The sequence below is a fragment of the Aquila chrysaetos genome, chromosome 14 (assembly GCF_900496995.4).
Source record: "Aquila chrysaetos chrysaetos chromosome 14, bAquChr1.4, whole genome shotgun sequence".
Taxonomy (NCBI): Eukaryota; Metazoa; Chordata; class Aves; order Accipitriformes; family Accipitridae; genus Aquila; species Aquila chrysaetos.
This window is the reverse complement of record NC_044017.1, coordinates 29317381-29389469: the sequence shown is the minus strand read 5'-3', so window position 1 is coordinate 29389469 and position 72089 is coordinate 29317381. Positions and strand designations below refer to the sequence as shown.

Sequence of the window (72089 nt, the reverse complement as noted above, 5' to 3'; positions counted from 1 at the left end):
TGAGCAGCGTGACCTTGAGCAGCTTGTGGTGTATCCTTGAGAGTCTGGAAAGTCCCGAGCAAGAAGATGATAAGAAGAACCGTCTTAATGAATCCGCAGCTAAAACTGTTACCCAATCATGAACTGTTAGTTACTAACTAAACCAATCATAGATGAACACATACTCTGAAGAAAGATATAAAAAAGCTTGTTAGAACAATAAAGTAGCCATTTTGCCATTTTTGCACAGTCTGATGTTTGTCGTGTCCGTCTCTACTGCGACACAAGGGAAGGAAGCTAGCCCCACAGGCCTGGTTATATCCTCGCTAGGAAACTGGTTTTTTCCTGGAATCATAGATGGACAGCTTGATGCAGGCCAGGAGGAGGCAGGTGATGACGTCCTGTGACTTGGGGAGGTCTTGGACGGGGAGGGCACAGCTGAAGAGGTGACCTCTCAGCACGAGGTGGTGGGGCAGCTGGGAGAAGGACCGTAACGCCGCGTGCTCGGGGCAAGCGTGTGCCCAGTCCTTGCTCGACCTGGAGGCACTGGAGTCAGGAAGGCCGGGAGATCTAATGTGCCCATCCCTTCTGCTCTGCAAAGGATTTTCCATCCATTCAATGTCCCTTGCGAGCAGCACCAGGCCAGAGGGGATCCTTGGGGTGATACCTCATCCCCGCTTGTGTCTGGGCAAGACCTGAGGGTAAAGGAAAGGAGAGAGCAAGGGCAAGCATGCAGGGGTCTGCGTGGGGGAAAGGAGTCCTCTGCTGCTGTTCGTTGGTGAGGAGGGAAAACAGCGTCACCGATGCCACTAGCAGAAAACTTCAGGTTTTATTTGTATGCTCCCAAGCCCTCCAGATGACTTCTAGGGAATTCACAATTACACATAACCTGACGTGGAAATGGGATTGAACTTAGGACAAACATAGCAAGAAAGCTGTTTTGTCGTGAGAAACCTCCTCTACTATATTATTTGTATTTCTCTGCCTCTAGTGAAAGCACTGCATAGAAAAGAGCTGGTGAGGTGAGGCAACTATATGGATTCAGCTTCCTGATGCAAATAATTTGCAGAACCAGCAATGACCAAGACAGAAGCAGGGTTATTAAGATTGCTTTGGACTTTGATGGAACAATTTGATGACTGATTTTCAGCCTCTTTTTGAAGTAGAAATTTGTAGTCATGAACGTTGCATTTCAAGGTAACCCTGCTTAAATTAAACCAGACAGCACTGAACTCTCCTTGGAACTTGTTAAATTAATGGCAGAAGACTTTAGCAAAGCCTTTTTTCCCCCTTCTAAACTGTGTTAAGTGTGGAATTAGTGCTTTTAAAACAAAAATGCAATTTAAAAATTCAAAGTGTTGAAACTCGTACAGAGCACTTAGCTTCTCCAGTAATGCCAGACAACTCCTACGCACACCAGGTCAGGGTAATATGGGTCAGAAATGAAAAAATGCAGATAAAAGCTCAGTTATAAACTATAGACATAATGTTTGAAACAATTCAAAGTATAAATGTAATGGCTAGAATTCCAAGCAGACACGAACCACATGAGAAATGAAGTGCATGTTTTGAACAACCATTTGAACAATTTCAGTATGGATGCAGTAGATTCTTGTTTGAAGTCTTGAAATAAAGGATGTCTGTCTTCTGAGAAGCTATGTTTCAGCACAGCAAGGAATGATGACCTTGACACAGAAATCTTTAAGTAAAATTTTTCTGTGCTCTGTTTGCTGGAGCTCAGACTTAAGGATAATACAGCTACCTTACAGTCTTTTCAATTTGCATATAGATGTATGTATGCAGAGTGTATCTAAAGCTCTCCATCTAGTGGCAGTTGTAAAGAGCCGTGTCATGCTGCTCATTTGGTCGAGGTTCAGGATTGCTACTGTGCACTGCCCATGTACAGCTTGTGCACATATAGATAGAAAGCGGCACTACCAACAAAAAGTCAATCTCAGCCCACTGCCCAACGCTCTCTCCGCTGACTGCCTCCTCCACAGCCTTTTCGTCTTGCCAGTAATAATTACAAGGGAAAAAAAGCCTAAAGATTCATCAACTTCCTCACGGCATTCTCACCCTACAAGTGCCTTTTCTTTGAGAGAAGCAAGTTCTCTGAATCCTTGTTAATGTGGATGTCCAAACTCTGGAGTTGGTGCAGGTGAGATGGTGGGACACAGAGCAAAGCAGGGATGAGAGGACCGCCAAAGATCCTAGGCAGCTCTGTGGACCTGTGACTCTAAAAAAACCTTTATAAGGAGCAGAGACAGCTTGTGAGAAAAGAGGAAAAGGGGAGGAAGGCTACAGGGAAAGAAATAAACATTTCTCATTCAGACTCCTTTGTGTGTTCTTCTATAAACCAAAGAAAACCTCTCTGCAGTTCCATCGTGGTTGCTGAGCTGGTAAATGCTAGGTCTAGGGTTTTATCAGAGAGTGTAGGATTAACATTGCTCCTTCATCTGTGTTTCCAAAGTGGATTTTTACATAGCTGGAGGTTAGTTCTGAATCAGTGACCAAAGTTAAGAGTGTCTCCCGCTCTTGCTCTGGTGACAACCAGGTATTCCCTGCGGGTGCCTGACAAGTGTGGGCACAAGTGTTTCCCTTCACTATTCCGCTCCAACAGAGCTCTTGCTGGATTCGGTGGGAGAGAGCCCCAGATAAGGGGAGAATGCAAAACCATATGCAGTCTCTCAGGCTTTTAGCCAATTTTTATGCAGCTGATTGTTGGCTGGCTTGCAGATTTTCCAGCTGTTTGATTGGATTTATTTTTTTTTTCCCCCTGCTCTCCAGCTGATGGATTTATATACTGGCCAGATGGTCCCAAGCTGGGACTGGTTATCTTGTCTCCCTCTGCTTCCTCATTATGCTGTTTCTCCATAAGTCAAGTTGCTGTCTGCCAGTCTCTCTTTTCTAAACTCTGTTGCCTTATGCTTTTTCACATAGAGATAATCTCATACCACCTCTCCATGCCCCATCACTAGTTTGATGCATGACTGGCTGAGAAACAGCAAGAGCAATGAAAACACTTGCATGTGTCAAAGAGCACAACAATGCCCCATCTCTGACTTCATTCAAGGGCAGAGTGAGTAATAATTGACAACTCTACCAGAGGAGAACCACCTCCTTTCCCAGTGCTACAGGTGGGATCCACCGACTTGAGATCATCTAAAAGTATGGTGTCAAAATTTGACATAGTGGAGCGAGAAGAACTGACTCTGGAAGGCAACTCTGCTGGTGTGTCTTAACTGAGGAACTTCCCTCGGGGGTTTCTCTACATTGCTTCTGCCTTTGTATTTGTGTTTCTTCATCATCATCAACCCTAAAGGGAGAATGGATTCTTTGATGCCTACCTTTGGGCAGAGACTGCAGGGACCTTGATCAAAATACTCAGAAAAGCTGTCTGGATAGCAGACAGGCAGATTTCTCAGCACAACATTTTTAGCGAGCTCTGCACTGTAAAATGAAAAATTTTATTCAACATATTGAGTCTTTTGGAATTTTGTTTCTGGAACTATATAGTAAGTATTTTGTCCTTTGCATAAAAACAATAGTTTGATACAAAGATACAAGATATACACACCCATGTGACTTAAGAACGATAAAGAAGCAGTGGAACTTTATGTACTATTTTTAAACAGAAGAAACATAAATATTGGAGGCAATGTCAATCCAATGTTGTTTGTTTTTTTCTTACCACAACACAACCAGTGAGCAAGAAACCAGATTATAAACAGAACAAGAAAATAAATCCATGCAGGTTATTTCAACATTAAACAGCTTGCCCCTTCTGCCCCCTTCTCTCCCTAGAGGAAAATAACTGCTCCGGAGGCAATAACATTTGGATATCCAGAAAAAGCATTACAAGTTACCCTTTACAGAACTGTGCAGAAGTGCATAAACAGGGCATGATTCAGTAGACGGAGGCGATGTTTTTTTCTTGCCATCAGTCTTTCCTATCTTAAATGTTTGAGCTTTAGGATGATTATATGGCTTGACGTTTCCACTCTGATGACAGATAAAAGAAGTTATGCTTCTGAGAGCTATCGCTTCTTTGGGGCAGTGTCCCACCCTTCCCTGCACACACATGATCCTTCCCTTGGAGCTACGAACACGTGTACAAGCAGCAGATAGCTGCTGGGACTCTTCCACAAAACGCATCTTGGCTGCCTTTTGACCTGCTTCCGCTCCCTTTAAACTCAACAGAAAAATTCCCCTTAATTCTATATGAGCGGGAACTAACTTGCTGACCTCCTCCATGTGCGTCTCGTGGGTGGCCTTTTTTCTTTGTTGGCTCCGAGGGGGTTCCCTGGTCATCTTCAGTGCTAAGACCTGTGGCAGCGTCCTTCAGTTTTGATCTTCCAGTTTACAAGGGGTCACAACACAGCTTCTTTCACAATACACAAAAATGAAAAAGTTGGGAGAAAAAAGAAAAAGAACAGGAGGGGAAGGGAAGGACACAGGCGGTCTTTCAGTCCTGTTGAGTGTCTATTGCTCAGTTTTTTCTCCATTTTTTTCCAACACTGTTTTTTTATTTTACTTTCTTAGTTAGTCAAGAGAATTTCTATATGTATATTGTTCATTTGCTAGTTTCTTGCCCTCAAAATATGAGATTTTAATTTCAACTTATGAATTAGTTGGGGTTTTCTCTTTAAAACACATGAAAAGGGAAGTGACAAGAGCATTAGTGTTCTGGAGCAGGGAAGTGATTGTTCCCCTGTGCTCGGCGCTGGTGAGGCCGCACCTCGAGTCCTGTGTTCAGTTTTGGGCCCCTCACTACAAGACATTGAGGTGCTGGAGCGTGTCCAAACAAGAACAACGAAGCTCGTGAAGGGTCTGGAGCACAAGTCTTGTGAGGAGCAGCTGATGGAACTGGGGTTGTTTAGTCTGGAGAAGAGGCTGAGGGGAGACCTTGTCCCTCTCTACAACTACCTGAAAGGAGGTTGTAGCAAGCTGGTGTTGCTCTCTTCTCCCAAGTAACTAGCGATAGGATGAGAGAAAAATGGCCTCAAGTTGTGGCAGGAGAGGTTTAGATTGGATATTAGGAAAAATTTCTTTACAGAAAGGGTTGTCAAGCATTGGAACAGGCTGCCCAGGGAAGTGGTGGAGTCACCATCCCTGGAGGTGTTCAAAAAACACGTAGACAAGGCACTTCAGGACATGGTTTAGTGGGCATGGTTGATGGTTGGACTCAATGATCTTGAAGGTCTTTTCCAACCTAAATGATTCTGTGATTCTATGATTCTATTAGAAACCAGCAAGGAGGAAAGAAAATTGCCTGGAAACCTAAAGGGGGAGGGAAGACGTATAAACATGCCTAATTAGCAAGACACTGGATGAAAAGAAGGAGCCAGATAAAGTTCGGAACTGGCAGAGAACTTGCTTCATTAAAAGCCACAAACATAGGGAAGGCAAGAAAGATCCTTGGGATCCAGATTCAGTTGAAATTCAACTTGCAAAGCTTATGTGCCAGCCTTCAGTTTTAAATGTGGTTGTTCCTTCCTCTAAATGTAAACCATGTGAAAGCTGCCAATCAGTTTTGCACACAGTTAAATTATTAATGTGTAGTAGCAAGAAAACCTCACTTCGTGAATCTGAGTCAACCTGCCAAAAGACAAAGAATTTTGGGGGAAAGCAAGCAACTGAGAACGATAATTGTACATGAAAACAGCTCATGCTTCTAAAAGTAAAAGATAAACATTTACCAAGTGGTCTCTTGAAGCAGATAAACAGAACATTACTGAGTCAGAGGATATTATAGCTGAAAACTGTTTGATGTTTTACTGGCATCAAATAATACGTCCAAGTGCCCACCCCTGAAATCCTTGTACGGTGCTTCTAATACTGGCTGCGTATACAGAAGATCTGTGTTCACCTGGGAAATGGTAATGTCCCATCAGGGATGCTACTGTAAAAATTAATATGAGAGGAAGAATTGGGTATAATAAGACATTCTGGACATTTTTCATACTGGGAATCTCACCTCTGTGAAATACAAAAAGGGCAATTAAAAATATTTATTCAAGCACCTCCCTTTGGATATTGAAACATGAAGGGTTTATTATGCAATGCTTTAATTGCAGCAAGAGAGGACAATTTAAAGTAACTGAAAAAATTAATTTTGACACAAATGCAAGATTGTTCCCTGACTAGATAATAGTTATGCACATGGGAGGAAAAAAAGCCTTTTCTAACTGCAATTGAATCTTCATTTGGAAATTAAAAGAAAATAGGATAATGGGCACAACTTGCATGCAGAGCCATCCAAGAATGCAGTGGGCAGTTCAGCAGAGCTCTTGGTTCAGACAACAAAAATAAATGGAGAAAGAGAAGATAATTTGTCTTAAGCTTTTGCCATATGAATTTCAGCACACTACAGAAAAGGCCATTGGGGAAAATAAAGGACCAGTCACCCCCCCCTCACAGCACATTTCCCAAGTCATTGAGACCCTGAACCTGCCCTTACCTGGTGTTGTTTCACCATGACGGTGATGCCCCAGCTTTTCCACAGCTTCCCAGGCACTACCTTGATCCTGGGAACCAAAGGCTACATGAACTTTGTGCCGAGACCACAGAAAACTTTGGTCTTTTGAGTGCAAGTTTCAGAGCAAGCTTCTTCAAGAGATGCCAAAGTCACTTGTTCATTCCAATGATGAGAAGGCTACCAGTCCCTGTCCTAGGGGAAATCTGGCTTCTTGTAGGCTGTGGGGAGAAATAACTGCAACCAACCACTGGAAGCTACAGAATTTTTTTTGTAAGGAAATACAAGCAAACAAATGATGTTGGGGTTTTTTGCATCCTTCATATAGTAAATGCATTATTTTTGCTGAACGAGTAAAAGTGCATCTTTTACTGGATGGTTAAATAAAAAAAATTTTAAAAGTCCAAATTTTTAAAAGAACAGCTAGGCATGAAGATGGATTCAGTTGCTCAAACACAGATGTCCAGTGATATTCTAGTCTCCCTACAGCACCTTACACATCTACACATGGCTAGCAGATATGTCACAGGATTTATGGGACATCTCTACTTTCCTGGAGCCGCAGCTGGAGGACAAGCATGGTACCCTAAAATGATACCCGGTGTCTATGTTTAGACAACTAATCTCACACCAGTTCTCTGCGTGGGCACCTGCGGATAACTTTGGTCAATTCTTTACAACAGGCTAAAGGAGCTGATGAAACCAGCTGCTGCTAAAAATCTGTCTACATCTAAAGGATTATAAAATGAAAGGAAGTTTCATAATTCAGTAGCGCAGCATCTCAGCTTTCATGTTCTTTTATTTTACTCAGAGTTACCTTTTTAATGGCCAAAGAAGAAATGTACTTACTCACAAAAGATGTTCATTGATTTCAGCATGCTGAGGAGTAAGCCCCCAGTACGGCTGTGTGTGTTTTGTGCTTCACATCATTTTGTAGATAGATAGGCAGTAAAAAAACAGGGCGTATTTTGCCTAGGGAGGGTGGAAAGGGAATGCAACACCCCTGCAAGCTTTAGTTGTTTGAAGTGAAGATTCCCTGATCGGCAGAGGGGTTTGAGTTCCCCACCCGTGGGTACTTACAATGCATGCAAATGCTCCGTTCGCTGATAGCCTGATGTTGCCAAACTTTATTCATTCTGCCTGTCTCGGCTTTGTGCATTACCCTTTTGACTTTCTGAAGAGCATTTGAATAGAATGAAACAACCTTGTTCCCAGCGTGATCACAGTTGTCCCAATGAACACACCATTTCATCTGGTGGTAAGCTTCTGGCATCTTTTAAAAGACACAATGCCCCCAACAACAACAACAACAAAAGGAGAACAATAGCTTAAAACATGGGAATAGGAAATTTTACTGTTTCCCTCTCTGCCATGATTCAGCAAATGACTTCATAGCTTTTACTCTAACCTCTTCTGTATCCTATTCAAAGTTAGCTGACAGTTAAGAGTGGAACAACACATCCAGTGGTTCATCCAGGATTTGGGTACGCAAAAAAAAAATATTTGTAGAAAAATTGCTAAATATTTGCAATCCGTTTTCCTGTCTGTATCGTTGAAAGTATTTTCAAAAACTGCTTCCTAAAAATACATATTCAGCTACAGTTTTATTGACTGGGAAGGAGTATGCTTTGTTTTCTGAAAGTTTCTTTTCCATTTGTTCATAGTTTCTCTATCTTATCTCAGTCACTTCCAAGGATCTGAATCTTTTCCTGTGCCAGCCTTCCTCTGAAAGGTGAGAGCAGGGTCTGAGGGGAATGACAGAAAGAGAAGGAACATAATGAAGCATCCTTGAAATGCTTACAAGCATTGCCCCTTGCGAGCAATTTCCCAGGTGACTTCAGCAAATTATGTGCTATAAACAATTACTTTTATTACAGTAACATACAAAGGCACTAAGCAAAGTTGAGAGCCTGTCGGCGCAAAATACTGGTAAAAATAACAGAGCAAAATCTTTTTTTGACCCCAGGAGCTATGGTCTTGCTGGGAAAAGGAGTGAGCTCTCTAATTCAAGGAAACAGTTGGCTTTTAACCGTTCTGCATAAAATGTGGGTGGGAATTGCTTTCTAGAGAAGAAAAGATTTGGGTTATGGTCCAAATCCTGAAATAAGAAGAACAGAGCAGCATCTTTAGGAGGAAAGACTTATCCAAATCTTGCTATATTATCGTCAATTCATTACTGAAACAAATGCCTCATACTCACCCTTACCAAGGCTTGACTTTCTTTTTCTGAGTCTGATAGTCTCCAAGCCACTTGCATTACCTTATCTCAGCTGTCATTATTTAGGACAGCACTCCTCATATTTCATCTTCTATATAACAGCCCTGTGTTTGATGCTGTTGATTCTATTATATTGTAATGCTCTGCTTGGGCCTTTGATTGTAAAATCACATCTGTGTCTTCTTATTGTGTTTAGAATGGAGAAAAGCAGTTGTAAAAGTAAGTGCAGGAATAGAATTGTGCAGTTCAGTGAACAAAAAAATTAATGAAAGCACCTTTATGAGAAAAAAAGGATAACTGTTAGTCCCCATAAATATCAGGCATCATTAGGAACTTTAATACAAAAATGTATGCACCCTGAAAATATGTGTAAATTTGGGATGGATCAAAACTGTGGATAAGTAGAACATTCCTATCCACTGGGATTTAAACCTCTTCCTCTCCCATTTACTCAATACTTAAAGAATTCATTTAGTATGTAAAACTGGGTTTGGATTGCTTCTCTGCCCAAAAAGGCCAGAGTCTTTGGATCTTGCTGAGCGAATGCCCTGCTGTCTTGTATTCCAGGTTGAGCTATTTCCTACTTTCTCCTGTGAAAATTGCTGAGTCTTGGCTCAAGTACTTTATTCACCAGCTGGAGGAAAAAAAAAAAAGAAAAAAACCCACTCTACGTGCGTGAATGAACCTATAACCTGCTGCGCAAACCGCCAAAGAAATAAATAGGGTTTCAAGCCCGGTTTCCAAGAAAGCGTTCTTGCTTATGTAAACAGTACCTGCCCCAATGTGTCTCATGTAATGTTTAAGGCACCGTTCTTGGAGATGGATGCTCAGATTTAAACCTATCGGACAGCAAAAGTATTTCTATTCAGACATCCCGCAGCCTGCGTGAGCAAGGAGGGTGGTAATAGCTACCTCTGTTTTTGTAGATGAGGCTTTGAACTGCTTTGCCTTTATTAAAAAAGAAATTAAACCATTTTGTCTGTACCAAACAAAGCTTTCTTTTTCCCTTTTTTCTTTTTCCTTTCTTTTTTTTCATTCTGTTTAACAACAAAACCTGATTTCTTTCTTTTCAGCATTATCTAAATCAGTTAGCTCTCTTGATTCGGGTTCTGAAACAAAACCCAGTTATTCACTCAGACTTTATCCATACTGATCAAACCTCCAGCCTGTAGCGGAGCTGGTGCACAATGCCACCCCTGTGAAACAGGGATCTGCTCTGGGAATTCTGGAATAGAGGCAAACTTTCTCCCACTACCCTACCCATCTATTTAGATATTCCATCATTGTTTGCTATTTATAACTAAGCAGCTTTCCATTGCACGATAAAGACTCGAATGAAAAACACTTCACGATGCTGATGGAAAACTATTCGAAGCAGAAGCCACGTGGGCTCTCAACATTGGAACAAAGGAGGATTTGAAGTGTTTGCTAAGCCTTGTGGACCTTTTTATAGGGCCAATTTTGTTCACCGACTAGAACAAAATACAACGGATGAAGACTGTTAATATACCTTAAATTGTCAGACAGCATTTTGCAGTACAGTTTGGTGAAATCTTGCCATTCTGCCCGATAGACATGAAGTTCTTCAAAAACGGGACAGGAAAAGCTGACCTCACTATAGTAAGCAGAATAAACCAGTTATACTTAGTCTCGTTGGTGTTTATAAGAGGTTTTAGCTGGCTTCCTTCCTGACTGGCTATAATTGGCACAAACAATTTCCTTCTTTGAGAGCAGCTGTCACTGGTGTAGTTTCTCTTAGGGCCAGGAATGGAATAAAGCATTTCTCCTCTCGAAACATCCTCCTTCATGTGGAGGCCTATAAACAAAGGGTAATGATAACCAGACATTCATCAAATTGTGGGAAGGCCATTAGTGGGCTGCCACAAGAATTAGTGTTAAGCCTAGGTATAATTAACATCTTTAGTCTCCTCCACAAGCTAATAAAATTTAGCTCCTGGAAAAAGTTTTTTAATATTCATGCAACTTTTTCATTTCCTTGACTTACTTGCATAGTGTCAAAGTAAAGATTGTTAGACCACCTTTAGCAATTCTTTTTCACTGTGGATTTTTCCACTGCTTGTAAATGACTGGCTTCATAGACACGTCTGTCTGTACTAGAAAGCAAACCAAAGTAGTTTACAAGTAACATGACAGTGAAAGAAGATGTTGCTATTTAGCACAATTCATAACCTGTAAGTCAAGTCAGGCCAGTGTGTGAGCCTGACTTTTACAGAACTGAACCAAACGGATTTTTCTGGATTAGGAACAGAAAACGTAGAACCAGGTGAGATATGTTGAACTGGCAAGTCTGTCTTGGGTTTGTGAACAACTGGACCAAATATCTTCATTTAAAACTTACCAGGTTCTTTTTCTAAGCAAACAACCTAGTCCCTCCTCACCTTTTCTTCTTGAAATCTGTTACAGGACCCAATAGCTCTGTCATTAAGAAAATTTCCAACTCAAATTTATTCATGTCCAATTTATGACCATACACTTGGAGACTGACTGTAGGTTTCTGAATTAGGAAAGAGAACTTATTGTCAGAGCTTCCTTAGAGGTCAGGCTCTACTTGCAGTTCAGACTCTTAAAAGCTTGGGGCCAAGCCACAAAAACTTACATTGCATTTTTCACAGGTCTGATTTCGCTAACTTTGCTATATTCCCATATTCCCATAGCTGAAAGTGGGAAAAGCTATCTCCCTTATTAAAGTATTCCAAAATTTTGTATAGAAAACCTTAAAATATATGTTTGGTCAACGAGAACAACATAGCATTGGTTTGTGCAATTTCATTCAGAACTAAACCTGCAATTAAAATTTAGCATTAGGAGGTAAATGTTTTAGACCATCTAAATGAAAGAGCGCACAAAAGCAGAGGTGCAACTTGTGTTGATGACAAATTAAGATTTCATAGTTTAATTATGTATTAAATAGTCCATCAGCTTAATGAAATATAAAATCAGGTTAATGAGTTAATAAGGATAACAATTAAGCAAATACAGATATATATATCTCTCCATAAAAAGAGAGTGATAATTAAATGCATACCATTATAACAAAAACATTTTGAAGAACATTTGGGGTTTTGGGAACTGTTACACCCCGTACCAACAATGATTGTTGTTGTTTGAACTAAAAAGCCCTATATGCGTCATTCATGATGTCTTTACCAATGTTTGGCCCAAATACAGGTATTTTTACGTAACTGGCAACTGTCTATTTAGTGGTCTCGCTAAAAACAGAACCTACATAAAATGTGTACAAGTGCAGTGCCACCTCTAATGTATCATGAAGATGTAAACATCTTAAGTCCAACACATGATTTGCAAGGCTTAACTTGGACCTCAGATGTTTGTAGATAAGGACATAGTTTACAACTGAGGAACAGTATTTACCAATGGTTAAGAGCAAGGCAATGACCAGAGAAACAAATGGGAAGAATTTTGGTTAATTAGCCATGATGAATGAGAAGAACTGCCAGAAAGAACATTCCAGTGCAGAGCAAAACCAATGTAAGAATAACCAGGAAGTTGTGGTTATTAACTGTAAAAAAAAAAAAAAAAAAAAAAAATTAAAGTGCCTAGATTGGAAGAATGCTACAGGTAGAACATTTTACTTTATTTTTTTGTCACGGCAGATGGCATTTATTTTTTGTTATTTGTATAAAGGGTTAAGAAAAAATAATCCCTGTAATGCTTTAATTTGTTGTGCTGGAATGAGTTTAGAAGCTGAGGAGGATGGTTGATGGTAAGTTTCTATTAAGATATTTATGAGGTTGGAAATAATAGCACAAAGGATTTTTTTAAGATGCCAGTAAGGTCACTATCCCCTAACTATGCTGAAAATATGGAAATTATGTTTAACGGATAGAAGAGGATATCCAAACATATTCTGATATGTATGTAATGAATATGTAATAGTATCAGTTGGGACATTAAGTGACCTATCTAAAGATACTTTGGAGCTTTTCTGAGGATGATACCTTTGAAATCTGTTGATTTTCTTGCTTTGCCAGACCAAGAAAGGTGTGAGTATAAGAATGTTAGCAAATTGCAACTAAGATTTTGTTTTGTAAGGGTGTATTTTTTTATATTAGTGCTAAAGAATTTTAACTCTTAATCTCTGATTACGTAAGCAGAGCTTGTAATGATTTCTGTAAGCCTGGGCAGGGTTGACTCCAGCAAAAATATTGAGTGGTAATTAAGTTTTATCTAATCCCAAACAAATCTGATGGTTAAATCATTTTATGTCAGCACTGTTCCCTTGATGTTCATAGTGTTTTTAACTCCTGAAGTATTTAGAAACTACACTCCTCATTTTGCTACAATAAACAAGTCAAATCAAGCCTCAATTCCTTGTAGACAGTGAGATTTTTGTGAGATTCCACTGATCATTTCAGTAGCCCAGATGTTCTTCCATTTATCTTGAATACGGTTAAGTGCAATTAAAACAGAAATAGCTGCAATACCTTGTAAAATAACATTAGCATCTTCATCTCTACAAAGAACATTTTGTGCAACATACTTCAGGGTGCATTTGTCTTTTTCATAGGCATATTATAGTTCTGACTGATGGGATGCCGCTCCAGAACTGGACTCCAAAATTTAGGTGTCTGTATGTGTGTGTCTATATTATAGTCAATATCACCTAGACAGCTATTCATCTCGTCCTTAAAGGACGCTCTTCAGACTCCATTTTGTGTAACGACTTGATCTTTGTTGACTATATTGGGACCTCAGCAATCCAGCTCACATTGAGGCACATACATTGTAGATGCTTAGATTTAGGTGTCTGAATCCACACCCTCATTTTATATCACATAACCAGCTAATAGATCAAGGTCTTTTCTTTCATAGAATCATAGAATCGTACAAATTAGAGAATAATTCAGGCTGGAAGGGACCATGGGAGATCTTTTGTCCAGCCTTCTGTTCAAAGTAGGGTCTACTTTGTTACTATTTGAGCTATTAGAGCAGTCCAGGCTGTCCAGGGCTTTATCCAGTCAGATTTTCTTCATTTCTAACCAATGAGCTTCATTTTACACCAGAAATTCTTGCTAATAGCACTGATGCAGTGACCTTCACTTTTATACTGTCAAAACCCATTCCCTTTCTATTTCTCCATTTCTATCTCCTTGTATTCATTCTGGAAAGCATCCCAGTCTTTCCCTCTGTTGTGCATGCCCAGCTTCAATTTCTCTTTGAACTAAAATATAATTTTTAAAATAAAAATACTATCTTCACCTCCAAAAAATCCAATGGTCAATTCACCACAAGCCTTGGGAAGTCACTTATTACTTTCTTAAATTTGCTAGGTTTTAATTTCCAACCCTGTATCTTAACATTTCTTCAACTGGTGGATGGAGGAGCCTTCAAGAAGCAACTTCCCATTCCCTTTTTGAAAGCATATGTGAATATAGTATATTATGTTATGTTTTGCAAACAGAAATTCAGTTCACCATTTTATTGCCACTCACTGGGAAGCAACTTCTTCGGGTAGGAGTGGAGGGCGAGGCAGGTCCATAGCTGGAGTGGTAACTAAGCAAGGCATTTCTGGAGCTCTCATTCACACTTAATGAACTTCTCTAAGTAAAGACAAATTCCAGAAGCACAGATGTCACTGCTGCGTATATCACTGCCAAAAATGTCAACAACAGGTAAGCATCCAGGCAAAAAGTACCAGGATGATGAATGGGCTGAAGAGAAAGATTTATAGAACAAATCAGAAGGACTAAATGCAGATGTATGGTTTGGCTAAGTGACATCTAAGAGAGGCTGATCGACGGCTTCATCTGCCTTCTTTTAGTTGTTTGGGTCGAACAGCCTTTCTGTGGCAGGCTTGGACCAAAACAGCCTTTAATATAATGACATTTCTGCTTCTCTGGCAAACGTGTGTGGGTAGTGACTGGGAGAGGTACAAGAATGACTACATTTTCCTATTACTGCTGTTGCTTACAGCCCCCTTTAAACCCCCGCCGGGGCGCTGACGGGCCTGACCGTCCCTGCCCACCCCCGGGGGTCTCCCCCCGACCCTCCCCACGGCCCAGGAGCCCACGTCAGCCCCCCGCGTGCCGCCAGCCCCTGCCCCACGGGCTCTCCGGCTCCCCGCAGCCCTGCCCGGCCGTGGGTACCGGCGAGCCCGTCTCCCGGCCCGGCCTCGGCCTTTCTCCGTCCCCGGGGAAGGTGCCCGACGCCCGGGGCCGGGGCTGGGACTTCTTCTAACTTCTTAAAATCATGCCAAATTACCTCGTATATCACAAGCGTCTTGCTAAATCTTTGAAAGTAACAGCCAAATTAATGGGAATAGCCTGATGGGATAAGATAAGGGGCTTGTTATCCCATATACTCGTTTGAATTTCATGTATCACACTAATTGTTGTCAACAATAGTTATGCTATATTTTGCTGGTATAATCATCCCGACTCAGCTGTTTCAACTTTCCGGCTGTCACAATAATTTAACAAAGCAATACCTTGCTTAGTTATTGTTAACTGAGCTGTGATTCCCTTCAAAACCTTTCTCATGCACTTTTCTTTCTTTTTTTTTTTTTTTTTTAACTAATTCTGCTGGAATCTGCCCTCCCAGGTTGGGTGAGGGGGCACTAAGCCATACCCAGGTGACAATGCTACACAGCAGTGGTGCGGTCACAAATCCATTACGGGATGGGGACATGATGTCTTCTTCTTACATGGTGTTGCATATTCACCCCAGGGGATGCACTCCACGGCAGAGTCATTACAAGGCGTACGGTCCAAGGAGATCCTATGTAGTCCCATCAGTTTGAAGATTTTGTTGTACACAGTCCTTGAAGCAGTTCTTCCACGACAAGGAAAATCTTGTCTCTTTGGAATAAACTGTGATCAACCGCACAGCAGGGCTTAGCCACCCAGTCACCGATCTGTATTTTGACACTTGAGATAAATATGACAAGGTGTTTTGCCTTCCATCTGAAGCATCTCATTTCGCATCTAATAAGCAATTTGCTGCCAAATTTTTAACTAGGGCTCCATCAGAAAACATCCTCCTTTGTCAGCAAATCATGCAACATCTGCCTGGTAATATATTTTCCCCTGCTCCCTGATCCAGATCAACAAATGAAACAAATTTTTAAAAAATCATCAATTTCCTGCCTACTCAGAAAAAAATACAACCCTTTATTGTCTGACTCCCAGATGCATCAATCCTTCCACTGTCGTCCCGCTCTTGTGTATGGAGGTCAGCAGAGCTGCCCTGAGTACTGGGTGGCCTGGGAGGAGAAATTCTTTGCTTAGAAGAGCAAAAAGAGTTAAAGCTGCCTCTGGCTGCTGCGTGGAGCTGGCAAGCCTGGCAGGTGAGCCAGCCCCATACGGCACTGGGAGTGCAAAAAGGGCAGCGTTGGTGCCGCAGCGAGGGCACCCACCGTCCCCAGTGGACAGGAGCCCCATCCAACTGCAGTGCTCTTCCCTGTGACCCCAAGAGCCAGACATGTCCCTATCTGTATGATCGGTCCCATCATGGGGAAAGAAGACGCCAAAACCGCAGTTGCCCTCTTGTATGCGCTTGAAGCAGCTGGACTAGTAGGGGGATTCAGGGATTCTGCAATAGTCTCATTTTTTTCTCCCTAAAAACATGCTGTTGGGAACATAACTACGGAAATTCCCGCACATGAGTTCTTATTGGTATGTATGGAGATCACAGTGTGTCCGCAGATGGATTTATACACATTAAGAAGACTTGCAGCAGCTTCTAAAAATGCAATTCTTTCCTGTCTTTGACTGTGAGACCTCAGAGAAAACAGACCACCTAGGCTACCCTGCTATAAGAGGCAGCTATACCTTAACACTGTGCTATGCACAAAGCTGGCCAACGATTCATGTGAGGGAGAAGTTTTATGCAGAGGATTCATCGGGAACCTTACATCCTAAGCTCTGCTGATTTATCTTGCATGAGAAGTGTGGGTGTTCGGAGGAATCCTTTCGTCCTTTCTTGTCTCTGCCTGCAGAAACAGAATGCAGCTGTGCATCCATCTTAAGTACAGCATTTGCCTTGCAGTGGTTTGCATTTCCAAAGCTGTCTTCCCAAGACAAAGGTGATAGTCTTCTCTATTTGCTTCTAATCAAGAGCTGAGTCAGTCCGTTACAAAGCCTATAGGCCAGATATATTACTAATGCAGTTGCCCAAGTCCCTACAGGTTCACCAAAACAGTGCAGATCCAGTTCTGAGAAATAACTGGCTGTTGCACGCCTCTATTTAAATTAACTTGAAAATCTTAAAGATAACACTGAAAGAAGCTAAAATGTTTTCTTTATTCTTCGCTTTCCTTGTTTTGCTTTAATGTCCCATATCACCTCCCTGCGACTTCAGCGAGTTTTTATTGATCCTAGGAATTGGGCTGCTGGAGCCATAGTCAGACAGGTTCCTTATACCTGCCTACTTTAGATATTACAGCTTCTTTTCTCCCCTTGGGATGGTCCTTGAAAACAGGCAGATATTGCTCCCTTGTTTCAGATGCCACAATGTTTGTGACCCATAATTTACACATGCAGATAGGTAGGTCTGGTCCAGATCCTCAGAAATATGCAGGTGATTAGGGAGAATTACATTCCCACACACCTTCAAAAAACTGAATTTCCATCCCTGAGAAGTGGTATTATTTGTAAGGGAATTGAACATTGCAAAAGTGTTACGTTGCAAAAGTCAATGGTATTCAGTAAAAGCAAGGGCACTGACTTCAGTGGAATCAGTGGTAGAGCCACGAAATGCCCATTTGAAAAATGAACCCCAAATACACAAACAGTTAATGTTCATTTGCCCAGAGAACTTTGCCTGGAAAATAGGCTGAGATAGAGAATAATATCTGAATTTCTTTTTATTGCATCAATAATTTTCATTTGGGTATTTCTTTTCCCTAGCATCAATCCCAAACACTACTTAAAAGCAATCTACTCCTTGTCCTGATTTCAGAAAAAGCTGTTTTACTACTGTTTATATAGCAGTGAAATCAAGTTTATATCCCAATGCTGTCAGTGTTTCTTTTATATCACACATGTACGTAGAACAAACTTCCTGGTGAACTATCATTTCTAAAAGGTTCATTACTGAAATTTCAGTCTCAAGTATTACTTCTCCTTACAATCACTGAGTCCATTCCACTTGGGTAGCATTCATCTGCTACATAGAGGAGGGCAAGATGTTTCCATTATTCACTAAGATAACTAGATCCTCAGTTTCTGCTGACAAGGTTGTTTTCCAGCTACTCCAACCCAAAAAGCTGGCAAGAGTTTATTAGGAACATAAAGACACAACCCTCAGGATTAGTCACTGTATCTATGCAAAACTGTTAAGTCTTTTTACTTCTGATCTTACAGACCTGGAAATACGGTAGAGGGCAAAACTGCCGCTTCTATATTTTATACTTGATATAACCAAGCAGAAAGGTCTTAAGTTGTGTAGGATCAGTTTTCTCCTGCAGGTTGCATGTTCACAAACTGACAAAGCCCAACCAGTTTTTTGCCCAGGGGATACGTGCTTTGTACCAAATTTTCAGGCAGTTTTAAGATAGTCTCTATAATTAGTGGTCTAATTTTGTCGTGCACAAATGACTTTACCCACCCAAGTGGGAACACAAAACTCGTATTTGTGAACTCAAATTGGCTGAATGTGTGTCCTCAAACAAATGTGCTGTGAGTCTGCTGCATACATAATATTAAGTATGGCAGGCTCGGAAACTACAGTCAACAAACTAATATGAAACAGTGCAAAATTATTTTGGTGCAAAATAGGTGAGGCTAGGAAACAGACCAGAATGAAAACGTGGACTTTCCTAAACTGGCTCCTGTCCAGATCCCCCAAACATGAGCAAATTCTCCCAAGAGACTTGGGAGCACTCAGAAGACTTTGCAATGTCGATGTGCTGTCCTATAAGGGTGTTAACATTTGGTATCATGAGCTCATCATTGCTTCAGCCTAGCAGGATCTAGGGCTCCATCGCTGGACCTCGTCCTTCAGGAGCACCTTGAGGCCATGCATGAAGGAGGTCCATAAATGCCTGTGAACCAGGGGCTCTATGAAACACCAGACAGAATAGATTGCTGATAATTCTATTCACAATCCCGAAATATACTTGCACTACACACGTCCTGCACTTGGTTTTCATGCTGTGCCTGTTTCTGTGTTTTATAAGCTGCCTACCAGTACAGCTCAAACTCTCTACTCGTAGCTTAATCGTTCTTTAACCATTGCCCATTCCTGTTTCAAAGCTTCTCTCTTCTGTTGAATTATCCAAATAAGACTAAAGGAACAAAGAGTGGCAAAAGCACTAGTTAGTGCAGACAGTGGTCCAAATCTTCAGGAAAAGCTGTGAGAAATCATTCTGGTAAATAATGTGTGAACGACTATGGCTTGATTCCATATATGTTTCTTGCAGTATTCCATAGGGAAGCATAGTGCAGTAGCAACAATTAATCTTACTCACCTGCCAAATGTGGGGGGGTTATACACCTTTCTGAGTGCATGCCTTGATATTATTCTTGACTGCACCCTTTAGTGCTATCTTCTCTATATAAGTAGAAATTGTAATAATAGCAATTATTATTATTATAACTAATAGCACATTTCTTAAATTGAGGCTATTTTGAGTTATAAGAACACAAAAAGCTTGAAAAAGGGGGAATGATTTTCTTTAAAAAATCACAAAATACAGACCAAATGAATCTTTTTTTTAAGTTTTCTTCTGAGCTAAAAACATTGTCAAGTTTCACCCTAGAGCAAATTTCTATGGATGAGTTATAAATCTCTAAATAATGAGGTTTTTAATGAAAACAAGGCTAACTCAGTGTGAACTGTAGCAGAGCAAATTGTGTCACTATAACTGTAACTTAATGGAAAACTACAGAATATTGAAAATGTTTTCTGATTATTGCTTAATTTATCAAAATGATATCATTTACACCACACTCTAAATGAGGCAAAAGCATATTCAAGGATGTGACAGAGATAATTATAAAAAGCACCAAGCAGCCAAGTAATGAGTAGGTAGAAGAATAAGTCACATGAAAGGAGAAAGTATTACTGGGGGTCAGTGTAAATCTGGGATTTCAATGCTTATATCAGCTATACAAATGGCAGATGGTGGGAAGAATTAAGGACGGGGGTGGCTAGATGGAGGGAGGGATACAGAACGTGAGCGGAAAGGGTTTTGTGACCGGTGAGTTAGTAACATCATCTGTAATGTTTTCTTCCTGGGCTATGGTGTAAGTGCTGTATATGTAGGCATTTTTAACTGGAAGCTTGAGATGCAATTACACAAATGAACAGCTAAAACCAAAGGGTCCTAAAATAAAGGAAAGGTTAGCAAATTAGCTCTGAAGTAAATAGCACTCATCGTTTGTGCAGCTTTTTGCATTTTCGAGGCATTGTACAAACATTGACTAATGAAGGGCCTTTTTTTTTTGTTCTGCTTGGAGTTCACAGGAATTAAGACATCTACAAATGAGCAGGAACAGGCCCAAAATGAAGTAGCGCATCACCCAAAGATAACAGAGGAGGGGATACCAAGCAATAGCTGACTACTAGGTAGACCCACGGAAGCTACAAACCTAAACCAGCCATTAATGGTGCAGTGCGGAGCCGCTACAGCGCTAGCTGGTCCGTTACCCGGTGCGTTAACGTCGTGCATCCGTAGGGACAGCACCCGAGCCGAGAAGTCCTCCCTCTCAGCCAGGCTCAGCACCGTGCTGGGACCAGCTCTTGCTCCATCAGCCCTGCCTCCGTCCCTCCGTCCCCCTGTGCCGCGCTTTTCACGAAAGATACGCCTGAAGCATCACGTAATGCGCCGGGAGGATCACAGACCAAGGAATTGCATCCAACAGGAGCTCACACCGACTGCAGGGAGAGCCCGAAACCACCACGCGGACAGCATTGCTCTTTCCTCTCGTGAAACTCGACCGCCCTCCAGGCAAGAATGGGAGATTTGTGGAATGGAAAACACTCTAAAGCCTAGCGCTTACGGAGTTCACTTGCTAAGGGAACAGCCAGGTTCCCGGGCATTAATTTTATGTTACAAACTCTTATAATAAAAATACATAAACTGTTGTGGGAACAGGGGAAGAAACACTTGCCAGTGAATGCCCCTATCATAAGATGATTTTGCAAGGGCTCCCTCCAGTCTCACAAATCTTTCTGTTTCAGTTGTAAAATGATGCAGTTTTCATTGTTCTCCTGTTTTCCTCCCAACCAGAAACCTCCCATAGTACCCTGGATTGTGGGAGAAGAAAGTACAGCCCCTTTTCAGCTGAGGACACCAGAAACTTGGTTTTACCACCTGAGCCAATATTCCAGCCACCAACTATTTTACAGAAGGTGGATGTCTCCTTCTCTCTCTTCTGAACAAAACCAGCTTTGATGGCTCACCATCCCGTGAGCTCAAAAAAATGAAAATATAGCAGTGGTTTCTCTGCTTCAAACTGAGACCAATCCCCCAGAGAGAATTAGGTGTGCTAAGAACAAACCCACCAAACCTGACTGCTCGGGGTTTTAGGTCTAGGCAGGCTTTTTGGATCCCACAGGGACTTCAGTCTGACCCCACACTCAGCTGAGAAGGTAGCAGCTCTGAAAATGGATACTAGCAGGACCGTCAAGGCCAGACAAAAGTGCAAGCACTTGGCTATTCACTTCTACTGAGGGGTTAGGCACATTACTTGTGCCTCAGTTCCACCTGCACAGCATTTAAAGTACCTAAGTGTCTTTTTGGATCTGAGCATGAGTGTTAGAGATGACATTAAAAGCACATAAGCAGGAGCCCTACACATCCTGGACTGTCAAATATCGAGCCCTTAGTAACAAATATCTTCCGAGCTATGAAGGCTGGATCACAGAAAGAGATGCTGAGAGTGTACAAGTCATTCTGTGACTGTGTAGTGGCTGCTGGTGCAAAGCATATATTTTCAAGTGTTTCCAGGACTACAGAAGCCTTGCAGCTGGTTCTGAGTCATTCTGAGCACCAGAAAAGGTGATGAACGTTATAGGAAATGATCTCCAGTTACTTCAAAATATTTTTCTGGAATGGAAACTTCTGTGAGCTATTTGCTCCGGGAGGTATTTTGTGGTTATTAGGCTCATTTCTGTTCTGTTTTTACAGAAATGCACTGCCTACTCCTGCCCAGGACTTTGCAATGATAGGCACAGCTGCATCCCATGAAGACTATCCAAAGCATCATTTAAAGAAAGCCAGTAAACAAAACAACAAATTCTAGCTCACTCAGCAGATGTTAAAGATAGTGTCTCATGCTGGCACACGGTGGGGTTCTTACTCCTTACGCCACTAGAGTGAGTATTCACCAAAGCTCTCGCAAATCAGAGACTACATCACCTAGGAGGACCAGCCCCAATTATTATGAATGGAGCCAGCAGATCCACTTAGCAGGTCCACCACCATTCTGCTGGCTGCTGTCAGTTTTCCTCTCTGTCTCCATGCCTCCAGGACGATGGTCTGTTCCTTTCTGGAGTAATTTGTCATCTCAGCTCTTCAGCCAAGGGATGATATAACACGGACACGTGAGGTCTTACTGGAGATGGGGATTGCTCTCGGGTCTAGGAGCTGAGACGTACGGGCCAGCAGCTGGGACTACCTGCTAATAGTAAATGCAGTGAAGACACAAAACACCAATCCTGCAAATTTTCAGAGAAAATCTTCCCCACACTGACTCCTATTCTATTGCGGTCTAATATCTCAAAGAAAATGGTAGAAGCTTCCTGACTTGAGGCATTTAAGCCTCAACTGCTGAATAAAACTTAACAAAATAGACTGCAGTGAGCAGCTTTTCTTTGGCAAGAAGACAGCCTCATCATAAGGGCTTGCCCTCTCGCGTGTCTATGATTTCTGACAGATTACAGTTAGCCAAGTAATTAAGGTAAAGAAAGTAGCTTAAATGGGAACCTAAAACTGTGAGAAAGGAGAATGATTATAAACAGTGCAGACTATACTAAGGGATTATAGTAAAAAGAAAAAAATGCCTCAGGAGGATTAAAGTGTTAAATAGTAGTTAAACAGCAAAGAGACAGAGAGAGAACACAGTCTAATGCCTCTTTTTTTTCTTTTTTTTTTTTTTTCTTTGTAATCCAGATTTAGCAGCAATTTTCGGATGTCTGATGCCCTGGTGTGTGAAAATTGGATGCATTTTCATGAGATTAATTTCCTCAACAGGAATGGGGTCAGGTGAGGGAGTTTTGTGACTTCTTACTGCCAGACAGCCACTAGGACATTGGTAGAGGTCTTGATGCAGGTCTTATGACCTGCTCTTCCCTTCGCTGAGAGGGAATGGTTGCAGGAGGGAATGGTTGTGCTACCTGGCTCAAGCTGAGCAGCACTGTGAGTACCACTGTTTACTTGGAGGGAGTAGATGTGGCACAAACCAATCCTTTTAGTATCTGGTATCAACAGAGAAAGATAGTCTTAAAAGAAAGAAACAGAGAAGACTTGTCTGAAAGTGAAGCATAGATTTAACAGAGGGCACCTTATACGCCCCTATGGTGTGGTAACCCAAAAAAAAGATGGATTTCATCGGAAAGCAGTTTGTGACCACAGCTGATTTACAAGGTGAGTCACTGAAGCACATACTCTAAAAGAAGGCAGTGCCCAGTAAAAATTGACTACATGTGGCAAACCACACGCCAGCCCTGCCTCAAATTCATCCGTGCTGGCCATGCTCCTGTGTCCAGCCTATATACCAAACCTATCCCGGGGCGAGCCAACGCTCCTCTCAGGCTTGGCAATGCCTTTGACAAGATTTTAGCTTAGATTCAGCTAATATAGCTCAAGCTATTTGCACTCTGCGCCTTTGTCAGTTGAGTGAGGCAAAGAGACCGGCTGAGAATCTGTGTTTAAATATAATTTAGCCTGTCAAGCAAGAGTTGCTCCTCGTTTGGAGGTGTTTAAATGGGAATCGAGGCGCTCGTCGCCAAACTGCAAGGTCAAAGACAACCTCCCCCGCTGCTGTTCGAGCCCTGCTTCCAGCTCCGGCCCCTGGGGCGACAAGAGAAGAGCCCCAGAGAGGAGGAGGCAGCGTCTGGGAGAGCCGAGGAATCCCTGCTGCCGGGGCGGGCGCAGGCAGATGCCAGCTCCAGGGGCTTGCGTTTCCCGAGGCCAACGCTCCTTGTTTTTCCACCGCCGGCGAGCCTGTCTGCCCGTGCGTGGATGTAGCTCCAAAAATCAGCCGCCTCCAGAGGTTTTTCCCATGCTGAGCTCCCAGGTTTGCCTTGGGGAGGCTGTCACTGAGAAGGGACACTTACCCCTTGGCTGGCACGGGGACGGGAGCAGCGCCAGAGCACCCGCTACCTTTGCACACCCTGCTCTGTACGCAGCCAGCTCGCAGCAACCTAGCTACGCTAACCCTTAAAAAAAAAAAAAAAAAAAAAAAGCATTCCAAGAAAAACACCTCCTTAAATAGCGGTGAGTTGAGTGATTTTAAAATGCCACCACGCTGCTGCATAGATCTGCTCTCTGTGGCTGAAGTTTTCAGTACTGTCATTCACCTCCCGTTAGTAACGAATCTTGCGGCTCCAGCTCAGTGTATTACTTTGAAAATTTGCCCGTATGTATCTTCCAAGATCTATCAGCTCAGTTTACTGACACAATCAAATGTTTACTGCTTTCAGCGCTGCAGAGCCAATATAGCTGAACAGCAAGCTATATCTACTTCTTGCAGCATCATCAAAATTGCCAGCTAAATTTTGATTTCTGATGCCTTATTATTGCAATGAAGATGTATGGAGGGAAAAAAAAAAAAAGCTTCATTTCCAGATATCCATCTGATTCTTGCCACTGTCATTGAAACAAAAAATACCCACCCCCACCACCCCAAAAAAGGGAACATACTTTTCCTGAACAATAAATGAGCATCGAAATGCAAGAATAAATTAGGTAAGGAAGAACCAATAGGTCATTTTTTACTTTAACTTCATGTGGAACTAAATTCTCAAAGTATTGTGAGCACAAATTTTGGCACGCATGATTTTAGGCCGTTAATAACTGAACATCCTGACGTAACCCATAGTTCGTCTCTTTAGACATCCTCTATGTATTTAATTGAAGGTATAAATAAACATGACCACAACTGTTCTTTGCAAAAGCCAGGCACCCAAACAACGGGTGTAAGCAATGTGGGACAGCCTAGCGAATACCTGGTTAAAAAACACCTGGTTAAAACAAACAAACAAAAAACAGGTCTTCAAAACCAAATGCATCCAATACAAGGACCCTAGGAACTAAAGCTTGAAGTATCTGACTTTATGTCCCCGTTCCTGACGTGGTATCTAGGACCCAGAGTTTGGTATTTTGGGACTCGTTGAGCTATGAGCTGCCGAAGTGAGTTCACAGTTTACCGGGGATGAGAGCTAAAAGCCTGGGACCTGGGTGAATCTTGGTTTTTAGAGGCTTTTCAGCAGTTGAGGGCGGTTGTCTCCAATCCCTTGCCTGGTGGTTAGGACTCTGCCTGAGGAAGGACAGCCTCCAACTTCTTCGCGCTGAGGATGGACCCAGAAGCGAGCCTCCCTCAGGCAGCCAAACTGGATCCCCATTTCTCTTGTCTCAGAGCTGCTAACCAGCACCCACAGTCAGAAGGAAGGTGAGGTTTAAGTCATCCATCTCTGTTGCCTGCCTGGCTGGTTGGCTTCTCTGTCCTCTTCCCCTTCACGCACGGCCTCGTGGGCACCTCGAGTTGAAAAGCAAGGGCCATCCCAATGAAGCAATCAATCATCAGGGCACAACCCAGCACCGTGCTGCTTCAGAGGTGACTGGTTTTAAGCAGCAGAGTGCCTTAGTCCTGCACACCTGAGCCCACCACACTTCTTTCAGGTCCACATCCAGCGCTGAGCAGGAGCGGAGTCAGGATGGAAAGCAAGGAGGAAATATTATGGACAGGAGGAGGGCAGAAGAGGATGCAGATGAAGGAGAAATATATTTAGGACGGGGAGGTTGCTGCTAGCGATGAAACCCCATGGAGGTCTGAGGGACCAGAAAGACGTCTGTGCAATTGCAGCTATTACCCCCTCAGACCTGTCAAGTCTCAAGCTTTATGTCTAAGGGGTATTTGTTCAGCTGCCTCCCGGACTGGTGCTGTGCAGCCTGGAAAGCAACAGCAACACAGATTTTCTGTGTCTTTGCCTTCACTGACCAGCTATGTCCAGTGCAGGAGGTACCAGGCCTAGGAGAGGCTCTGGCAAGGGACAGAGGCAATGGAGTTTGTATTCCCCGTCAGGCTCGCACTGGTTGGTACCCTCTGGTTTCATGTAGCAGCCACAAGTAACATAACGTAGAGCTGGATGGGGAAAACGTGGAGTCAAAAGCCACCGTCGCCATCTGCCAGGTATTCTGATACCTGACGTTCGTTACCTCGGAAATGGCTGGATGTCAGCGCTAGGTGAAGCGATTCCTATGTTGAGATTGTGAAGAGCTTTGGTTTAATAAAATAAGGCATTATCACTGTTGTTGTTATTATTGTTATTATTATTATTGCTTGTTTGGCACACCTTCTAGTTTTAAAGGCCTGGAGAAACCTGACAGCTGATATGGGGATTAAAGTTGTCATTTGCTATGGTTACCAGCAAACCTTTCATTAAATTCATTGCTGCAAGGTAAACTGTATTTCCACATTCACTCTGGTTCTATGGCTGCAGCAAGCTGTTAAGGTAGGACTTGGGATTTGGCTGTTCAAACAGATATGCGGGCAACTGATTCATTGTAATTTGGCTGTCATGCTATTTGGCGTTTGTTGGGTTTTTTTCAGCACATACGGATAATGATTACTGCACAGGCAGAGACATTTATGTTAACCTTCAGGGACCCTCAAGGAAGAACTCTGGTTCTGATCCATCTCTTGTCAATAATTCTTTCTCCTTTTAAATAACTGAAGCACATTCTTCAATCACCAGGCATTAAATGAAAAGTGTGAGATTGAAACATCTATGGTGAAAATACTAGATGGAAATGAAAGGGCAACTACTTTGTAGTTATAATATTAAGCAGCATCAATATGCCCATTTCCATTAAAATATTGCACGTTAAAGGTCACAGGAAAGGCCACGCTGCAGCAATAGTTTGATTTGTACAGCTTTTCTCTATAGCATATATAAGTCCTGTCTTAATTTTGTCAGATGATATGCCAGCCTGGACGAGGGTATGCAATTAAGAATGAAAAAAGCACAAATAAACAGTGCCATCTTTTGGGCACCGCTTAAACACCACATTTATTAAATTCCAGATACATATAATGTATGAATGCTATATAGGAATGCACATACACACTTACCTGTGTGGCAGGCGACTTTAGGGTATTATTAGCTTTATTGTCTCTCAAGAGGTAGTGTTAGGGACTCAAAGCCTGAAAGTCTCCATCCAGGTCTCTGCAGCTGACCGCTTTTCTGCTGCGGTATCGCAGGTTCCTGCAGCGTGGGGTGCAGAGCGATGCCTGTTTCTGAGCCTGCCCGTGGCACCTTCCTGGTGGATGTAAATCCTAACGAGGAGCGGACGGATGACTGAGTATCCCTTGAGAATTTTTGTCTCTTGAAACACAAGGAATACGAAAGTAAGATGGAAATGCAGTGTTTTCATTTCTGCAGGGGGCAAGAACAGCTTCATGTTTTACCAACATGAAGTCCAAACGGATTACATGTAATATCAGACTTTTAACCTCTGGGACAGGTTTGCCAACCAAAGTTGTGTGGGTAACTGTCCCCCTGACTGATACAGGCTTTCCCACTGTGACCCACACTTCCACCACTGCCGGGCTTGACTATTCCAACACATTGCAACTGTGAGCAGAAGTTGGGCCTTAAACAAGCTCCAGCCCCATCAAAATGAGCCTCCCAAACCATAAACACCACCATCCCTGTGCCCCAGGCACTGCCTTAATGCAGTTAATGCCACAACAAATTCCACTAGTTAGGAACAGCCTGTACAAATAGCTCCAAAGGCAAGCACAGGGTTTCAGGTGTATTTATATGTCCAATGCTCATTTGAATAGGAGCTGGGTGCTCAAAAATTCTCTGAGAATCTGATCCTACCTTGAAAGGAGAGTGGATGTTCAGCCACACTTAACTGAAAAGGTACCCATAAAAAGAGTTTATACAAGATGAAGGGCTAATTACAGGATGTTAGAAAAGTGTTGCGCTTACCAGTGATATGTGCATTGCAGCAGTCATCACCATTGGGGAGGACAGCATCATGGCTGGTGGTAAGCCAGCAATCAACTCCTGGACCATAACAAGGGATTAAGCAGTTCTTGTAACATCCAGGAGCACTCTGGCCAAGAAGGGACTGTATAAGGAGATATGAAATCAGTCAATCTGCTCCCAGGTAAATGCAAAATATTAATTTGTACCTGACTTGGGTAGCGTGTACATCTTTGATCAAGGTTGTGTTTAGCCCTGAACAACATAACCTCTCAAAGACTTAATATTCAGTGACTCTGCATGAATTGAGTACACTGTGAAGACCAGAGGGTAAAGCCCTGGCAGCTCCTTCCCTGACCTCACTCTCTGGAGACACGGTGCTAAATCCCAGTGTTGTGCAGGTACTGGCATGCACTGGAGTCCTGCCCGCAGCTCCACCAGAGTAAGTGTGGACAGTAAGGCAGAATATTCAGAGACAGAAGTCTTGACCCTTGAAAGAGTAAGCGTTGCAGTTAGGAACAGCACAAATGCAGACAGGCAGACAAAGTGTGAGCTCAGGAAGCAAGGGAAAACAAAATAACTTCTTCTGTGACACAGATTTTTAAAGATGTTTAGGCTCCTAGATCTTGAGAAATCAGTGGGGGTTTGCTGCCTCTGAGGTTCAGCTTTACAACACCCAGGTTTCTTTGACAGACATGTTCCTCTTCATCTCCTGTCTCTGTGCTCTCTCTGCTTTCTTTCTCCTGCACAGCTCAGTAGTGGAAAGGCAGTTGTACTCCATTACATTCCCAGATAAAGATACAATTCCTTAACATCTCTCTCAGGAAACCCTACACAGAAATTTTGGGGAAAGGAGAATTAGGCTATAAAGCACCATGACTTGGACGGGGGTCCAAAGCAAACCCATTGAATTTTGACATCTCCTCATTGCCACTACGATTCTTTACCTGAGCTGTGATCTGGGTGATGCTTCTCTCTTCAGATTAGCTTTCTCCAGCTAACACTGTTCTGCTATGGATTTTTCCTTCTTACAATCCCCAGATGCTGAATTTATTAATATTTTCCCAAGAATACAGAGCATTTTGAAGGCTGACGTGATCTTTTTATTTCTCTAAATTGATAAGCTCCGTTCATTTACTCAGCGGAATTTGGCAGCAGTAGCCACAGCCCCGTTGTGCATGGTACACACTGCACGTTGCAGAGAGATCAGCATACAGATATGTCTACTCTGCTTACCAAGCATATCGTTTGTGGCTTTGCAAACAGTGAAAGGCTTGATTAAATTCAGGTTTTGTGTGTTTGCCAACCTGGCTTGAGGTCATAGTCAGTGGAATCAAAATCTCATTAGAACTGAAGTGTACACTCAAGAATAAATCACTATCTTTTTCATCTGCAGACTCTTCACTGTCTTACATGCATTGTTTCTGTGTGCAGAGTCTTTTATTCAAATTGGTCCTCAATATTAAACACTACATCCTGTTACTTTTTGGTGATGAGAAGACTTTTTGACACTGATGGCTCAGATAGAGACATCTTCAGGTTGTTCTCCTCTGTATTATTGTTATGCTGAAGGCACAGGATCAGCAAGGGGGGATGCCACAATGGGCATCTGCTACAGATTTCTTGGTCAAGAAGATTATTACTATGAATTTCAGGAGGGTGGACTTCATTTTTTTCAGGGCATTAGGAGGCAGGATCCTGTGGGAGGCTGTTCAAAAAGCCTAGGAGAGCTGCCTGAGCAACTGCCTCGTTGCACAAGCATAATCCACCCCAACGTGCAAGACTGAGCACGTGGCATTGATATAGCAGGAGACCAGCCTGGCTGAATAGGGAAATGCTGAGTGAACTCACATGCCAAAAGGGTATATATGGGAGGAGGGAGCAGAGACAGGCTAGGAAAGAATATAAAGACCTTGCCAGAGCACGCTGGAGGGCAGTACGGTTGAAACTGGTGAGGAATGTGAAAAGCAAAAAGGAGCAAAACAGCTTGGACAGTCATGACTCTCTGGACTCTCTAGTCCTTGAGAGATTCACCCCACACAGAGTTGTTGCTTCACAGTTTATTATGTCAGCCTTGCACCAGTAACACAGAGATAGCTGGAATTATTTTAGTGAGAAAAGAAAACCGCCCTCACAAAAAGGCAATTTTCCATGAGAAAATTTTCAATTTTGCTCAAAAATGTTTTGATTTTCTGTCAAGCAAATTGAGCAGACAGCAGCCCAGCTGCTGACTTGGAAAGCTCTTTCAGCTGTGTTTCAGAGTGGCAAAAAGTCAAATTGACCAAAGCCTGCCAAGGGGAAAGCTAAAGGCCACATTCATCCTCTTTGGTTTTCAGTCTGCTCATCTCCCTCATTTACGAGTGTCCAGCAGGGAAGGGTGAGTTCCTCAGCCCTCTGCCTCGCTGGCTCCTGCTCGGCACATCTCCAACTCAGCAGGGCAGGAGGGGAAGGTGGGCAGCCCCAGCTGCGGCTGCCGGAGCTGTGGGGACCGAGTCCTTTCTCCTCCTACACCCAAACCCTGTGGAAACCGCCCGCTGATTTCACCTGGCACCCGCCACCAAAAGCCTTCAGGTGAGCAGCCAGAAACCTTCCCCCTGAGGTTGCTTTGGTTCTCGACATCCCTTTTGCAATTTTCACTTCTACTTAGTATGTTTTGTTGGGTTTTTTATGAATGCAAAGGCTTTACTTCTAAGGAACCACCAGTCTCCAGGCCAGAATGACCACAAGTTGCTTCTGCCGAGTCCTTCAGGCCACATCTACGCTGCTACAATAAAGATGCCCATGGACGAGTCTGAGGCCAAGCCCGCAGATGGGCTCCCAGCCACCCTGCAGAGAGCCATGACCTGTGCGGAGCAGGGCCGTTTGGTGGGAGGTAGGAGCTGCAGCAGCAAAAAAACAGAGCCACAGACAAAACACAAAACAAGGGAGCCTGCGCTCTAATTTGCTTTCTGCTCCTCTTTTATTTAGCAGCACAGCCATACCCTTTGTCACAGACCAGGACCTTGCTGCAGACCACTCCAAGATACGTGCTATCGCCTGACTCGGGGGGATCTTACAGCATCTTCTGAGCCTTCCTTACTCCTTTTGCCACTGGCAGAGGTGATGTCTCCCTCCAGGCTCTCGTCTTCTGAGGAGCTCAGCAGCAGCCCACTTTCCCCTACCCTCAGCAACTCATCCCCCTGCTCAGCGAACTCTTTGGCTGCGCTGGAAGTCTTCTGTGGGGTGGCCCCAGAAATCTGGGATTTGCCAGTGGAACCGACAGCTGTACTCACCAGGAACAAACGGGTCCATCTGGGTAGCTCTGGTGGAGTAGAGAAGCCTCCTGGAAGTGTCTAAATATTTGGTATGCGGAGACTCCATGAGCCAGTTGGATGGACAGCTTCACAAGGAGCATCCTTCCACCTCTCCCACCTCCTCTTTTACAGCAGATTTGGTCCCCATCTAAGGAATCTACTGTCTCCACTGAATATTTGAAAAGCCTGGATACAGACCTCATTTAGATGGCTGAAACTGAGGTGGCTTCAATACTAATTTGACATCACATAATACCCTTTACTCTGTGTTAAAATTCACCTCCTTTTAGAGGGACAGCCCAAGGCCTGTTTACCTCTTCAGGTACCACACCTCTTCTTACATCTTCTGGTCTTGTTGATGCCTTTACATGGGATTTTTAAAAAGTCTCAGAAACCTAATCCTCACATGAATGGCCCTTGAAAGGCCAAGGACCATTGTGCCCTACTGATGGCAGTCCATTTTATCTAGTCAGTTAATGGCAGTGTTTCTCTGACATCTATAATGTTCAAACATTTATTAAGGGATGTGTTTTATCAGACAGCACAAGAACTTTCTTGGACCCATTCGTGCTGTTGTGGTTCCAGGGAAACAAAATGAACAGTTAGTTCAGAAGTGAAAATTTCCATTTGTGAGTGTATATCTAGAAAATACATAAGGACATACATGTATGTATGTGTATTTCATCATAACCTTACTGCCTAATTTACATTGACACCTGCAAATTTCAGCTCCTAGATGAAAGCTGAAAGTGGCATTTTGGAGAAACAACCCACAGATAATAAAGTAGAGCAGAGTGTGCGTGTCTACACCTTTACTAGGAGAATTTAAATGAATAACAGCTCATCACAATTGAGCTGGTTTCAAGGACTGGAAGGCAGGTGATGAATTCTAGCATGCGCTGAGGTTATACCAGATAACAGCATCATTTGAAATTTTACCAGATAACCCGTTTCCTGCTTCAGATTTTTATTATGTATTTCAAACGAAGAGGAAATTCTAGGTAGTGCAGCTGCCTTGCTGTGTTATATGACTCCAGCCTGCCAATGGCTGAGTTCTGGTGCAGTTTTAGCGCTGTGGATGCTAGCTCGGAGTGCGATAAGCAGCACAGGTCCTGGTTAATGCAGATACTTCCTTTGGTTCTGCAACTGAGGCCAAATCAGATACTGCAAATATCTCAATATCTACCCCTTGCTTGCTAAGAAGCAGCTGCCAACACGCTACGCAAAAGAAGGTCCCTAAATCTGGGCCCTTTATGGCACATCGCGTTGGGGGAACTTTGTGTGTTTTGAGGGGAGGAGGAGATTGGCACGAAATAGGAGTCTTGGGATTCTGGACACAAAACAACAGAAGGAGGCAGGGTCTTCCCAGGGACAGTCACTGGAGGAGCGGGGTTAGCCACGGGAGATAGCGGGACCTCGGGAGGACACGTGTTCTTTCTTAGTCATCTAAGCCAGCGCACTAATGCTGGGGGAGAATAGGGGAGGATGAGTACCCCCCCACCTCCCTTGGAGGGACGTGTGCTGTCCTGCCTCTGCTGCAAAGAGGGAAACCATTCCCGTGCATAGATATAGGAGTCAAAAAACCCCCAAACAACCCCACTCGTCTCATCTACTGACCCGCTGGGGCAAGTTACTTCAGCTCCATGTAAAACACAGTTTAGGTTTAACCGCAATTATTACGGCGATGCCTAAGGATTAACCAAGGACCCCAGCAGGGCTATGGAGGAGAGGAGGACCTGGGCTGAGCAGAGGTGAAGCGATGGGGTGGCAGAGATGCCGCGAGGAGCAGGACGTGAGCAAGCACTGTCAGCACAGGGAGAGAAAATGAAGGCGGCAAAAGTCCCTGGTGTGCTTTCTCAAGCCTGCTGGCCGCAGAATTTCCCCGGGGACACTGAACGGAGGTAAAACGTATGTTGCCATGCAAGTCAGAGAGGATTTGGAGTCAAGAGGGGTTTCCCCCACCAGCCTGGGGCCAGAGGAAAGCTACTATTTTTGGAAAACATGGCCCTGTTTTATTTCTCCCCAGCAGCCATCCCAGCATTTCTCATCCTCCCTTACAGACATTAGTCTGGACACTTCTTTTTCGACACAGCAGACAGGAAGATTCAGAGGAGAAAAGCTTAGCCTGGGTTTTTCTGAGCCAGTGAAGAAACTGCAGTGCTCAGCTCTCAGCAAAATTAGTAGCTAAACCCTTGAGTTCAGCTTCAAAAATCTCAGCCAGATTATTCATTGCTGTCGTTATTCTGTATTCAGATACTTTTGGCCAGGCATAATATTTATGATCCCGAACAACGTCCCAGTTATTCTTTGCTATGACACTGAGTTAGGACACAATGGGAATGTTAAGAAGAACCTGCAGATATCAACCCTTTCTTGCACAGAAATCAATGCTTGCAGGAATCAGCACAGAGATGTCAAACTGTCAGAAGAGTTAGTTTTGGTAAATTGATTCCACGGACATGGTAGGCATCTGAGGCTGATTTTCCCCTTAGTGAGTCCAAAGAACCTATTGAGATTCTAGTTTTTGAGGTGTAGTTTCCAAGAGCTACCTACTTTGCATGGTGTTGTGAGGATTATTAATGTTAAAATGATTTGTTGATAAATTTAAAAAGTGAAGTTCTAAATTTCTTCTCTGACCCCTGCAAACCCATGGCTTTCAAGTTCAGCAGAGCAAACCTCCCCCTTATTTATGCAATTTATAGGAATGGACCCAGAAAAGTCTGCGTGAATGTTCCTGCTTACAAAACTTTAAATGACTCAGTAGCAGCTAAAACCACAAGCAGCATCAATGTTTGCACCACCAATTATTTTGAAAGGGAAATACATTTCCATTTTCATGAAGCGGAGGAAGATAAACTGATGTTTTATGAACTTCCTCTTATGTGTCAAGCTGGCTTGGTTGATTTTTTTGGATAGCACTTAATCATGTTGAGTCTTTTCCAGGAAATGATAATTTACAAGCATTTGAAACTCATACTCCCCCTCTTCACTAGTCAGAAAGTATGACCTAGTTTAAGTTACAGCTTGAAGATGTGACCTAGTTTTACAGGTAGCCTGCACCCATTGTGCTCAGCTCAGCATTGTAAAATTTGGAAATCTTCTCTTTGTGGAAAGTGAGCTGGACTGTCACCTCGAATCCTTGCTCCTTTTTATCTGGCCCCTGAAAAGTTAACAGTATTGCCTAATCTAGAAAGCTCGGGACAAAAAAATTTTAGAGGTACTTGATCTCCTAGATTCAGGTCCTCAGAAATACTTTGCTGCCCAGCCCCAATGATCAAAAAAAGGCCTGGGGGCTCTTCTGTAAATCCCTGCAAAGGACGGTCATCTAAGGACCACAGTTTAAGAGCATTTCGGCGCTGAAGACGCAGCTGGGTTGCCCAGCGGTTGAGAAGCTCAGGCACAATGAATGGCTGGCACTGCTGACAAGGGAACAACCTGGGAGAAACACGGAGGAGCATGGGGAGAGTGCAGATGCCATTTTTTTCCTTCTCACAAACAGTATGCAATTACGGGGGAAAATGCTCCTTGTTTGTCTGCTCTCCCTGTATCACGGCTGAGTGTTCAAGCACCTCTAAACATTGAGCAAATGCAATGTTTTATAAAGAGCCTGGACTTATTCTTATTATGGCTTTGACATTATCTTAGTCCAGCAGTGGGTTTATTTCCTTTGGGGCAGAGAGCACCAGTGTGCTTTCTCTCTAGATCTCTACCTGGATTAGGCAGGAGTTGCTCAGATGGGGGTAGTTCTGACAATGTGCAAAATCAGAAAAAATTGCATCCTTAAAAGCAAAGACAGATGGTGATGGTAGGTCCTTCTACATAGAAATGGTCCAGCGGGTTTTCTGGAAGCATTTTTCCTCTTAAATGCTTTGATTCCAGCAGAGCACGTCACAGCTTTAGCAAAGGCATCAAAACCTTAATAAGTATGTCCTAACTGCTAATTACCATTTGCAGAGATCTCCATGTGGTCTCCTACTACTTTTCCAAACTTTCCACTGCATTAATAAGGTTCTGCCTTAAACACTGGAAATAACTGAGAGCACTGTTCATTGTCACATCCCAACAGATGAACAAGAGAGGAATAATATTAGAGAGAAAAGTTTGTGTTCATTAACCAAGGAAGTGCTGCTGTAATTAAAATGGAGGTTCCTCTATGTGGAAAGCTATACATGATCACATCCATCACATCAGTGGCTTTGGAGCAACGAGCCAGGCATCTAACGAACGGCTCACTTCCACAGCAGAAGAAACACCAAAACGTGCGGCACTGAAATTTAGGAGCGATGCAGAACTTGAGCCTTCAGAGGCATATACTGAGTTAATTTTCCTCTTAACAAAAAACAATTGCCCTACGAACACGAGTATGGGGGAATCATGGCGATGGTTATATGTCATCTCCTTTGCACATAAATAGGAATGGGTTAGGTGAACATGGTATTGCAAGGGTTATCTGCACCACCTAAATCTAGGTCACATCAAGAAATTCAAAGAAAACTCCTGAGTTTACCGATACATTTTTAGCAAGTACCACATTTCCGAGTACGCAGGAGTTGATAATATGAGAAATACCAGTATTTCATTTAGCCTGGCCTTTTCTCACTTTAAAATTAGTGCTGTGGTGAACTTTTGTGTAAAGGTTATATAATGTGAAAAAAAACCACGTAGGAAGGGCTTTGGTCTAGCCCAAACTCAGCTGCCTGTTTTCATGGCTGAAGCAGCACGATGCTCACTGTCACCTTCAGTCCTATTTTACTCTCCGTGAGAAGCTGACTGGCATGTGCTGGTCTTGATGTTCAACCCAAACTACTGACTCCAAACAAAAGACCGCGATGAAAGATAGTTCATCGGTAACCATTGGGCAACATCAGCTATAATTACTTCAAGAGGAGGAGCTGGTATTAAACCCATGGTACATTCTTGGTGTTGGTCCTTATTTTAGTGGCTCTTATAGTCTGTTATTTTTTCCTCCCTCTAATGGCCAAGAGGGAGAGGAGATCCTGCCCTGGCAGCGGGAACTTGCTCCAGCAGACTCTTTGGTAACCGGCCCATTCCCATTGTTGATTCAGACTGTCTCGTGTTGGGAGCAAACCCACATTCATATACTTTTTTTTTTTTTTTTTCTGTAAGAACTTAAATTACTTTTCATTGAATGTGTCTCCAGCCCATAATGGTCATAAAGGCCATCTGTGCTCCCGGCCGTTTGGCTTGCAAGCGGAGGACGGCGGATGCTGACTGGAGCCTCCTCTGCTGTCTGCCTTTCAGTTTCACGAGTGTCATCGATACCTGGGCAAAACCAACAAAACTAAAACCAAAAAAAGCCTCCCTAGCACGAAGGCAGAATTTCTGCTTGAGTCATATTTTACACACATTGCACAAGCACATTTGATAAGGCAATGTGAAATTCTCTGGCAAGTCAGGTGTGTCATCTCTCTTCTCCCTCACTAGATTACGGCTTCAAGAGTTAGGACGGAGCAACTATGAGCCCTTGTTCCTGTTCCTGGCCTGTTCCTGGCTGGGGTGCTGACAAGAGATGGGTTATTCTGGACATTTGGTGGGCAAAGACAGAATTTCCATCACCTATTCATTTCTTGTGGATGCTGCCAAAGTCATTGGGTAGCATCCTTTTAACATAGGCACAGAAATGCCAAAACAAGTTATAATCTTCCTTCATGGCAGATCTCACAAGAGATACAAAGATGAGATATGTCAGCAACGAGCAAATATTATTCCCAGGGCTGTATTATTCTCAGTTACATGTAGATTATATATGCTATATTTGAAATAGATACAACTAATGGGTCTTACGTAGAAGAAACATTACTTGCGTTGTTGCTATGTTTTAAAGCAGTTTATACTGCACAGAGTGACACATACCAGCATACACTAAAATAGCCACCTCCTAAAAAAGGCTTACAAAGAAACTGTCTCATATAAAACTATTTATAATACTAATCTTATTGATGTCAGCAGGAAAACATCCACTGATTGTAAAGTGAGAAGCTAAGCCCTTTCTTACTAGTACAATATTAACCAAGATTAATAAAACTGAATGAATTGTAACAAGCAATTTATGTATTTGGGGGGAATTTTTCACATTCAGCAAGTCTCACAGTACAGCTGGGCCAATAGAGTTCTCAATTATCTTTTTTATGTGAGCTGCTTTGTTTCACAATCTCACACATCAGCAAAATTCTGCAAGTGTACAGATGGCATATACCAGAGAACGAGAGCAAACTTGAGGAAATTTGTTTGGACGTTTTCAAATAAATCATGGGAGCATTTCTATTTGGCTCATATTTTTGGAAAAAAAAAAAAATAATGTAATTTTCAGCCAAATTGAAAAAAAGAAAATTAGCCAGATAACAAAGCAGAAATAGAATTAAGCACTACTAATCCACAGGCATCAGAATTCTGGACTGCAGTCCAACACACTTGATACTAATTTATAATATTACTTTTTATATTTATAATAAGGCTAATGAGGTTTAAATGAAATGATCTCTTATTCGTAGTGGTATAATAGGACTGTTAGATTTGAGGGAAAATGCAGATTCACATAAGTAGTAATTTAACAATACATTTACAGGTGACAATAGATGGTAAAAAGAACAGCTGCTTTCAGGAAGTAGTAAACAAATTAAAATGCTTTGTGCTACCAGATTATTCTCTAATTTATTAGTCTCTATTGACAGTGACAGATCAAAGAAGAAAAAGGCAGAAGCTCAGGCCTGGACCTTTGTTGCCCACATGGGTTTATTTTAACTCTCTCGCTGGCTCTGTTTTGACCTGCTTGGAGGAACCCTCTCTGTCGAGCCCCAGGGCGTGCGGCACATATGCTCAGTTTCATGTGATAAAAACACAATTTAGTGGGTTGCAACTTGGTAGGATCTTCTGCTTAAGAGGGAGGCTGGCTTAAGCTGCAAGGCTGTATGCCCCTCAGTGCCTCGTAACTCCAGCCCTCTTCCAGTTAGCAGGACAGAAATAACCTAACTATCCATTTCCAGAACTGCAGTTGTTTTTCCAGAGCAAAGATCTGGAGCCACGACAAGTGATAAAACATTAAACCAGATGGACCTTGTTTTGTTTAAGCTGTGTTACTGCGCGTCATATTGTACTGCAGAAAAAATATTGAGTGACACTAAGATTGCAAAACGCTGCAGGTAACCAGGGAGCTGGCCGAACTCGTGTGTAACTCAGAAAGCATTATATTTGGGAGATGTTTATACAAAAAAGAGTAGACGATCTGCAAATGGTTGCTAACTAAAGCAGTGTCATTAGTTATTAGTTCCCAGAGGGCAAAATAAGTACGTACAGGTCACGCCGTTTGCCGTACGTACATCAGTTCCCCGGGATGTCAGCAGGGTGCAGAACCCACGTGAACCCGTACCAGGCCAGCGACAAACTACGGACTAGCGACGAACGTCTGCTCCGCTCTGTGCGTTCACAGCCAACATCCGTGGTGAACTGATTTTATCCATGTCCACCGAAAGTTGCGATTCTGGTGTCCGGTGGCTTTTTGTGACACAGTAAGGAAAAAATCGTTCCAAGCATTTCACTCAGTCCAACTGATAGTGAAGAGTAGGTTAAAATCCTTCAAACTGGTGGGACGTGAGGTAAAAGCATTGTGTACAAGAGAGTAGCTGAACTTCCCGGTTACCTTCCATGTGGTCGTGTTTCAGTGTTCCCGAATCCATGACCTGCTGGGAAGGGGATGGGGAGGAGATCTTGTTTGTAAATCCTCCCCTTATGGGGTCGGGGTCCCCAAAAACCACCCACCGGGCAGCCGTACTCACACCTGGTAGTACAGACTTAGGGACTGAGGGAGTTGGGAACCTACAGGATGAGGCAGCAGCCACATCGTGGTTATGAAGACACGATAGCACCTAAAACGTGAGCTCGGCGGTCAAAGAAGGATTCTGGCATCCTCTGCTAAAAGAACAACCAGGGATCTCTCACGCCGTGAATAAATCAAGAACCAGAAGGTTGGAAAAATGAATCTATTATTTTGTGACTTGCAGCATGTAAGGAGCTGAAAGCAATTGGAGTTCCCCCTTGTCTTCTGTCATAGCCAAATATAAAATGATTGGAGTTTGGTGATGTGCGGTCTGGGGAAAAGCAATGTGTCTCACGCAAGACGGCAGGCTGTAGGGAGCACATGGCTCAAACGCTGAGTGAATGGCAGGAAAATATGCCCTCCCTCAACTTCATAAAAAGGATTGTGAACAGATAGCAGTAAATCAAAGATACCCAGCCCCTCAACTCCACCCCAGCACAAATACTTCCTTGGAAACCCAGCTAGAAACCCCAGCACATTCAGACTTAAGGCTAAAAGAAGCAGAAAAGTTGCCTAGAAATTTGTGAAATCTGATTTGAACAACCTCAAGCTGACACAGGTTTCTCAGTTTTTCATGACCAAGCTTTGCTTTGGAGCTAGTCGTAAATCATAACATTAGGCAAAGGTATGGGGTCTACAGGGTCTGACCCCAGTGAGTTTAAAAAAAAAACCCAACAGTTGGCAAAATCCACAGGTTGTGATCCCAAATACCAGCAACTGGGAAATACTGGACGAGACACCAATACAGAGAGGGAGAAAGAACAAGAAATTGCCTGCGTATACGTGTAAGAACGCTTTCTGGTTTAGGTGCGAGTTTTCTCAAATCACCACAGCAAGACGCTGCATGCGGTCACGTTTGCGAAGTTTTGCTGCAGACTTATTTTGTAACAGCAAAAGCATAAGTATGCGATAATTGTTCGGAGCCCTCCGAAGCTGGCACGTCAAACCAAAGAGCAGTATGGGCTGCTTCGTGTGTCCGATCTGCTGGTTCCTTATTCCCCAACTACTTTTCTTTGCTCCTCTCCAGCTCAGCCCTTGCATCAACGCTTCAAAAAAACTTTTTGACAAACATAATACTTGCTGTTTTCCATCCAAAGACATGGCAAAGCCACCTGAAAATGGGCCAGATAAGGGGAAGTATGCCTAGATCTGCCCCAAGGCTGTTGCTACCACCAGGAAAGAAGAGCTGTAAGACAGTGAGAGTGGGGTGAGCAGGAGACACTGGCAGCTGGAAGGAGCCAGAGAAAAGGAAGTGGGATAGACAGAAAAAGAAACACTCACTGGCTGGAAAGAGCTTGGGAAGGCAGGGGGGAGGAGTACCCAGGTGCCAAAATATGCAGTTGTAACCCCATGTATGAAAATCTACTTTTTTAGCAAGCACACAGTAAGACTATATGGATGTTTATATGCATGCAAATATACTGAATTCCAAATAAACTACTTCCAAGTAAGATTTTTTAACTTCAAATTTCAGCAAATAATCATCCTCTATGCACAGACCAAAATTATCTTTTGAAGATTATAAAATAAGAGTCACGTACCTTTGTTAGACAAGAAAGCACTACCTTCTTCTCAAGGTAACTCTATTTATTGATTAGTCTACTCTTTCCATTAATTGTGTCCCGATGAAGCAATCAAATAAATGAAGCAAACAGAAAAGAATGGATGCTTCTGGGGGAAGACTTGGTTTTAGGGAAGGCAGTGCTAGCGCAGGTGGTTTTGCTTTATCATCTTGGCCTACATGCCCAGGCTGCCTCAAATGACACTAGTGAAGCTTTACAATCTGTGGCTGCTCTGATATAAAGAGCAAAATCAAACTGTACCGACAGCTCTACGTGGAGCTTCCTGCTTCCTTTTAAACACACGTAAGGGTAAGAAGGGACAAGGGCCAGGGCAAGACAGGCAGAACAGGACCTCCTGTTTGCTTTCTATTTTGTAGAGAGAATAGCCAGAGCTTGGCTTCTAATTAGAACCCCCACAGTAGCCTATATAGCCCTATGAGGACTATTGTATCGCATCCCTCCCACCTAGTTCATCACATAGCCGGGCAATTTGCACACAGAGGATGCTCAGGCAATAAAACAAAACAAAACAAAACAACCACCACAACCCCAAAATCATTTAGGCCTCAAAGTCATCACGCAAGGGAAATTTAAAGCCCCATGTTGCACTGTGAAATTCAGCTGCCTACTCCTAACAAGCACAGCTGTACTACTAAGCTGAGCCTCAGAAGCCCTCTTCTAACCTCTGCTGGCTTAGGATGCAACGACAAGTGTCTTCCCAGGGGCTCAGCACACACTACAGGTGCTGTGACCTTATCTAGCACACACTCATAGCCCACAGCCACTGTCATTCAGATGACATTTAGTGCTGGTGGTTCCCCTCCTTCATCTAAGACCGTACGTAGGCAGAGCACTGGCTAAGCGCTAAGTGTAACTTGACTTTCAAATCATTCAAACCCCCATCTCCACCTCCCCAGAGGGTGACTTAACCCCCAGAACAGACACAGAGTAGACATTTTTCTCCCAGCCTACCACTGGATATCTCTACAGTGGAAAAAATGTGATTGAGTGTGACCTGTAGCTCTTGAAATTTTGAAAGAAAAGCCCCGGATTCTTCAGCCATTTCTGCTTTTGAACTGACAACTGTTTGGCGTAAAACGTAAATGGGAAGTCCTTATTTCCAGCTAAATTTCCAACCCCTGATGATGTAACCCTACTTGAAAAGTGGTGGATGCATGTTTGAAGCCAAATCAAAAGCCCATAAAATTCACTGTAATTGTCTCAAAATAGTCAATTTGTGCCTCAGTTTTCTTGAGTGAGTTATACCATACCCAGCCTGCATGTTCTGAAATCTGAACAAAGTGATCAAAGCTGCACAAGAAATACAGGGACACAGGAAAATAAAGAAATCACAAAGTTGATTTTTTTCTTAGAAATATATTTTGTAAGAAAACAATATTAACCTTAAAAAGAAGTGTTTATTATACAGTATAAAATAATTGCTTGAATTCAACTCAATTCCTTACAAACAAACAAACAAAAAAAAGCCTGAGGATTTGTATGAAGCCTCAATTCCTAAAGATTTAGGTCTTTCGCCTTCCATGATTCCTACCGCATTAAAGAGCAGGTTTTCCCCACTCCATCCGTAGAGCACACAGAGAAACCCTCCCTCATCCCTTCCCCAACAAGTTGCTGTTCCCTGCCCAGATGTGCTCTAAACATCACCCGTAGTATTTGCAGCTCTCTCCTATGTCCCCCATACCCACCCTCAGATTCCATCCACCTACCTCTTTTGGCCAAGCAACTATACAAGCGACAACACATGTTGCAGCTAGCTAGAAGTCTCCCCATATTAATTTGTTGGCTAATATGAACAGTGGCCAGCCACTGACAAATAATGTATAATGGCTGAGTTGTTCTCAGCTGTCTGTTCTCATAAAACCTGTAAGAATATCTCTTAACACTGCCATTCATCTGCCAAATCTGGCAGAAGTGTGCAGAGTTTTTAAAAGCTAGAAGGGGAGACAAAGACAGGCAATGCAATGACATAAGCTTCACTTTTTCAGGAAACTAAGCTAAAAAAGTCATTACTCAATTGCAGAATTTACAACTCGCAGATTTTGTTGTAGGAAAATATGCCTGTTCGGTAACTAAAAATACCCCTAATACATTTCTGTGGCTTATTATGTATTAATTTTTTTTTTAAGGTAATGCCAGCTTTGTAATGTCTATTACTCTCCAGGTTTGAAAGGCACCCAGTGACCAGCATTCTGGTGTAATTATTCATGATATTGGTGTGATTCCCCCCCTCCCAATAATACTGACAAGTTTAACAGAAATCTATTAAGTTAAAAAGAACAAAGATATATATTACATTTGCTAATTGCAAACAACCTCTTTTAGCTGCAATTTTTCCCATTGGGATTAAAAAGTGCACCAGTTTAACATGTCTGTACATTAAAAACAATTCAAAACATTAAATATACAAACGGCAAGAGATTTTAAATATTTTGTATCAAATACTATAGGACAATATAATTTACATTTTTTTTTTTTACACAAAACATTACACCTGAAATATAACTTTAGATATTACAGAATATAAAAATACATACTTTTTGTCTAAAAAATGTCTTTGCAGGTTCTGGCACAATGAAATACTTTAAAGGCACACTGTATTTTGGCAATCTATATTTGCAATTAGCTGTGCAACAATAATAAAAATTACCTATAATTAACCTTTTAGAACTGCACAGCCAGATGATCTCCCTTCTTCCTGGAATAGCCCTTTTAATCAGGTAAAAACTTAAGCTGAACTGTTTAGGTGCTCTACAACTCATTTCTGCCGTGGCCTGAGCTCTCCAACCCTAATCCAGCAAAGCAAGAACAGACTTTGCTAAGCATGTGAAAAGCCACATCAAATGCAATGAGATTAGTCATACTTTCATAACCTTTGCTGTCTCAGGGTCAGAACGCTCAACCCCAAGCAAAATTGAGCCCTAAATGCAAGCTGGGAGCCAAGTTCTGTCCTGCCCTATGTTTGCGCCAAAACTAGTACGAGTAGCACAGGTTAAAAAGTCAGGGCAGAACTTGGAAACAGAAGTTCAATAATATTAATTGCTCTGATTTCAACTACACCAATGTAAAAGTCATAATGACTCTACTGAAGCCAGTGGAGACATATGAAGTAAAACTGCTGTAAGACTGAATCAGGAGAACTATGTAATTTTGCCCTTCTATGCATTTGTGGGACTCCTGCTGGAGTCAGCACAGGGCAAAAAAACGTGTCTTTAGAGATATATGGCTTATACAGATGCAATTGGGTTGCAAAAGATATTCAGTTCTGTCTTCAAGTTGTTTCTGGATCACTGAAAACTCAAACAGTTTTCAGCACGCTAAAGAAAGATTCAGTCTAAATCCCTAACTTTAAACGCCCCAAAATAAGTTGCTTCTTGTGATGAATCCAGTAGCAATGGGTTTGATACCTGGATACTTATCATTTCACCAGATTTTAATTTAAAAAACCCTCCTACATTTACAGAATAAAAATGAAATTCTGAATTCCCTGACCAGTATTTGGTACTTCCTCCCTTCATCAACACATCAGAGCGCCTTATTTTAAGGTTTGTCTTAGTCATATATACCATCAGCTGAAGCCCTCTCTTAGTCAGGTTTCCTGAAGTTTCATGATGTCTAAAACAAATGTTGGCATAAAGGTAGTAAAAACCATCTTGATTAACAATTAGTTTTCCATCATTGAATGTCATATTTGATAAGTTTGCCTGGCCTTTGTCATGATGCCAGGACGTGAGGTTCACTTTGCGAGTTCCTGAAGAGGGGAGAAAAAAAAACAAAAACCACAATTATTTAAAAACATTTAACAAAACCCAACATTTAGAAAGCAATCCTTGGGTTTTAGAATCAACAGCAACTACAGTTATATAAGCTAAAGTGAATATTAGACAATTAAGATAAAAATTCTTAAGAAATTTCCTTTTTTCATCATGTACTGCCATATTTGGCTTACTATTTATAACTGTCTGTGCTCCCACCAGAACATCTGCTGGACCGTGGTACAAAACACTTGCCTGGCCAATAGTTTGATTATGCTAAGCAATCATGCAACAAGCTATGTATAGAAATTGCATTCCACCTAAAACTTTATTCAAGTAACAAATACTTGAGAGGAGAAAAGAAAAATTACTAATGAAAAAACAGCAAGTCTTGTCATCAGTCTTTAACCTGCAAGTGTTTGCAAGGAATAACTAAACAAAATCTGAAAACAAGTTAAACTGATAATACCCCAGAGAGAAAGCTTATGAAACCTTCCCATATTTTATGCTCTTGTTACTGCAGTGATACAAAGGTAAACATGTTTTCATTTGAGAACACCAAAAAAAAAAAGAGAGGAAAAAATCAGTACAATTGTGCATCTTTAGTACTACACAGTAAGTTGCCCAGACTTTAGGTAGCACTTCAAGTATTTATGACATAACAAACCTCTTTATGCAAAACCAATGCTTAGACTTAAGCCAATGCTTGTTTAGTCATATCCTAGATAAATAGGATAGCAGCCCACAGCACAATCCTAATTCTTTGATAATTGTACAAATGCTTATAGCTGGACAATTACAGCTATTCGAGAGGTAAACTCAGATTCCTTGTCTAATATCTAGTGGAAGGTCTTAGAAAAAGAGCTTTAGGAAGACAGATGTGACTCTGAATGCATTGCTCTTTTTTTTCTTCCCTTTTTTTTTTTATTTTAAAGTATCTTAAGTTTCAAACGAGAAACTATGAGCTGATATTCCATGCTGGGAGAAGAACAGTCCTCTTCAAGTTGTCTTAAGCTGGAGATCCACAAATTAGGAAAGAAAATATGATAATATTCTCTCTGCCTCTCCATAGAACATCAGGCATATGGGAATCAAAATACATGTATAACAGTTTCCTGGTTTCAGCTGGGATAGAGTTAATTTTCTTTCTAGTAGCTGGTACAGTGCTATGTTTTGAGTTCAGTATGAGAAGAATGTTGATAACACACCGATGTTTTCAGTTGTTGCTGAGTAGTGTTTAGACCAAGTCAAGGATTTTTCAGCTTCTCATGCCCAGCCAGCAAGAAGACTGGAGGGGCACAAGAAATTGGGAGGGGACACAGCCAGGACAGCTGACCCAAACTGGCCAAAGGGGTATTGCATACCATGTGACATTATGCCCAGTATATAAGCTGGAGGGGGTTGGCCTGGGGACATCACTGCTCAGGAACTAACTGGGCATTGGTTGGTGAGTAGTGGTGAACAATTGCATAGTACATCACTTGTTTTGTATATTCCAATTCTTTTTTTATTATTATTATTGTCATTTTATTATTGTTATTATCTTTATTAGTTTCTTCCTTTCTGTTCTATTAAACTGTTCTTATCTCAACCCACAGAGTTTTACTTCCCCCCCCCCCCCCCCGCCCCGATTCTCTCCCCCCATCCCACTGGGTGGGGGGAGTGAGTGAGCAGCTTCGTGGTGCTTAGTTACCAGCTGGGGTTAAACCATGACAAAAACCAAATCTGACTACCAAAAAGGACAGATTAATAGAATTAACATAAGTAAACAAGCATTACTGAATTCCTTCTAACAAGTACTAAGCCTTTTCAGTTCTGCCCACGTGATGGTGGCCTGGTAAACAGGAAGCTGTCCCTTATCTGTTAAGGTGACTGAATGCTTTGTGAAGAGAAAAGGAGCTAAGAGACTGGAGATGTTTTGATTAGTTCATCAGCTCAGCACTGTCACTGAAAGCTAACTTCAGATACACAGGCACAAATGTCCCCCAGGAACCCTGGCCCAAAAGGCACCTCCTGGGTACTATCACCAAGTAGCCACATTGCATCATCTCCTGGAGGTTTCAAGCTGGTCAAGTCTCAGATGTCATTTCATTTAGATCCTACTATTGAGGCTGTGCTAAGAGGTGGCCTGGCAGGAGGTCAGATAGGCACTGAGAGAGCACATTTGAGTCTTCCTTCCAGACCTGGTCACATTTGACACTTCAGCTTGTTTTTGGTGGCACAGTGTTAAGAAGCAGCCTGTAACACCAGCCCAGATAGCATTGCTTCTATGGCATGTGTATTATGTAGAGGTTTATCACAGTATTTTCTGTCGAGGAGCATGCCCTGCAGCAGACATCCCACAGTCCCTTCCACCTCCCCAGCATCACCACCATCCCATTATAGCACCCACCTCATCTCACAGCCTCTGCCTGCAAAAACAGAGGAACAGACAACAGTGGGAGGAGATGATCCAGGCAAGGTCCACAGGCACACCCACACAGAGGAAACAGCACTGTCCTGGGAAAGCCACACAGGCCCTGACCCTTCCTGATATGCACAAGCCACTAACACTCTACCATTTGTTCAGTGTAATACACAGGGCATAACACAACGGATGAGAGTTGGCCAACTTGTCCTCCTAACTGCTAGCAATTTTCAACACACAAGACTAACTCCATTTTCTCCCTCCCACAGCAGTGGTCTCACACTGTCTCATACAGGCACCAGAGGACCTTACACCTTAGGCTCCCAGTGCATCTAAATGCCTGCTTGGAATATTCAGTATCTTATTCTCCCAACATCGAACCAAAACAACCTATTCCCACTAAACTTTCCATGGCACATGGCAGGGCCCAGTGCCCTCTCCTCCAAGCATGTATCATGGCATGCCCCAGAACTACCAGTGCTCACAAGCATGCTGGGGAAAAGCCCCAGGTCTATTTGATTAGTTAAAAAGATGCCTCTTGGATTTGTTTGTGCAGAAAGAAGTGAGGGGAAGTAGCGACAGGGGAATTTGAGAGCTATGAGTCTTCCCTAACTGCCAAGGGCAGCAACTTCTGCATGTGAGAGGAATACTTTAATAGTAGTCCAGAACAAAAAGCTTCTGGCACTCTTCCACAAAGACTTGAGCATAGCACAGGCTGTCAAAGGCAGATCATAAATAGTTGCTCCCCTATGGCTCCAGTGCAGCCAGGTAGAAATTATACAAGCAAAATCATACAGAGAAGCCATCTTCCGTGCAGTGCCTCAAAAAACCCTCTGAAAACCATCAATTAATTGGAAGCCACACTAAGATTAAGTCTCTTAGCCTGGAATTATTCACCTGCAAGAGATGCTGAGATAGGGGTACCAGAATACACCACTGAAGCACTGGGGATAGCTGAGGAAGTTGTAGAACTTCTTGTGCACAGTGTTAAGTCTGCCAGAAATACTGCCCCAAGGAGGTTGGGCTACCTTCAAGATGAGGACAATAGGCAAGAAGTCACTGCTTGGATCGCAGGAGAGGCACATCAGAGATACAGGACAGGAATGTCTACGTATGACGGAACAGAAAGGCATGCTGGCATGCTGTGACTGACTGGTGGCACACTGGGTAGTTGCTAGGCAGATTTTATTTACTTGGCAAGTAAACTTTTTAGTTGCCAGTCTTAATCAAGTAGCAATATTGAAGAAACCCTTAACAGGAATGCATGATTCTCTACTGAAGGAGGGGGAAGAGAGAAAATAGGTACCACAGTCACATGTAATTGAGATGCTGAGGGGGGCTCTGGGTGAAGTTTGTTCACACTGTTTTGGTGTTGAGGGGAATATGCATCATTCATCCATGGTCGGGTGAAGGGACAAACCAAGAGATGATGGAAGATGACCCTATCTGTTCTGAGCAGAGGATTCACCTAGATAACTTCTGGAAGTTCCTTCGAACCTAAATTATAATGCTATGATTGTATTAACTGAGGCAGACGGGCATTTTGCCACAATTCAGAGCTTCAGAAGAGGCATGCGACAGCCAGCAGCACAGCACAAAGATGCACTGGTAGGAGTTATGCCATACAACTTTTAATGGCAGGGGTGAGCAGGCTCTCAGCACTTCTGGTGGTAATACACCCAAATTTGGAGACACCAAAACAATCAGTACCACAAAACACAGGCAGAGGAAAAAAAATTAAGCATAAAAGTGCCAAATCAGCTGTCCATATATCAGCAGATCTGAAACATAACCCAAGCCATGGGACAGTCAGAAATGTTGCAATACAGTATATTCTGTGATAAAATTTGCTATGGAGCCATGAAAAAAATAGCACAAGGTAAGTCATGTTGACAGAGAAGGAAGAGGTCAGAGAGATAATGAGTAAAATAACCTTCCAGACATGGTAAAAAGCACTATAAAAAAAGTCAAGATAACACACAGTCTTTCTAGTAACTGAAGACAAATCAAAACAATGTCTTGGATATTTGTAAGCATGAACCAAGACTAATACAAATGGGTTTCAATAAAATTAATTAGTAAGAAGGAAGATGATGGGAGGGGAACATAGGAGAAAGTGGCCTTGTATTGATATTTCGTTTGCATCCTAGTAGCTTTCAGCTATAAAAAAAGCCTGAGGGAAGGACCAGAGCACTGTTTGCTCTGAAGAGCTGTTTTGGAGGCAAAGGGCAGCTAAGCTGAACCTGTAGCTGTAAATAGTTCAGACTACTACAGCGTTTTCTTAGACAGCTAAAGGTATCAATTCACATCCCAAATGATATATTTAACATTTATATTTATTTCTGTTTGTGATTTTCTCCTTTAAACTGTAACTAATTTCTGTAATCAATTTATAAACCAAAATTCACTGTTTTCATTTAAAACCTAGGTAGCATTTAGAGTGAGCTCTGGTTAAAACCAGCCAGCAAGCATCCAGCTTTAACCTAAGGCAGCAAACCTAAAAAACACACACAGCAAGCCAAACCACTACGGCTTCTGCAGCCAAATGATGGGTGGGGACACCAACATCTGGGAAGGGTTATTTCCCCCTCCTTCACACTCCCCCCAGCTGCAAAAGTCCATTTGGAGCTTGATACTATTGTGAACCAGGTAAAAGTAAAATGTTTCCTCGCAAACACTGCTCAGTGCCCCTTCATGAAAGGCATTCAGTAGCAAACTACTTAAAATAAAATCCTGTTTAACAGTGATGAAGACCGATTCTTTTTTTTCCTGACCTTGTTATTCTGGGTCAGAGTGATGACAGTAGAGAACCTTAAAATACTAAGAACAGATCTGTCCAGACTCACAGATGGCATAAAACAATTTAGAAGGACTTCAGATATGTAGGGTCTGAAATCAGGGGAAGAAAATAGAAATTGCCATTTGCAGTCAGAGGAAACAGGATTGGAAAGAAAAACTCCTGATGACCCTCAGGCAAATTCTTCATCCTTCATGCCTGTCATTAACCTCTGTGCCACCCAGCTAAGTGGGTAATGCCTCATACCAGTGAGCATGATACTAAAGTGCCTCACAACCAGGAAGTTCAGGATTCCAGCTATCCATATGGATGCAGCCCCTCACTGCTGCAATGCCCACAAGGACCGCAGAGGCTGTGCTCATGATTAACATCCTGGCAATGCTCTTCCAAAAGAGGCGGAAGCCATATGTGCCAAATCAGGAGGGACTATGTCCAACTCATCACATTGGTAAGGGGTTGATCTGCTCCAAGGAGAAACAAAGCAGCTTGTTGTCACAGGCATTGTATTTCTGAGAGCTCCTGCAGCCTGTGCTATTAAAAAAAAAAAAAAAATGAAGGCAGCAAGCAAGAGCAATGCCTTCCTTGCCATTACCCACAGATGTGTTACATCACTCCGTAGAAGGTTAATGCAGTGATGCACAACAGTAAAAATTATTCAGCTGCTAGCCCTGATAAAAATACAGTTTACAGCAACATCCAGGTAGACAGCAAATAAATTCCCCACAGGAAAAGGTGGATTTCACAAAGTGTGACACTGACACTCTACTTATGCTAAGACAAGTTTACTGATACTGCATCTTCTGCTACTGATCTATGTCAAAAGCCAAAATCTGACTGAAATAGAAGCTTGTCAGGAGGCATCTGAGCTAATGAGAAAGCTTGTAGAAGTTCTGACTGCCATCTGACAAGCTGCTTAAGCTCTCTGCTTATAAAGCTCTGGATCTTGGCAATGCCAATGCACTTGAAGGGAGAAAGAACCCTATCCTTCCAGTCAAGAAACTAACACCTTGTGTACAGAAGTCCTTTGTCTTTAAATAGAGCAAGAGCAAGGTATTACTATGCAGGCTGCTGAAATCTCAGATTTCAAGCCTCAACACAGCATTCCCCTTCGGTTTGGTTATATAAAACAGAAAAGCAACGCACATAGCTTAACAAGGAGTTCAGTACTGCAGAATGTATACATCTTCAGAGGAAAACAACAGTAGTGATCAATGCCCCCTCCCATCTTTAGATTCTCTAATAGCTTCAGAATAAACTGTAGTTTACTTCTACCACACCAATGATGATTGTTGCGTTGAAAATACAGAGAGAAAAATCTCAACTGACAGTGCCCCAGGGCAAAAAAGGAAACAGTACTAAGATATCTTAAAATTGTAGGAATTAATCTTTTCCTCTGGAGAGTGTTCCAAGGCAGACTCATGTCTCGTTCCCTCCCACTGTACTAGCAAGGATATTCCCAAAGCCATCCAAAGATACCTGTGAGTAGAGAATAAGAGCTCTGGCAGGATAAAAAAGTGCCATCCTTTTACCACAGGAGCAGATAAAAGCCACAGGAACACTTTATTCCCCTACTTAATAGCTCAGAAACACACTGCATCCAAGTCAACACACTGACCAGAAACCCCGTTGCTCAGACTACAACACTATAATCTTTGATATTCCTGCTACTGGACTAGATGGATGCAGACAGACCCTTGTGAAGCTTTGGCATGTCTGAACATCAGGAAGGCCCTGGGAGTCTTGATATGAAAAAGTCTATACCAGCCCTGCAACATAATAATGAATGGAATATAACAAAACCTTTTCAACATGCCATTAGCAGAAGGAAACACTTGCTATAAATTCAGCCCTATGCTATGAGAGTGCAATATACCCACAGAAGGCAGGGAATTAGCAGGCAAGTTATAGTGATGACATTGGGACTGCAGTTCTAGGTTTTCAACACCTCAAAATGAAAGATGTCCTTCCTTTACGACAAGTTCTTACACTGACGGGCACCTGACATGCATGTGTTTTGTGTATTCATATAAGATTCTCAGCTTCCAGATTCACCCTGAAGACAAATGCTGTGCCACCCAGTACAGACCCAATTACACTTCAGCACACAAAAGGAGTGTTGCCGTGAAGGGTTGAATAAGTGGACATAAAACATTCTTGAATTTTACAACAGAAAATAACACATTTCTTCATCTGACAACAGGGGACACAAAAAAAAAAAAATCTTAGACTCAATGGAAGTTAAACATCTTCCAACCTGCAATATCTGAATTCTGGCCAATCTTTGTACTGGTATATCATTGTGTGTATGTGTGTATGTATGCATACATCTGTGTGTATATATATGTAGAGCTGATGTCCAGTGTGAGTGAAGAACTCCAGATGGGCCCTACTAGCCAAAGAAAATAAGAAACTTCAGAGGAAAGCATTCAACGCATATCTTCATTCCTCACCTGAAGACAGCACAAAGAGGCAGGCCAAGCCCTAAGAGCTTGACCATGAAAACTGGTCATTTGAAATGGAGGCCATTTAGCACGTAACTGACTGATGTAAGACACCCGAGGCAAAGGGGAGCTATCCTCCTGTTAACATTACCCCTGCTGCCTCTGAAATCCTTCAACGCATCCAAATTATTCTCATTATAAAAAGCCATTTCTGATATCCCTGCCTGTTGCTAGTATTGCTGAACTATTTTCATATACTTCACTGTTTAATACATTTATAGTAGCATTGGAAGTATTCACTTAAAACTGAACTTACCAGATGGAATATTCTTATCATCAATAATAAGATGGGCAAATGGCTGCTTCTCAGGTTTGTTCCTCTTGTACAGATCCATTCCTAATGCCTCCATTGCAGCTAGAGATAAAAGAATCGCATTACCTCAGAAAGAGAAGTTTAGCAGAACTAAAATATTTCTTATTCATAAACCAGCACCTACCTTTTTCTGGTCTCGGTGGCACTCTTCCCATGACACGCTGCACCTCCTAAAATGAGAAAGAGCCATTGCTTTGATCTTGTCTTGGGTTTGTAATATTAGCATATTGCAGGCAGTCTGCACAATTACAACACTCTCTGTGTATATATATATATATATGTGTATATATATATATATATATATATATATAGGGGGGGTTGTACGACCTACAATATATTCAGATGCCTGGGATACATACTGTCATATTTACGTGATGTATAATATGAACACACAGTTTAGCTGCCACAACCAAATTACTTCCTCTGTCCAACACTTCTGATAAAGGTGAATAGGAATGATGGTGTGTATGATCACTGCACTATTTATTGAAATAGTGGTGACAGGACATTTACAACCTTTCCTATTTATTGCCCTTGGAATATTTCTCTAAGTATAATGAAACAATGACTGCTAAGAATGCATCACATAAAACAGTGGAGTTTATGAACAGATTTAATTACTTGGGGTCAAAAGGTAACAAAAGAGGCAGTTCTACATAGGGACTAGTGTGTAATCACACTAACAACTAAGAAAAGCTAAGCTCTAAATTTCATTTGTGATGAGCAAAATGATGAGGTAAATAAAAACCTCCACCCCTCACACTTGACCACTAACAGGGAAGGTTGCAAGACTACAATGCTTTATAATCAAAGCTCACTTCTAACAAGGTATGCAGGAACTGAAGGATTAAGCATCTTCCACATCTGTACTGGGCCAAATGGACTGGGTGCCAGAGTTTGAAGCATGCATTTTTCAAAACTGCAGATGAATTTTAACATGAATGAAACCCATGTTACTCAAAACCAAGAACAGCACAAGTAACAGACATCAGGCACCACAAAAAGCCTTGCTTTTAATAATCCACATCTGTTTTCCTCTTGAGAAAACATATAAACAGCAGTTTTCAAAAATCTAAGCAGCCTGTTCTTGTTACAAGTCTGGACTGAGTCTTGGTAATATTAAATTCAATCCTCAGTTCTGTCCCCTGTTACCCCATGACTCTCTTCATCTCTGTTTTCTAAAAAACAGGGGTAATATTCTACTTGCTATTCAGAATACCTCATACCATGGAGCCATTGAGATGTTTAGTAAAAGGAAACACTTTGCTGAAGATAGTGAATCATATCTCATCTTTGAAACCTGAGAGTGGTCCTTTGTTTTGTCTTTATGTCACACATATTGCTGTTTGTCTGATTCAATACCACGTATATGCAATACGCCTCAGATTTGGCCACATCAGCAATGTTCCACTGTGCTCTCAATCATTGCAGTGTTTTAGAATTTGAAATTCTGCTTTGAAAACACCTGAAGACCTGCTTTTATGTAATTTTGCAGCCACAGTGAAACCTATAATGCCTTAGCCCGTGCATTTACTACTCTCACTTTCCCCTTTCAGTAGGTGTTTAAATGTTAAACCAAAATGAAAAGCCACAGCAGTATGGAAGTTGTAGTATGACTATCAAAGCATAATACTTCAGCAGAGGTATGCTGATTTTGTAGATAAGAATCATTAAGATGCTTTCTGCTGTAGAGACGAGAAGAAAAGCAGAAGAATAGCAACTTCAAAAGAAGCAAAACTCATGTCCACCTCCCCCATTTACATTCACTTCCCCTCTCTGATCTTCCTACTTCAATGTCAGTTCTAGGAGCACGAAAATGAAGCTCAATTCTAGGAGCTACACACCAGCATCAGCCTCTAGCCACGCTTGAGCTCTTTAACTTCATCAGAAGTAGGAAGACAACAAAAAATTGCAAGCACTAGATACTGTGAAAAGTGGCAAAGGCCTCTGAAGAGAACAGGACATAAGGCAGAAGAGACTGGGAGATGGACCACACTCTCAGAGATTACTGCACCACACCTACTCCCAACCCTTTCCCTAGAAACAGGAGACTCCTTTGTTTTCTTGCTTTCTTAATAGAAACTTCTCAGATGTGGAATCTGCTTTCATATCCTTTCTTTCTGGGGGATGTGAAAATGTCCTTGCCCGGAGAGCCTACTGGGCAGATCCAAAAAGAGCTATGTACATTTTAATCTCCTATTATCTAAACTGGTACTAAAAAAAATCCCATGGTTGGTAACTGCACAGCCCTTGAAGTCTCTGAATTGGCCAATTGTTATCCTCCTCTTAACCTACATTTTTCTTAGGAGTATAGAGTTCTGCTTCTGCACGTTTCCAAAGATGCTCTAGCTTGAGCAGCTGGGGACCTCACCTTCTGAGATCTAGCACCATGACTCAGCTCATCTTCCATGCAGAAAGGCTGTGGTCCTCATGAAATGCAGTCTGAGCTGGTTTCTTTCTAACTGTTGGTGGTGCTGTTCATCTGCAACATCACTTGGTAAGCAGAACAGCTACCCAGGAAGACTTGGGTTCACAACTCTCCTTGTCCTGATGGTCTTGAGCCTACTTTCCTGTTTTCTAGGAGCATCTCTCTCTGATGGGAACACCCTCCTGTACTCGTCTTGAAGCTATGCTACTATGCAATTAGGAATGCAAGTGTCATTACAACAAAAGGGAGATTATAAGCGTGAGCCCAACACTAACACACTGAGAAGAGCTGGAGACTGGCTCGTGTCCATTGACTCTTTTGTGTGCTTGTCATTGGATTAGAAATGGCTAGCCTGTGGCCAGAAAACAGAAATCCTCCATCAGCTGAGTTCTCCAAACACTGGACTAGGGTCAAGTTCTTTATTTGATTCTGACCAGGCCCACAAAATTTTGATATTCCTTCCTGTTTGGTTGCCCAGGCTTCCAAAAGGAAGCTGAAATATATGAACCTGTCCCTAGATAGAGACAGAGCTGTGGGTTTCCTCCTGAAGAATAAGTAGTCCAACACTTCTTTTGATTTTTTTACTTCATGCTCCTACAGTTCCAAGGTGCTGATAGACAACCTATTTTAGAAAAGAAACATTTTAGCATGTACTTGCTTCTGACCCTGAGGGACTCAAGGACCACATTTTTCAATGGATGTCTGAAGATATCCAGACATCTAAAGATGGCTCTTAGTGGGATTACAAAAATCCCCTGGTATCCTTACTGCAAGAAATTAAAAGCTAGGATTTTCCAAATCTTTAAAGTATCAACTGCATTCTTTAGCACCTAAATATCTTTAAGCATCTCATACCTGATCACAGTGTACACTACCATTAAGAACATGGAAACAGCTCAACAGAACCTGTCATTAAGACACTGCTATAATGGCATGAGAACTGCTGACAAAATATTACTAGTGACTTCTCTTAAGATTGCCACCCACAGAACCATGTGCACTACCAAGCTGTTAACTTATTTTTAGAAAAACTGTACACAAACATCACACCACTCTGTTAGTCTTATGATAAGCCACACTTGTACACCTTTGCATCATTTGCTTACTGCCCACCAAGTCAACTCTGCTGGCCTGCTTCCCACATTCCAACCTCCTTCATACAGTCACTGTTTAAACAACAGACAAGCAGCCAGTCACAAAAATGAAAAATGTGTCTTCCTTCATCCAAAAAATTTAAGAGGCCATTGCGAAGTTGCAAAACTTTCATATTTTAAAAGCTAAAAATCATGCTTTAAGTGCCTGGATAAGATTAAGATCGGATTAAGAACTGCTTTCCTCATCCACAGCAGGCTGAAGGTTTTAAACCCTTAGCATCTCAGCATCTTCAAAACAAAAACAACTCTTGGTTTTCAAGTTATGTCCAATGTTGAGGATGCAGAGATAAGGCTACATTTGAACACATGACATTTGTGAACAGTTTCTCCTCTCCTTTGGCTTTTACAATATCTCAGTACCTACTCTGAGCAGCTATAAGTAGCCTTTTGAGACCCATCAGAAGTCAACCCCTCTGGACAATCATCTATTGCTTCAGCTGTGATCTTAAAGCTCCTTTATGTGGTTGTTTTTTCTACTACCTGAGTGCTTTAAGTCCAGCTAATAACAGGAAGAAGTATCTGATTATATTGCCGGAAATTCAGCAATCTGAAGAATGCTAATCAGGAAGGAAGTGAAATGGAAAGTACGTGAACCGATATTCATCAGAAGATAGTTTAGAGATCAGCACTACAACCTCTATCCAAATGAGTAGTCCATTGCCTGCAGAAAAAAAAAAGGCATGTAAGGTTGTAGGATGGAAACTGTGAAATTTTAACAACTTACGACAATCACTCATGAAACCTTCACTTTGTCCATAAGTACATGCACTTTAAACATCTGCTAAGTATATAGATGTCTTTATAAGTGCTGCCCTGGAGGTCTAGCAAAGTACTCTGTTGCCATGTGGGAGACTAGTTTACGCCTGAACTCCCCAAGCTGCTAGAAACTGGGAGTATTGCCAAGAGAAGTTACTTATGAATTGACCCAAGATATGTTTGTAGTCCTTTCTACTTCAAGCTCATAACAGACTTCATAAGAACTGTGGTTAGTGCATCTGGACTGCCAAAAGGTTTTTAGGGTTACATGCGAAAAAAAAAAAAAAAAAAGCAAACAGACAGGCTAGGAAAGTATATTATTTGTCTGCTTCAAAGTTTATATGCAATATTGAAAAAGTGCTTTTTACTGAGTAAGTTGCTCCCTAAGTAGTATTTTTAACCTGGAATATGTTAAGGAATTCACCATTAGATTTTGATTAAAAGAAAATCTTTAATTGTTTTTTCAGGAGACAAATGTTTCTAGACCCAACCTTGCAGCCCTAATACACTGGTTTTCATAAGGGCACTTTCATTTTCAACATCAATCCCTGCTTTAGATTTAAGCACTAGGTCTACAGGTGTGCAAAGAAAACAGATGAGAACCAGCGCAGTAAGCTAAAAGCTGTAACCAGACCATAAACCTGAGCAAAAGCAAGTTGTCTATTTTCATTTCCTGAACAGCTTAAATTGCGAAAGACAAAATATTGAAAAAAATCACAAAACAAACGGTATTTTAAAGTGTTCCATTTCAGTCAGTCACCTAACATGCTGCCAATTCAGATAAGGATACTGGTTCTTAAAACACGCACAGGTGAGATTCTCCCTCAAGAAAGTGAAGAAAGCACAGACAATAGGAAACCTCTTTCAAGTCACATTAGCTGCATTCCCACACATAAAGGACTAGCACAACTGGAAGTAAGATTCAGCTGCACATCTGCCCTTCATTGTAGGAGAGCCAATGAAAGGCAGAGCTTACAGAACATGATAAAGTACAATTTTGCCTTAACACTCTTTCTTTCACTTCTCTGATATACCAAAAAGATGCAAGTGTAGCCCCAGGCAAGCATTTTCCTATCTTTATTTTTCTCTGTGTCATCAATATATGACAACAAAGCATCCAGAACAGTGACACGGCTACTTAATACATTCTGTTGCATTCAAAAAAAATTCAGTCTGATTACTTTGGCAAGGGAAATTTTATTGTTCTCAAACTAATGGTCATCAGCCAAAAAAGTTATCCCTACTCACTACTTATCTTGGCCACGGACATTGCAGCATTTAACCTCCATCCAGAATGGCAGGATATGCAGCCTCAACTAAAGCCAATGCCTTTGTTGAGTAACCAGCAGCGAATGACCAGAATACAGGGCTTCCCATTCACTTACTGTAACAAGCTCCTTACTCTGTCATGGGAGCTGCACGAATGAGCAGTCTAGTACCAGCACACAGAAGTACGTGTAGTGTGAGAGTTGCTATAAAATGCTGCAAGAACTAATCCTACAGATTTAACCCTTTTTTCCCCTTACATTTTTAAAGGAGGTGGCTAGCAAAACGGACAAGACATGAATTCCTAGGTTTCTTTAAGTTTTGTTCACAAAAAGATCTGTCACTCAGGGTACTCTGTTAAAAGCAAACACTACATTAGCACAATTAAAGTACTACATAATTAACTCAAGTACAATTCACTCTCTGAAGTGTATGTGAGTTCAGCTCAAATCTAATGTAGTACCCTTTATGAAAAACTGACAGTCCTACGCAGATGTGAAGAAGTAAAGTTGTAATGGACCTGGTAATCCAGGAAAACCAAATACTGTAACAGACATTCAGCTGTTAAATAGTACAGAATTAGCACTAAACACTATCATGAACACACAAAGAGATCAAAGGCAGTAACTGCAGTAAGAGGTGATTGTGACATATATCCAGCTTGCCTAGGCTTCCGCATTAGGGCTGACTTCTTTAGCTGACTACTTTTGTTATTTGTGTTTGGAAACAAGCTGTCATTCTCAACTGCTGGGCAAAGACTGCCCAGTTATTGTGCTATGGCAAAGTAGTTTTTCTGCCAGTGTGGGAACAGTCTGCACAGAACAGAGAACTGGCGAAGTTCTTTCAAAAAAGAAAAAGGAGATACTATCCCTCATTTGGGGCTGCAGAAAGAATAAGAAACAAGAGCAAATGAGAGCAAATGTTATCTCCTCTGTCTTTCAGGCAATATTTTGCTTGTTGATGATCTTGACTTGGGAGAATCTTGTCAGAAACAGAGTCATGAAGATTCCTTTGAAAAAAAATGTGGAACTGTCCTTTTTTATGAACATCCAAAGTGTTGGCAAACCTATACAAATATTAGGATAAATTACTACCATCCTGTCCCATCCAAATATCAGAATGGCCAATCAACTAACTGCAATCATAATTTTCTCAAATCTTTTTTCAAAATTTCCTCTCTTAAAAAAAAAAAAAAAATAAAAAGTGTTTGAATACAGAATTGGTTAAACACTACCAGGTTCATGAGTAAACACAATGTGATCTTGGATGCAACTTCAGGTATTATTTGAACACCAGAAAATATAGAACTTACCTCCAAATACAGATGTTAGAAAAATTGTAAGTTCAGCAGGAGCACGAAATAAAGGAACACACAGTCTGTCTGCCACTTACCTTCTGCACAGCTCTTTGGAGAGCCTGCTTCATGCTTCTACATGATTCTGGCATTAACCTCCCTTCTTGATTTTCAAAGGATGTATCATGCAAATCTGTATTTTCTTGATGTCCAAAAAGTGTTCTGACACAGTGTGCGTGTTCTTTTGAAATTCTAGTAGGATCCATCTGAAACAAAAATGTAAGCACAACCACAGTGTTAAGTGTCTGTCCAAGAGACATTAAAAGCATCTAAGTCAGGGAGAATTTTCAACCATCTGAAAGTTTGGCACCTAGCTAAGTTTATTATCTAAATTTTCATTGTAAACAATGAAGAGAGAAAAAGTTCCCCACATGGAAGTTTATTTCATCCAACAAGCGTGCGAAATAGGAGAATGAATTATCTTCTGGAGCTGCCTAGTTCATTAGCTTAGACTAGGTATGCGACTTTCAAAAGTTAAAGATAAATCCCACTCTTACAGTAAAATCAATAATCCTGAATTCCATTTTTCGACCATTCAGTACAATATCGCAGTTATTTTAGCAGGCAACCATACACAGCCATCCTATCTCTAAAAACTATAGTTTGCAAGACGACACACAAATGCCAAGTAGAGGAACCTGGGGAAAGTATGTACAACACCTAGCACATCATTTTCAAGAGGAGAAACAGAAGAATAGAAGCCAGTTCTTACTGAAGCTATTTTGTGGGCAAGACATATATTGCTGCGTGAAACAGTCACCAAGTAAGACTGCACAAATTCAGAAAGACCAAAAGATGGTAAAACTGTACCACAAACACCTCTGCTTCATGGGACAAAGACTGGTAAATTTAGAATATCTGCAAGATATTTTTAGCAATCAGTCTTTGTGATTGAATCAAGTATACTTTTAAACCGTAACTTTAGAATACTCCTGAATTCTATCAGTTAGATAAATTGAAAGGATATTCCAAGGATTATGATTGTGCCTTGGCAGAGTTTAATTGCAGAAATATTATTTAAACCATTCCACCCTCTCTTCCTATACCCCATATACTTTACACTCAAGAAATATTAACCACTATCTTTCAGAGATGGCCTAAGACTCTCAGCAATTGTTTTAAACTTGTATTTATTCCACTTTTACTTCAGGCTTGAAGAAGGGTTTGTGCACTCAAAACCTTGTCTAGGCTCTCTAACTGTATCAGCTGGTCTAATAAAGAACATTTACTTCTGTCTTTCTGCATAAGGTGGAAGGAATAATTTTATCTGAGAATTACAAAAGGTAATACATTATTTGTAAACATGATGAGGGAATGCCAAGACATTATGGATGGTGCCTGACCAGTGTTTAGTTTCCTTTAACATAGCACTGAACAAAACAGAACATCAAAAGCAAGTCTTGCAGAATACAAAACAGCCAGTGTGAATCAAACGTGTTATATCATTTGCTCACACGAACATGAATTCAACTCCCTAACCCCAAAGAAGAACCGAGTTAACTTAAAAGCATAAGGTTAGGATTACAGAGGTGAAGTTAAGTCTACACCAGCCAGGCAGCCATCCAACAGGCACACGCTCCAGAGAAGCATTTGTTGCACAGATGGCAACACCAAACACTGCCCCCTCCTTCACCATCCTTCTGCTGAAGACTCCAGATGAGAGCTGTTTGCCCAATTCATTCAGACCACCGCCAGCCCCTAGTTTAGCTGTTTCAGTTATCCCTGCAGATTTGGAATGAAACAGGTCAGAAAAGGCTCACCTGAAGATCAGAAGATGCCACAGCTTTGAGCAGAGGGGTAGATATGAGTTACAGAACGGCTTGGAGGCAGTACCATCCTCCCGGGATGGCCTGACACAGCTGAATCCGAAAGAAAATCCATGTATAGCCATTACAGCTCTAAGAATTAAGCACTAAAAACTACACTAATGACTTCTGAAGTCGGCTAGTACAGTACAGCCCCATTAACTGTTTAAGCTGATCTAAACCAGCACCTCTGTGCTCTCACCTTCTTTACCACAAAATTTCATTCCTGGTTCTCAATCTCTTCCAAATCAATAACCTGGCAGGAATTTTTGCTGCTCTAATTTTCTGAAAGATTAACACCCTGAAACCAGCTCACTCCAGGTATCAGACAAACACCAGAGCCAGTACAGGGTCAGGCATAGGAATGAAAGAGCAGGAAGGCAGCACTAGTTTTAATGACTGTAAAACTGTACCCTAAAAGCATCTCTCCCAGTATGTTCCACTAGTATCCAGAACTCAGAAAATCAATTGTAAACTGAAAGGAAAAAAAATGAAGCACAAAATGTTTACCAACAGCTGCTACAAGGCAGTTAATACAGAATGACCTGGGTTGGAAGGTACCTCTGGAGGTCTCTAGTCCAGCCCCCTGCTTGAAGCAGGGCCAACTTGTAAGTTACATCAGGTTGGTCAAGGCCTTGCCTAGACAAGCTTTGTGGAATCTCCACCGATGGAGACTTTCAACCTCTCTGGGCAAACTGTTCTACAATTTGACCACTTTTATTGTGTAAAAACACTGGTTTTGATGACCAGCTACAGTTCTGCTAGCTGCAATTTATGACTGCCTCTTGGTTTTGCTGTGCACTTCTGAAGAGCCTGTCTCCGTCTTTAGGTAGCTAAAAACAGTCATTAGCTTACCTCACCTTCGTCTGTTCTTCATTAGGTTCAAAGAACCCAGTTGTCCATTTCTGATACACTACAGTCCCTACCTATCACAGTGGTCTTCTGCTGGAGACTCTCCAGTTTGTTGATATGCCTCTGGTACTGAGGGACCCAAAATAGGACCCATTATTCCAAATGTAGCCTCTTATGTTGGGGTTGTTAGAGACCTGAAGGAATTAGGGTCTTCAACAGGATCTGGATATCTAAGTCTTCTCCCTTCCACACCCATGACAGGATAGAAGGTAGAAAACCAGAGCAAATAACTGCCAGTAGATACTCATTTTTATCAGTAATTCTACTAGTAAGAGACTATTATCCCAGTTTTGGATTTATTAAACACATCTTTTGAAAAGTAGACAAGAAAACTAGGTTTTACAACACAAGGATGATGAAATTTGTAAAGGCTTGAGCGTCCAGCATGACAAATCATGCATAGCGTAGACTTAGAGCTATCACCCATCAGCAATCAGTCAAATATGTCACACAACACTGTGCCAGAACAGTAAGAGCAGATTGTACAGAAGCACTTACTCAGATTATAGTTTATCTGCTGAAGGCTTAAGACAGAAAACCAGCATCTCTGCACTTACAGTTACAAGATTGAAGGCTTAATGGAAACACTGTAACTGATAGCTTCAGCAACTTAAAGCTGTGCAGCACTCCTGACAAACTGCAAGTCTCCAGAGGTTTAGCGTTTGATAAGCTGAAGCTCTGATCTTGGGAGTAGGTAGCCTACCTGATTGCCCTTACCTTTTTCAAAGAATACCTAGTCTTCACCACATTTAACCATGGAAATTAGCTGCTCGTCTGAAAAGGCGTTCTCGGAAATCCCGCTTCTTTTATCTTTACAAAGAACATGTACTGAACTGCCATGGCTGGAAATAGACATTACCAAGCACTGAGACCAAAACTGTGGGCAAGAAGTGATACACATCAAAACTTTCAAGGACATGTATTGAGAAGAACTTCTGAAGAGCCAGATGAAATACCGGGAACGGTCTACAGGATGCAGCTTGCTAAACTGCAAGGCACAGAGACCTTCAACACGAAATCCTAAAGATTTAATACCTGGAAGAAACATCAAGATGCAACCAAAAATATTGGAGAAAGCTTTACAACACGTTAAGTAAGCTAAATACCCTAGAGGAATTAACCTATTTAAAGAGAGGAGTGTCTAGCTTATTTTTCCTATGTTACTACTGTGTATACATCCTTTGTGTCTGACCTCGGAATCAGATCAAATCTTTCGGTGCCCCTTGATTTTCAGCATCTCTCACCATTCTAGTTGCATCTCTGGACTCTCTTCTCCTAACTCAGGGCAGCCAAAATGAACTCCAGCATTGTGGGTGAGACCAAATGCATTTACAGAATTAAGAACCAATTTTCCGATGTTAAAAGGATTCCATTTGGTTTTAAAAGATACAATACATTCCAGCCACCTTTAGCTATTAAATGTTGCCTCAATTACACAATGTTACAGTATCACATTCTGTACTTAGTCCTTAAAATAAATGTTTAACATTTATACTTGGACTTATTTTCAAACTTAAACCAATTTCCAGATTATCAAGTATCACTTTGCACTCCATGATCTTTCTTAACCACCAAGAAGGGATTCTTCCAAGCTTCCAAAAAGTGCTAATGACCCCCAGCAAGCTGTTTTCTGTTAGCCACTGCTCTAGAACACTCACAAAACTTTAGATGAAGTCTGAAAGGCGATTGTTTAAAAATGTACTGTAATCAGAGTACCACAGATGCACGAAATGACAATAAAAATCTGACTTCCCAGTCCCCATTTATCCAAGTGTGAATTCTTCAGTATGTTAGAATATTTAACATTTGTACAGACTTTTTTTTTTTAAATGGGAAAAATGGATAATCTTGGAGTTCTAGGTTAAACTATGGGAGTTAGACATCCAGCCCCCACATGTGGATTTGAGCACTTCCAGCTTGTTCCATTGCCCTCCAGTTCAGTCAGCCAGCGTTAGACCAGATTCCTACTCTTTCATGATCTAAGTACATTAAGGAAATGGGCCAGAAAGAAAAGTTTAAAAGGAAAGCTTTTGGAGACTATACTTCAGCATTTACCAGTGAAAGTTAAATAAAATACTTTGCTCTCTCACCTTGTGCTGCGCATGAGTCTCTATTACATGATGATCTCCAGCTGCTCTGAGTATCTAACTAAATTTTCATGGCATTTTCATTGATCATGAGCAAATATTCTTCATGAAGTGCAAGCAAAATAAATACTTAGGACCAATACATTTTGTTAGTGTTTAATTTCTTGGATTCAGCACATTGCACAAGATGGTCCAAAAAGAAAAGCCAGAAATCTTATTTTTTTACATTTCAGAACAATGTTATGAGAATATTAGTAAAATTCAATTCTTAGCTTTTTCTTTCTTTTTAAATATACCAGCTCATTGTCTCATTTGCATTGCACTGCATTATTTCTAGGCCACAAACATGTGTTTACCCGTGAAAATCTAGTGTCAGTCTTAGTTATGCGTCTTGTGAAATTCCAAATGCTCAAGCCACAAAATAAACAAAACTAAGGAAAAACCGAAACCTCAACTATTGTCTCAGCTCATATTGTGTCATGATCCAGCCCAAATGATTTTATGCAAATACAGATAAAATGTGTATGGTAAAACTGAGTCAGAGTTTACTCAGCCTCTTAGGTAGAGCTTTAAAGAGCTTGTAAAATGCATCATTTCTCAATATGAGCCTATACAGTAAAATCTTGCTAATTCACCTTTGGTTAATTCACCAACCAAACAACTCAAATCTTTTGATGCACAGCTTCTGCTATTAACTTCTCATTATTTTAACAAAATACACCACTATACTTAGGTTCTGTTATTACAGTACAAATTTAGATAGTTGAAACTTGTACTGAAAAGTACAAATTGAGATAGCTTAATGCAACTAAATTTGACAGCAATCTTTTCAAAAGAAAGAGGTCGGATCATGTCCCATATAAATAAAACAATCTGCAAGACAGTTAAATAAGACTTAATTTTTGCAGGACCTACTATATTTTTCCATCTATCTTATTTCACAATAAGAAATGGATGAACAAGTATGGATTACCATATCTTATTATTATGAATTATGTACTTACTTCAAAAGCATACTTATTATTCTATTTTTCAGTGATGGCAAAGACGACATTTCTCCATTAGAAATGTTTCAGGCAATTACTTCAGTCAAGTCTACATCTAGCTACATCATCTCTTTTAGATGTTTCAGAAGTTCAAGTTTACAAAGGACTCCATCCAACAGCATTATTCCAAATCTACAGGACCAAGAAACTGGCAAGAGAATTAAGCTGCCAAATGCAGAATTACACCCAGACCATGCAATTTTTTAAATCAAGGAAGCAGAAGAAAAATAGCCATTATGGTAAGAAAGCTCTGTTTACCCTCTGTTAGGCATGTGTGAAGCACTGACATGAACCTATCAGGAAGAGTCCTTAGTAAGGGCAGGGCGGTAGGTAAAGAGAATGGAAAAGCAGGGTTTTCAAAAAGTACACTTCGATTAGTTGTTTTGATTGCAGTGGCTCTCTAGCCTACTAATCAATGTATAGCTGTGCATTTCTACGAGCTATGTTTTGACAAAGATCTTGTTTCAAGTTCATGCAGATCTGGAGTGAAAAACATTTCTCCGCCACAAGCCGAAGGAGGCATTAATTTACTTCACTGTCAAACCAACAAGTAGCTTTAAGCTACTTTACAACGAGTCCCAGAAATTAAATGTCACTCTTCTGAAGCATACAGGATATGATTAACTAAGTACTGTATTGCTGTTCCATTTTATTTTTGTAAAAATGGCAAACACAAAGCCATTGTCGGTAAGAAAATACAAATTGGCCTGCATAATAAACGATCAGCAGCATTACTGTATATTTGATAGTCACTCATTCGTTTAAGTGGGTTTACATTCGTGCAACGTCTGTTTTTCGGAGTGCACTTTAAGAAATCCAGTCTGCTACGTCAAGATCAAGCGCATCTACCTAGAAAGTAAACCAAAAGAAACAGGTTTCCACTCCCTGCTGACTTCAGATGAAAAGTACACGCAACAGAAGTACCACTTCCATGAAGGCAGCGAGACCCGTATTAACAGAACTAATTAGCATCCAACGAAAGAGCCAAGCAGAAAGCTAACACCTAGCCCCGAGAAGCAACCAGCTGGCAGCCCTCCACTTCCTCTGAGAGGGCTCAGCCGTGCGGCTAAGACACAGCAGCGAGTGAATCCAGCCAGCCAGCCGAGCCGTTTCCAAGAAGCGGGCTCCTCTCCTCTCCGAAAGCCTAACCGCTCGTTCACCTCAGCTCCCCCGCCGCGATACCTCCCTGTGCTCCTTTCTGCACGCACCGGCTGCCTCTTCTGAAGCATCCCAGGGCAGTCTTGCGGCCTGGCGGGCGAGGGGCGGCTTTCCTCTTCAGAAACGAGCGGCCGATGCCCGCTAACGCACAGACCCCGCTCCGCAGGGCCCCTGCGCAGTCTGAAGGACAAACGGTCCCAAGTGGTGGCGTGTGGTGGCTTTTGGGGGTTTTGTTTTGTTTTTTTTTTCCCATTAAAGACATTTCTCCCACCGGTGAAACACTTACGGCAACCAAAGACCTCAGCCGTGTCACAGCCCTCTCCGGTGGATAACGGAAAGCTGATCATTAAAAACCAAAGCCCCGCAAGACTTCAGGTGACGGAGCATCAAGCTGCTTCCCGAGTCGGGGACCCCTCGTGTCCGACCTCGCTGGGAAACCCTGCACCCCAACATGCACCCGCAGGCCACACCGCTACCTAGAACACCTCAGGCTGAGCAGCTCCAGCGACCAGGGGACAGCGCAGCCCGGGCAGCGTACCGGGAGCCCTCCGGCCTGACCCCCTCTCAAAGCTGAGCCCCCTTCAGAGCCCGATAAAGGTGTTCTCTTGACTTTTTTTTTTTTTTAATCAATCGCCTCAATCCCACCGACGAAAGGACCTTTCCCCCGCCTCGCCTCCCGAAAGGTGCGAGGCGGTCGCTGCCGCCCTGCCCGGCCTCTCCCTCACAGCGCGGCTGCCGGGAAGGCGGGAAGGGGCCGCCGCCGCCGCCGCCCGCCCTCACCCTCACCCCGCCGCCGTCTACCGGGCGCCGCTTACCTGAGCTCGGAAGTAGAGGAAGAGGGCGACGCTGCAGACCACCTGCCCCAGCCCCAGGAGAACCAGGGCGGCGAGGAGGGAGCGGGAGGCGGGCGGCGGGTGGGCCGGCAGCGGCGGCGGCGGCGGCGGCGGTGGCGGCGGCGGGGCGCTGTCGTGGGCGGCGCCGCTGCCCAGCTCCTCGGAGCCGCGCAAGTACTTGGTGTAGTCTCGGCTGGCGCGCCGCATCGCGCCGCGGGCAGCTCCCCCCTCGGAAGGCTCCACAAGGCGGCTCGGCGGAGCTCCCCAACCTCGGCAAAAAAACAACCCCACCGCCCCGGCCGGGCACCTCTTATAAACTGGGCGGCCAATCAGCCCCAGGCGGCGTGCCTCTGCCTCTTTCTCTCCCCCCCCCAACACACACACCCCCCCCCCCTCCGCCCTCCTTCCCCGCCGCCGCCACACACATCACCACCGCCCCCTCCTCGCCTCCCCTCCCCGAGCAGAGACCGGCCCCCGCCGGCCCGCGGCGGGAGGGTCGGGTCGGGTCGGGTCGGGTCGGGCCCGCCCCTGCCCCCGGAGCCCCGGCCTCCACCGCCGGGCCGGTCGCCCAGCGATCGCGGTCAGGGCTGCTCCTCCTCTCGGAGCGAAACGCTTCGCCTCCTTTCCAACCGTGAGCGAACAAAGTAGAGGCTGCCCTTGCTTCGGCCGGCTCCTGCCGGCCGTCCTCCCCTTGCCCCCTCCTCACCGTTGCCCCTCGCCCCTCCGCTCAGGTTTGCAATGCACCCGGGGGGACCCCGGCAGCGGAGCGAGGCCTCTCGTGAGCCCGCGGTCGCGTCTGGAGGGTCCTTTTCCCCAAAATCCCGGGGTGCCTGGAAGCAGCACGCACACGGGGTGGGCCCCCTCGGTCATCCATCCCCTGGCCCTTTTTGGCGGGTCCCAGGTCCTCAGGGAGGACCGAAGGCCTCGGCGTCAACCCCTCCACGTCTTAACTCGCTCCGCGCTCAGGCCAGGCTAAAAACCAGCACAAATGGTGTTGACTCGCGCTGTCCAAAGCAGGCAACACGGTTCAGAGTCTTTTTAAAGGACCGGGGTAAAGAAATGGCAGAAAGCTGTGCCGACAACTGGTTGCCGCTGGAACGGGATCGGAGCCTCCCCAATCTCCCCTCGGGCAGCCGGTCTGCTGCAGAGGCATTTCCAAACCCTGGGTTAGGAACAACATCGTCCTGCGCTCCCCACGCCTCGGCTTGCATTCAGCGCCGAAACCTCTTCCTCGTAAAGTCATGCTACGGTTTGTAGGCACTTTCTTTCTCATGGTCCTCTGGGGTCCCGCTTAGGTCAAGCATCCCCTTCATATACTTGCTCATTTAGGGTTTCTCTATTTATAGTCTCTCCTGCCTCCATGTAGTCTTTCCTCCCTCTGGACTTTCGCTCATCAGTTTATCTACACTTCTGGAGATGTGACTATCTCTTTGGTAGATCCATATTATGTGCCTGACTAGCCCATTTTGTGGAAAGCCTTCTCCTAAATCCTATGAAAGTGCTTGTTGCAAAGGCAGTGCAGGTATAGTAGGTCTGCAGCCCCATAAAATTCAGTGGGGAAATGGTCCAGACATAAAAGCAAGCGAGTTGAAGTCTGGCTCAGGCTTTGAAGAACATGGGAGAATGACACAGATCCATGTAGGTCATTTTGACTGTAGAAAAACAGTCTAATTTTTGACCCTTGATACATGACAGAATATCCTGTTTAGGTCTGGCTAAGCTAAGAAACTGAGAAACTTTACCTCCCAAAGAGGTTGACTGAACCAGACATGATTACGGCCTCCAACAAATTAAAGGAAACGGTCTGAAATACACCAAACCACCACGCAACAAATTACTATCAAAAGAAGCTGATATCATTTAACACTGGACCCAAATAGTGCAATAACAATTACTTCACCAACATTGAGACACATCTGAGAAATGATGGTGAAAGCACCTGCTTCCCAACATCTCCCACCAGGAAGTCATGGAGCAATACCCCAACCTTCAACAGCTACCCCCATCTCTTTCCAAATGCTTACGTTTATGCTCGGAAACATTGGTAGCGCTGTGGTCTGTAGAGAATTGGAGGAATTGTTTCTCTAACTGTGTCTCAACTTTTCTGAAAACAAAATGAAGGTAAACTAGCCACCATCCCCTGTAAAATAACCGTGAAAATAACCTCACATTATACTGAGCTGGACACACCTGAATAAATTTTACATTGGTCTACAATAACAATTTTTTCAGGAGAGGAATAAGAGTGAAATGATTTTTTGAAAGATACAACCGGGGTTTTTTTAAGCGTCTACGTAGTTTTTAAAATCCAGTCACCAATTAGTTATTAAACAATTCATAAAGGAGAAGTTAGGATAACATCAATGATGCTAGCAGTTGATTCTTGATGCTTTCACATGAGAAGGAACTCAAGAAAGACCTCTGCTCTTTTCACCTTGGAGCTCAAATCTCTTCCTAATGAAGAAGGAAAAAACTGTGTAAACTCTTCTTTTGCCACCTTAAGACTTTAATGTGCTCTTCTAGATTATTACAGGAGGAAACTGAAGGAGGCTTTCACTGAAGAGCTATGAGGATCTGCAGACACCATCTTTAAACACTTTGTTATATAGGAAAGCAGCTTTCTCCAGAAAAAACATCCTTCCTCCAGGATCACTGCTTCAAAAACTATCTTCTTACTGGCACCGTCTTTTGTATTATCATCACTATGCAACACCAGGGAAGCGTTATGCCTGACCTGCACGCCTAAGTGATACCAGCCTCCTAACCGACATCTTATATAGATCAAGCCCATCTATTTCATCTTCATCCACAACAATTTCATCCTCACCAAATCACAGATGCAACTACAAGCACCCAGGTACTTGTGTCCGAGCACCAGGATATCAGGCTCTTCAGGAGTCACCTCAAGAAAAAGACTTTAACCTTCCCACCAAGCCAGCGTGGGTTGTTAGGATATGCTAGGATACATAGATGACATCTGTACTGAAAACTTGGATTTCCTCATTGATTTCTACCACAAATTCAGCAACCAGAATTGTCCATCAAACTATCTCTGGAAAACTTACATCAGCATTAACTTTCTAGACACCAAGGTCAACATAAAAAATAGCAACCTTCAAACTACCATATGCAGAAAATCCACAGACCAACACACCTCCTTCCACAAACCATCAACTATCCAAAACACACTAGAAAAACTGATATACAACCAGCCCACAGACATCACCTCATTTGCTCTGAGGAGAATATTCATGACACGCCCTCACAAAGCTACAGATGATGTTCATCCAACAGTGACACTCCTCTAGGATCACATACTTGAAGAAGCCACCGAAACCTTGTACAAACTTAATACAATACAGAGAGAAAATCCCCTACGGGGTATCACGTACCGCAATGTGCAAGAAATGTATACTGGAAAATGTTAACAAGTTGCAACTTAGGTTGGAAGAAAATCATACCTTTAAATGATTTTTTCTAGAAACACCCCTCCTTCCCTTCAAACAACACTCATCATCATTAGCTCCATCATTGAAAGCAAATTTCCAGCAGACCAGCATTTGCTGGCTAGAACCAGAAAGCTTGAGAAAATCAGATCCAAATCTTGCCACAACCCTCATGATAAATGCCCGCTACACCAGAACCACCAAAATCCACAGATCCTACACATGAGCATCCTGAAATGCCATAAGCATCACACAAGACGTTCACTGCTCTTCGGGAACTCTGTGGGTGAAACCGAACAACTACCATGTGCTACCTAATTAGGAAAGAACAGTGACATCCAGTTACCAGTTGGAAAATTATATTCCCAAAACAACTACTCCATCTCTAATCTTGCAGTCCTGACACTGCAAGATCAAAGATGGGCCAGGGAACTAAAATGTTTAACTCTGTCAGATACCAGACACCGTATCAGATGGATTTGAGACAGACGTCTGAGTTTCCCCACATCTCAAGTCTTGCTGATCTTTGATGGGAATTACTGTTTCCTCTGATCATTTAGCTCCTGTCACCTCTTATATGGTGGGTCTTGGTCTCTTCTGTCAGGTGGCTGGAGATAGGACAAGAGGAAATGGCCTCAAGTTGAGGCAAGGGAGATTTAGGTTAGATATTAGGAAAAATTTCTTTACTGAGAGGGTTGTCAAACATTGGAATGGGCTGCCCAGGGAAGTGGTTGAGTCACCATCCCTGGAGATATTCAAAAAGCAAGTGGACAGGGTACTTCAGGACATGGTTTAGTGGGCATGGTTAACGGTTGGACTCGATGATCTTGAAGGTCTTTTCCAACCTAAATGATTCTATGTTTCTATGATTCTATGGTTCTATATTCTTAGCAGGGTCAGGATCACCCTCTGTTCCCAAAACAGCAAACACTTTTCTCCCAAATGTCGAACTGATTAGAACAGTTAGGTGCAATTCAGAGCGATTAACTACAATTACTTTCATATTCTTTCTATGTTTCAGACCCAAAAAGTAGTTCATCTACCTGAAGATGAATCTGCTTTATCTAATATCTGCTTTACCCAATATATCTGTTGGCCTAATAACAGATATTCTCTTCCTAAAAAAATGTGGCTTTCTTTGGCTTGTGTGAGGACTAACGACATAGGTAACAGCTCCTGTGAGCAACGTCCTGGCTCTATAATGTGAACTCTGGGCCTCTGAGTGAAATACAGCTCTTTGCTATTGTCTACAAAATACTTGTGTTGCAGGAGACAATCATGAATACACTACCTGTTGTGATAAGACTGCATAACTGCTAGGATTTTTTCATCATTTTGCTTTGAAGCAAAACAGGAAACATAGTGTTTACATAAAAGGCTGTGTTGAAAGTAGGTTCTCATTGCGGAGTTGAAAGTCTTGAAAAATCTGAAAATGTCAAAGAACAGCAAGCCTGCAGGTCAAAGTAAAACATTAGAAAAAAAAGTCCCTTTTTTAATTTTAGTTTGTTCTCCTTCAAAATAGGGAGAATCACTGAAAGTTCTTCTCCTG

At 42.4% G+C, this 72089-nt stretch overlaps 1 protein-coding gene across 1 annotated transcript; it reads right to left on the bottom strand.

The window, feature by feature from the left end:
* Positions 1-42649: 42649 nt before the first annotated feature.
* Positions 42650-67400, bottom strand: TNFSF11 (TNF superfamily member 11). The gene is made up of 5 exons (XM_030036726.2): positions 67077-67400; positions 59292-59459; positions 52420-52465; positions 52239-52337; positions 42650-44273 (listed from the first exon to the last, which is right to left on the bottom strand). The coding sequence occupies exons 1-5, from the start codon at positions 67299-67301 to the stop codon at positions 43852-43854; spliced, it is 960 nt and encodes a 319-aa protein (XP_029892586.1). The 5' UTR covers positions 67302-67400; the 3' UTR covers positions 42650-43851.
* Between the last annotated feature and the right edge of the window lie 4689 nt (positions 67401-72089).

What these genes read in the sequence shown, in the direction of transcription:
- TNFSF11 (XM_030036726.2), bottom strand. Translation starts at nt 67,301, where the DNA reads ATGCGGCGCGCCAGCCGAGACTACACCAAGTACTTGCGCGGCTCCGAG. An exon ending in TCCTCTACTTCCGAGCTCAG is followed by an intron (nt 59,460 to 67,076) that starts GTAAGCGGCGCC and finishes TTTTTGTTTCAG; the next exon opens with ATGGATCCTACTAGAATTTC. An exon ending in GCCACCGAGACCAGAAAAAG is followed by an intron (nt 52,338 to 52,419) that starts GTAGGTGCTGGT and finishes TTTTATCTCTAG; the next exon opens with CTGCAATGGAGGCATTAGGA.